Here is a 72089-nt window from a genome sequence, read left to right on the forward strand (position 1 = left end):
GTATGCCATTGAGTTGCAATTGCAATTCCTAAACTTCATCCTGAAGAATATCTCAATTAATTTCACAAACTTCAAGTTTAAGTTCCAAGTCTTTCTTCTCCCTATTCAGTCTCTTTAATTTATTTAAAATTTTTTTAGACTCTTTTAGGGCGATCAAGAATATCCTGTAATTCATTGCATCTTTCATATTCATAAGGTCTTACCTCACTAGATTCACCGCGTTCCATGAAGTAATTTTCTGTGGTTTATCATCATCTGATATGTCTTCAGATGTCTAGCAACCTGAAAATTTGTTCATATCATTTTCTAATATCGTCATGAATTAGCTATTTCATCATATTCTGATCTATTTTTATCTCTCAAACTTCCAAAGAATTTATTTTTGTGAAATTCTTTAAAGGCTTTTCTTTTGAGATCGGGGCATTCAGTTTGCACATGACCAAATTTGCCACATTCAAAATATTTTTCATCGTTCTTGTCTTGTTCATTGTACTATCTGGTTCTTTTGGACAATATTCTTCCTTTCTTGGTTTTCCTGTATCTTCTCATTTGTCCATTCATTATTTTTGAGACCATAGCGACTTTTTCTAAAGTCTCAACTTCATTGTCATTATCATCTTCAGATCCTTCAATCGAGGTTTGGAAAGCAAGTGTTCTCTTCTTTTCTTCTTATCCTCAGTTTTGTAGATGTGTTTTCTCAAAGGCAATGAGGTCTCCACGCAGTTCATCATAGTACATCTTGTCCAAGTCTTGAGATTCGAGTACAACTATTTTTGTTTACCAAACAGTAAGCAAACTTCTTAGAATTTTTCACATTTGTTCACCACTCAAGTATGGTCTACTAAACGCTTTCAGATCTCCAATGATTTTATTAAATCAGGCTAACATTTTTTCAATAGATTCACCTTCTTTAATTTGAAAAAGTTCATAGTTATGAATCAGTAGATTTATTTGAGTTTCCTTTACTTTATTTGTCCCTTCATAGGTAACTTCCAACTTATCCTACATTTTTTTGCCCGTATAACAACTTGAAATCTTCTTATATTCTTCTCCGCTTATATCGTTGTATAGAATATTCATTAACTTGGATTACTGTCATTTGCTCATCAGATGATCAGTCATCTGTGTCCACCGGATCAGTAGATGTTTGTCCATCTGGTTTCTTGCTAGACTTTACTGCTGGAAGTGGATAAATTTTTTTATTACATGTCATACTTTGACATTATAGGACTTTGCATAGATTTTCATGCGAACCTTTCAATGTGAGAAGTGTTGTCCATTGATATATGGGGGGCCTGCCTATGATGTCCCTTCTTAAAATAGTGCTCCGATAATTACTTGATTTGACATGATATTTTCTCACTAACTGTTAAGCGAAAGACTGAAAATTCGAGACATGCTCTAATACTAATTAAAATTACAAGGAGGATGAACTGTTATCTACTCTTTTCGCGACTAAGTAGTTGTCTGGTTTGCCAATATATTAATCGACTAAGACTAGATGCAAAGTAAATAATAAATATAGGATGTAAACAACGTAAAGTAAATGACATCGGATATTTTTATACTAGATCAGATTCATTGTGAATCCTAGTCCAGTCCCCTTGGGTTTCAAGAGGGTTCTCTCTTCAAGTTCCTTGAAATATTTTAGTACAAGTGAGTTGATGTTGTCAAGTATACACCAACTGCTTCCCAGAACACAAGTGACTTTCTACATTTTGATATAATGTCTTACCAGTGATTTCTCTCTCTTTGTTCTCTCCACTAATTACACAATAAATCTAGAATATACTACAATACTTGTTTGGAGTAGAACAAAAAGCTTGAAGTTGGTTTGATCAAAGTATATATCTTCTGTTGGGTCTTCGACTTTATATATATCTTGAGGGACGATTTGTTAATAGGAGCCTTGACTGGCTTGTTGTCAGTGCTTCTTCCATCGTTTTTTTAGCCGAGGGTCAATCGGAAATAATCTCTCTGCTCTTCCAGGGTAGGGGTAAGACTGCGTACATCCTACCCTGCCAAGACCCCATTTGTGAGATTACACCGAATTATTGTTGTTTTAAAGGACAAAAGTTGACATCGCGAGAGCAAAATCTCTAAATCTTAAAATATGCGATAGTAAAAGGTCTCGAAAGAATCTTTATATTAAGGTCTAATAATTTTACAATCTTACTACGAAATAATAAGTTATGAAAGAAAATTAAATAAATGCGCTTAATAAATTAACATTTGAATGATTTAGATTTAAACCAGGCGGAGCCGAAATGTCTCGGAAAATCACAAAGGAGTGAGGACTTCCAATTCCTCAAATTAGGTAGTAGTGGTAGTATTTCATTAGTAAGCATGCTTTACATGACTTTCACCTATCCACCCAATACGCACATGAATATCTCGTGCACGTTTCAAATACTTCCGTTTGAGATTTTCTTTGTTATTCTACTTTGAATATTATCTGAATTTAAATAATATATTCGTCCCTTCGGGGACATCCAATAATAAAATGACATTTTAATAATATATGTTCTATAATTAATTTGTTTTATCTATTTTAAATTTTATTCTTATTCCAAAAATGGTTAATGACGGTCTCATGCCTCGGGCTAGCGCATTTTAGGTAAAACTCCTCGCTGTAGGAATGTATTTACGTTTTAAAACACTGATAGTTTAATAACTAAAAAATTTGAAATTCTTAACATATTAAGATACGATGTAATACTAAAATATTGATCATTCAATTACCACAGAAGACAATCTCATTTTACAACTCTTTTCTTTTTTTAACATATTATCAAATTACATTGACATACAATGACATGTAACTTTCAATTATCACGGGTAATATGATAACTTGAGAAATATAATAATAATCTATAATCAATTAAATAAAATTTTCTATATTACATTTTTTGTGGTATGACCCTTTTCCGGATTCTGTCGGAACGCGACTAGGAATGTTCATAAAAAATCGAAAAATCAGCTAAATCGAAAAACGATCAAGGGTGCTCCTGCTTATCGGTTATACCCTTCGACCCCTATTTTAATTAGCAGCTAGTGAAAAGGTTTCGTTCTTCTGTTTCCTGTCAGTGGTCTAAATCAGCTGTTATAATTAAGGTTTGGAACAAATGAGTATAAGGGAACAAAGTTATGAGCCTTTAGTAATATATGAATAAGAGATATTCGAAATATAAAACCTGATGGTTCCTGTCCTGAAACGAAGGATGCGAAGAAAGTATTGTCGCTTGTCATCATGCTCAATCAGTAATAAGTTGGCTTTACCTCCGGGGATCAGTCCAGCCTTGTGAAGGGAGAGGACTCTGTGGGCCAAACCGAACAAAAAAAATCGATACTTTTTTGGTTTGGTTTGGTTTTGGTTTTGAATTTTAAAAACCGATCAAATTGGTTTGGTTTTAATTTTAATAAAAAATAACCAAAAAAATCGAATCAAACCCGCTATAAAATTATCTATATATATATATATATGTGTGTGTGTGTGTGTGTGTGTGTGTGTATGTGTACAAAGTTTCGAAAATTTTATGGTTTATGTTAATTGTGCAGTTTTAGTCTAGTTCTTTGTTGTTATAATAATCTAGTTCTTTGCCTTTAAATTCTATTGATTGGTAGTTTTCTTTTGCTAAGTACAAGAATCTATTTCATGTTTAAAATAATCTATTTTAATTTTAATTGGTCCTTAAATTATTCATTATTATTTGATCAATTATCATCAATGTATCTTGGTAAATAATAGATTTCTCAAAGAACAATTGGTTTGATAGTGTTACATTGAAAATGTAGTCACCAAAATATGTGTCTTTAGTGTATGTCTCATATTTAAAAAAACAATAAATAACTGAAAAACTCGAAAAAACTACATTAACTGAATCGATAAAAAATGATTTAATTGGTTTGATTTGGTTACGATATTTAAAAAATCAATTTACTTGGTTTGATTTCTTTTTAAGGAAAAACGGATCCAAACCGAACCATGAACACCCCTTAAATGCAGTAAAAATAGCATGGTATAGCCAGTTTTTGGACTGGTCATTCAAAAATAGCCATCGTTTACGAAATCAATGAAAAGTAGCAATTATTTTGCTGCAACAGAGACCGGTCCAGCATAATATACTGGAGTTCGGTGCACCTGTGTATGAACTCCAGCATATTATGCTGGACCAGTATACTTTGCTGACTCCAGTATAATATACTGGAGACTGGAGCACCGGTGCTTCAAACTCTAGTATATTATACTAGACAATTATACTTGCTGGAACTCCAGTATATTATGCTGGAGTTCTAGTGTACTTATGCTGGAACTCCATCATATTATGCTGGAGTTCCAGCATACTTATCCTGGAACTCTAGTATAATATGCTGGAGTTCAAGCATACTTATGCTGGAACTCCAGTATAACATACTGGCATATTTTTTGGGTTTTGAATAGTGTTTTCGCTCAGATTTATCTTTACATGAAAAGTGACTAAATTTTGATTACTTTTGAAACTGAACTATTTTTGAACGACCAGTTGTAAATCTGGCTATTTTTGAATTTCTCCCCTAAATGCAGGATACTTTGTGCACTAGAGTTTTTTTCCCGATAATCAATTAAGAGGGTGTTTGGCTAAGCTTATAAGCTGGTTAAACTGGCTTATAAGCACTTTTTGCCTTAGCTACGCGTTTAGTAAAATTAAAAGTTCTTATAAGCCAAAAATAAGCCAAAAGCCATAAGTTGGTCCCCCCAACTTATCAAATTTTAGCTTATAAGCACTTTAAGTTTGACCAAAATATTTACTATTCTATCCCTAAAATACTTCTTTTTAAAACAAAACTCTTTGTATACCCAGTTCTTTAGCTACTTATTATTAATTTCAGCACTTCTATCCAAACACGTAACTGCTTATTTTTTAAATTAGTTTCAGCACTTAAAAGTGTTTTTCAGCACCTAATGCTTATCAGCTATTCTAAATCAGCTAAGCCAAACGGGCTCTAAATCTTACTGATAACATATAAAGTTTTATACTCTATAACTTATTTTATAGTGTTGTAGTGTAGCAAGAAGCCCCAAATTCTTGATTTGGCCCGGAAAGACTGCACTGCTTTGGGCCCAGGAAGCGAAGGACTTTCCTGAGGATTCTAAGACCCGATCATTTCCATTTCCGTTCTATATATACCATGTATTTATTTTCCTCATCCTCTTGTACTAGAAAAAAGTACACTTTACTGCACTGTACTATCAAAGCTTCCTTAAAGATCGGGAAAACAATCTTTTTAGGTTCAATCTCTTAATTTAAGAGAGAAAATTCAAGAATAGGGCAAAAAAGAAATGAACAACGGCGGCCACATGCATGGAATGGCTATGGCGCCGCCGCCATCAGCCGCCATGAACAACGGCACAGGAGGAGGCATGATGATGAAGAACCATCGACATATGATGATGCACATGACATTTTTCTGGGGAAAGAATACTGAAATTCTCTTCTCAAATTGGCCTGGATATGATAATTTAGGCATGTACATTTTGGCGCTTTTCGTCGTCTTTTTCATGGCTGTTCTCGTCGAATTTCTGTCTCATAGCAATTACATTAAGGAAAATGCTGATCATGTGAGCGCGGGGTTGATTCAGACAACTTTGTATGGATTGAGAATTGGTTTGGCTTATGTTGTTATGTTGGCTGTTATGTCGTTCAATGGTGGTGTTTTCTTGGTTGCTATTTTTGGACACATGTTAGGGTTCTTGGTTTTTGGAAGTAGGGTTTTCAAGAAATCTTCTAATGAGGGGAAGACTATGGATCTTCCACCAATGAGCTGTAGTTGTTGAATTTATTTATTTTTATTAATGGATGTCCTTAGAGTTTTATCTCGTTTATTTTTGAGTATTTGAATTGGTTTTTTTTAATTTTTTTTTTTTTTTTTTTTTTTTTAACGATTAGACGATCAGGAGGTTATAGTTATTTGAAATCATTAAACAGTTTGAATTTTGTGATAAAGAAATGCTTTAGTATATGTGAAGAATATCTGGTCGCCCCTTTGATTAGAAAGTAAAATCTCTGTCAAAGACAGATCTAAAGGCTTGAACAGTTAGGAATGAAATTGCCTACGGAAAAAGTGAGCTCTTTCTTCTCACCGATGCTTTGGGTGAAACCAATTCCCAGGGTGTGACGGGTGGTGTGTACAGGCCCGGATACATATTCAGCGCGGCCTCTCTCCTTAGTGGTCTACAATCCCAAATGCCTTACTACTAGTCCCTGGTGCCTTGGAGAATCATGGCTTCTAATTGTGAAAGCAGTCACCAATATTTGCATAGGTTGTCTATATTATTATTTCTATTACTTTTTGGGATGCAACCTCTTTCGAGACCCTATGTGAATATGGAATACTTTGTGCACGAAGATGCTCTTTTCTATATGTGAAGAATATCTGGCTTAAAGCGTAAAGGCCTTGATTTTCTTATTAAAGATGAAATCAAGAAGACAACTCTTAACTAGATCCAAATGCTAAATTATATTCATTTAATTTTAATTTTGTTTTTCAAGCACTGTCGGCGCTTACAATAGTTGATATTATTAAATAACCTGAATATGAAAGGAAAGGCAATATGAATAGAGTTTTATCAAATCAGCTAAGTCCTTTGCTTTTACGTCATATATTTGGTCTTTGGGAAGCCTTTTCAATTAAAATGTGTTTTCTGAGATGAATATAAGCACCATTGTAAACAAAGTTTAATTCTCATACACTGATTTTGCAGCAAAAGAATTTATACACTATCGGTAATGTGTATACTCATATTTTTAATCCTTGTATAATTATTGGTGAATATTGATTGATAATACACCCACCTTATTCAGGGAAATGATTATAGTAGTAATTTCGTTCTTCTTTAATTTTTCGTCAATCGCTTATTGGTCACACATCAAGTGAATATTTCCCAAAAAATCACCGAAAGAAATTTTGATGGTGAATTAATAAGTTTTACAATGGCTGCCAGCCATACAAAGAAAAATTAAACCAAAAAATCAATTTCATATTCTAAGAAAACTACTTAGAAGAATATTGATTGCTCATTCATTTTCTTCTCTAATACTCTCTTTTATGTGGTCCCCCATTTTTTTTTTTCCATTTAAAACAATTGAATTCCTCAACTAATAAAAGTAGTAGGCACGAATTTTTAGTTCGGCAGCTAGCGTTCTACAATAAGTAAGATGTAGCAATTTACGTTTACGCGTAGGAAAATGATCGATGTTACGTTTACGGTTTGAGATTTTCTCTATTTGGTATCATGACAATTAAGGTTGAGAAAGTCTTCCCAATCGAATTACTTGATCTCCATATAAATAAATTAAATGACAGTTACAGGCTATAGCTAATAGTTGGTAACTTGTTTGTGCCTTTGTGGATATAATATACTGACTTTTTTGGCATTCCTTGTATAAATAGTAAAATCTCACGAATTTAAATTTTCTACATGGACGCCAAAAAGTGTCACGACCCAAAATTTATTAAAGGTTCTAATGGCATCGGACACCGCAGTCAGGCAAGCGAACGATAAATAATTACTTTGGTTCTCATTTTAGTATTTATGAAATCATAACTTCCTTAAGTCAAATAATAAATGGTGAACTTCACAGAGTAAATAATACTCCCTCCGTTTCAATTTATGTGAACCCATTTGACTGGGTACAGAGTTTAAGAAAAGAGAGAAGACTTTTGATCTTGTGGTGTAAAATGAGGCACATATATTTTGTGTGGCTATAAATCATTGTATAAAGGTAAATTGTTTCTAAATAAGGAAAGTGGTCATTCTTATTGGCACGGACTAAAAAGGAAATATGTTCACATAAATTGAAACGGAGGGGGTAGTGTTTTTAACAAATTTCAATACAGAATAAACCCATAATAATCTCAGAACTCGGTGTCACAAGTGCATAACATTTACTGAAAAGTAAAAATAACGTACAATAATTGTCCGGAATATAAATTGGACAGAAAAGAAAATACAAGTACTCTGAAGGAGACTCTCTGTCACGACCCAAACTGAAGGGCCATGACTAGCACCCGACCACACTTGCCGAGCACCAACGTACATTTCATCTAACCTTCATTATTATCTTTTAAGGCTGACGAGATCAATATAAATGGTAGACCTAGATCATGGACAACCAGCAATAAAATATGACGGCATGAACATACATAGCAGGGGATGACCAGACAATCAAGAAACTACGTATAAGGTATGAGCTACCACGCTACTATGAAAGACTATACAACAAAAACTAGCCGACAAGGCATACCAAACTATACATGAGCCGACACCTGTCTATGAGCCTCTAAAAGAACATAAGTGTTGCAACATAGCCGGAACAGGGCCCCGACATACCCATAATGTCTATAACAAAAATTGCATACCAAGACCAAGGCAAGTCCGGAGAAGGGATCTCGCCAATCACCGCTGAACTGGACAGTCTACTGTGGTGGGGGAGCTGCACCTGCCTGTCTATCAGGACCTGCAGCACGACATGCAGCGTCCACAAATAAAAGGACGTCAGTACGAATAAAGTACTGAGTATGTAAGGCAAGGAACCATAAATACGATCAGTAATGTAAGCAAGGATAGAGAATATACAACCTGTAACATCTTAGTACCTCTGAGGGCTACTTACATGAAATGCATGATACATATGTATAAATACATAAACCTTTAAAGCATTCGCCTCTGTGGGCATCATCATCATCATATCGTACCCGGCCATAATAGGCTCGGTAGAATCGTACCCGGCCACGTGGAGCTCGGTAAAACCCAACTGATCAGTGGTTGCACAATAGGTGTCGTACCCGGCCAACTATAGCGTGGCTCGGTAGAGTAAAATAGATACATATATATAATGCATGCTCGACTCATGGAATCATATTCTAAACCTTTCGGAGTGACGTAAGGTCGGTATCCTTTGTACACGTTATTAGGACTAACTCTTCACTATGAACCTTATAAGAATCAGAAAGTACCAATAACATTGATAACATAAGAATAAGAGAAGCAACATTAACATCAATCGTTCCATAAGAGGGAAAACAATGTAAGTACTGCTAGCTTCTAAGAGTAGAGTATCTTGGAAGATCGTTCATTACATTATGTACAATCGGAGTCGTGCAAAAGAAGGAAAGGGATAGCCTCACATACCTTGTATATACTTCCCCAATCTCAAGCTATGCAATTGTCAAAACTCCTTAGTCTACAATAAGAGAAACGATACTATCGTTATCATTTAAGCGTCATAACTATTATGTATCGACCACAACCTATTTTACGATGAAACGGACAACACCTCCCCTATATATATGACCTCACACCATTCAAAACAGTCACCAAACAGCCCAAACAACATCAATAATAAACATATTGAGCCTCCCAAAATAGTCCACACACAGCCTAATCACTCCATACATACGACGACCACCGTAGTCGTGTCAAACAACCTGGAAATGTTACGAATAACTATCAGCCCATAACCCTACATATATATGGTGTTTCTCCACACCCTTCCTCCTCCAAAACTCCACAAGATAGTAGTAAAATACGCAGCCCAACAACAACGCAAAACAGTCCACAAAACAATAACATTACTACCAAGCCTTTCGATATATATCTCACAAGTTCTAGCTTCAATGGCTTAGCCGCAACTTGGATAATCTTAAATACATATAGAGTAAGAGGTTCCTTACCTTTATACAGAAAGAACAACTCCAATTTGACCTTAAATTTCCATGAAATATCCCTCCAATGCTGCCACAACAACAAAAAAGCGAAACTAGCGATCAATTAGTGTTTTTCGGCACTAGAATCACTTTAGAAGGCTTGAAATCACCTAGGATTGATATTAAGAACATGAGGGAGTATTTACAGAACATAAACCCTTTAAAACAACCTCCCACACGAGCTGGAACGACACAAAAATGAGCAACAACAAGAAGAACAAGAGACTTACTAGCGCCACGGAATTCCCGACACTTGATTTGTGTTGTTTGCCCTTTTTTTGGGTCTTGAATCTTGAGAGAACCTTGAGAGGATGTTCCTAGGGTTCTAAGGTCTGAAAATAGTGAAAAGAAATGACTTAAAACGGGTTGGAGTCATCCTATATAGGTCCAAATATCTTAAACCGACTTAGTGGGCCCCATAGAGAGGTGCTTGACGCAGTCTCGCGAAAACGCAAATATCTCTCTACTCCGAGATCGTATCGATGAACGGTTTAATGCGTTGGAAACTAGACTCCTAGATCTTTAATTTGGTTGGTAGATCACCCCGTAATTCCTTGTAAATTATGAGAAAAGATTAGAAACATTTGACCCAATGTTTAAGTAAAATTATGAACCTAAGTTGCGACAACTTTTGTCGACTTTTGTTTCATAACTCGTTTGACTTCAAGACTTATGATACGGATATTATATGATTAAAATACCTTAATAAATGACCTCTTGAGTGTATTAAGCACCGCTAGATTACCTAAAAATACGAGTTACAACATCCTTGATTCGTTTAACTTCTAATACTGGTTAATCACCCTTATACACTCTTGTATCACTTAAGACCAATAGGATTGACTTCTTATCATCTAAAAGATAATTCCTTCTTGGATTTATGTTAACTAATATATGGCATGAACTAACACATGTGGATATGGGTTGTAACACCCTCCCCCCCTTAGGAACATTCGTCCTCGAATGTAAGGGTTTATGGGGAGTTTAAATCATCGTGGATTCCAATGGAAATTTCCGATCAATTTTCCCCTATAAAATGGTCACTAGCAAAACTTGCATGTAATTAAGCCCAACATATGGCTTCACAAGGCTACACAAAGCATTATGCGTATTTACATTATCTACATATCACCATTTTGTATTAAGGAGGAGTATTCTCAAATTATTGCTTACCTCATAGAGCCGTTTCACCTTCCAATGTATCCTGTCTTCCACCAGCATCCTTGTTATCTTCATTCTGGAATAAGTAAGGGTATTTAGACTTCATCTCCTCTTCTGCTTCCCATGTCATTTCTTCCATATTTTTGTTCCTCCACAATACTTTGACGGAAGCTACATCTTTTGTTCTCAGCTTGCGGACTTGCCGATCTAATATCGCCACTGGCACTTCTTCATATGATAGGTCCTCTGTAACTTGTACATCTTTGATAGGGACGACTCGAGAAGGGTCTCCAATACATTTTCTCAACATAGATACATGGAATACCGGGTGGACAAATTCCAATTCGGATGGCAATTCTAACTCATAAGCAACCTGTCCAATCCGTCGAAGAATTTTATACGGCCCGATATACCTTGGACTCAGCTTACCTTTCTTCCCAAAACGCATAATACCCTTCATTGGTGAGATCCTCAGGAAAACCCAATCACCAACCTCAAACTCTAGATCACGACGTCGGACATCAGAATAAGATTTTTGCCTGCTTTGTGCCGTCCTCAATCGCTCATGTATCACTTTCACCTTCTCAATAGCTTGGTGAATCAAATCTGGCCCATATAATTCTGTTTCACCGACTTCGAACCATCCAACTGGTGATCTACATCTCCTCCCGTATAGTGCCTCATATGGGGCCATTTTAATACTGGAATGGTAGCTATTGTTATAGGCGAATTCTATGAGTGGAAGATGATCATCCCAATTCCCCTTAAAATCTAGAACACATGCTCGTAGCATATCTTCCAGTGTCTGAATGGTACGTTCAGCCTGTCCATCAGTCTGCGGATGAAATACAGTGCTGAGATTTACCTGTGTGCCTAAACCCTTCTGGAAAGACCTCCAAAAGTTAGCCGTAAATTGAGCTCCTCGGTCTGATATAATAGATATGGGCACACCATGAAGCCTAACAATCTCCTTGATATACAACTTTGCATAATCTTCAGCCGTGTAAGTTGTCTTCACTGGCAGAAAATGGGCACATTTTGTAAGTCGATCAATTATCACCCAGATGGAGTCAAACTTATGATAAGAGCGAGGTAATCCAATAATGAAGTCCATATTAATCACCTCCCACTTCCAGGTCGGAATCTCTATATTTTGAAGCAATCCACCGGGTTTCTGATGTTCTATCTTTACTTGTTGACAATTGGGACACTGGGCTACAAATTCTGCAATAGACTTCTTCATATTATCCCACCAATATTGCTCCTTGACATCATGATACATCTTTGTCGAGCCGGGATGGATGGAATATCGGGATTGATGAATCTCATTCATAATCTTCTCTCGCAACCCTGCCACATTAGGCACACACAATCGGCTCTGGTATCTCAGTGCCCCATCTTTTCCGATCCCAAAAGCCATACTTTTACACTGTTGAATGCTTTCTCTTAATCGTACTAAGATAGGATCTTCATATTGTCGTGCTTTTACCTCTGCTACCAAAGATGATTCTGATGTATTCTGTACAGTAACACCTCCATCATCAGAGTCTAACAATCTGATTCTCATATTGGCTAGCTGATGAAGCTCTTTAATCAACCCCCATCTACCTGCCTCAATATGTACTAAGCTTCCCATTGATTTACGGCTGAGAGCGTCTGCCACAACATTGGCTTTACCGGGATGATACAATATCTCGACGTCGTAGTCTTTCAATAATTCAAGCCACCTACGCTGCCTCAAATTCAACTCTTTCTGCTTGAAGATGTATTGTAAACTCTTGTGATCTGTGTAGATGTCAACATGGACGCCGTATAAGTAGTGCCGCCATATCTTCAAAGCATATATTACTGCAGCCAATTCCAAATCATGGGTTGGATAATTCTTTTCATGCTTCTTCAATTGTCTTGATGCATAAGCAATCACATTCCCACGCTGCATCAATACGCACCCCAAACCTATACCTGAGGCATCACAATATACCACATAACCTTCTGTTCCTTCAGGAAGAGTGAGCACTGGTGCAGATGTCAATCGATTCTTCAACTCCTGAAAACTACGTTCACAAGTGTCAGACCACTGGAATTTGGTAGCTTTTTGTGTTAACTTAGTCAATGGTGATGATATAGAGGAAAATCCTTCTACAAACCGCCTATAATATCCTGCTAGCCCTAGGAAGCTGCGGACTTCTGATGGTGTTGTAGGTCTCGGCCAATTCTTTACTGCATCGATCTTCTGAGTGTCGACACTAATACCCTCATCAGATATCACATGGCCAAGGAATGCTACTGAGTTCAGCCAGAATTCACATTTGGAGAGCTTAGCATATAACTTACGATCCTGAAGCGTCTGTAATACTATCCGCAAGTGGCCCGCATGTTCCGCCTCCGAACGAGAATACACTAGAATGTCATCAATGAATACAATCACGAACACATCAAGATAGGGCCTGAATATAGTATTCATGAGATCCATAAAAGTTGTTGGGGCATTTGTTAGCCCGAACGACATCACCAAGAACTCAAAGTGCCCATATCTTGTCCGGAAGGCCGTCTTTGGAATATCCTTCTCCTTAACCCTCACCTGATGATACCCTGAACGTAAATCAATCTTGGAGAAATACTTGGCACCCTGGAGTTGGTCAAACAGGTCATCAATTCTTGGAAGTGGATACTTGTTCTTTATAGTAAACTTATTCAACTGTCGATAGTCGATACACATCCGTAACGACCCATCTTCCTTCCGCACAAATAGGACTGGTGCACCCCAAGGTGAATATTAGAGACAAACACTTACGACTCAACTCTACGCACGATCTAGATTCAGGAAGAAGGTAACAACCCTAGATGTCATGTAGCCTCCTGATTATAAATGTGGCGCGCTACACATCCATAATCAAGACTCTACTAGACACGGCTCATAGACAACCCCTAGGACAGACTTGCTCTGATACCAAGTTTGTCACGACCCAAACTGAAGGGCCATGACTAGCACCCGACCACACTTGCCGAGCACCAACGTACATTTCATCTAACCTTCATTATTATCTTTTAAGGCTGACGAGATCAATATAAATGGTAGACCTAGATCATGGACAACCAGCAATAAAATATGACGGCATGAACATACATAGCAGGGGATGACCAGACAATCAAGAAACTACGTATAAGGTATGAGCTACCACGCTACTATGAAAGACTATACAACAAAAACTAGCCGACAAGGCATACCAAACTATACATGAGCCGACACCTGTCTATGAGCCTCTAAAAGAACATAAGTGTTGCAACATAGCCGGAACAGGGCCCCGACATACCCATAATGTCTATAACAAAAATTGCATACCAAGACCAAGGCAAGTCCGGAGAAGGGATCTCGCCAATCACCGCTGAACTGGACAGTCTACTGTGGTGGGGGAGCTGCACCTGCCTGTCTATCAGGACCTGCAGCACGACATGCAGCATCCACAAATAAAAGGACGTCAGTACGAATAAAGTACTGAGTATGTAAGGCAAGGAACCATAAATACGATCAGTAATGTAAGCAAGGATAGAGAATATACAACCTGTAACATCTTAGTACCTCTGAGGGCTACTTACATGAAATGCATGATACATATGTATAAATACATAAACCTTTAAAGCATTCGCCTCTGTGGGCATCATCATCATCATATCGTACCCGGCCATAATAGGCTCGGTAGAATCGTACCCGGCCACGTGGAGCTCGGTAAAACCCAACTGATCAGTGGTTGCACAATAGGTGCCGTACCCGGCCAACTATAGCGTGGCTCGGTAGAGTAAAATAGATACATATATATAATGCATGCTCGACTCATGGAATCACATTCTAAACCTTTCGGAGTGACGTAAGGTCGGTATCCTCTGTACACGTTATTAGGACTAACTCTTCACTATGAACCTTATAAGAATCAGAAAGTACCAATAACATTGATAACATAAGAATAAGAGAAGCAACATTAACATCAATCGTTCCATAAGAGGGAAAACAATGTAAGTACTGCTAGCTTCTAAGAGTAGAGTATCTTGGAAGATCGTTCATTACATTATGTACAATCGGAGTCGTGCAAAAGAAGGAAAGGGATAGCCTCACATACCTTGTATATACTGCCCCAATCTCAAGCTATGCAATTGTCAAAACTCCTTAGTCTACAATAAGAGAAACGATACTATCGTTATCATTTAAGCGTCATAACTATTATGTATCGACCACAACCTATTTTACGATGAAACGGACAGCACCTCCCCTATATATATGACCTCACACCATTCAAAACAGTCACCAAACAGCCCAAACAACATCAATAATAAACATATTGAGCCTCCCAAAATAGTCCACACACAGCCTAATCACTCCATACATACGACGACCACCGTAGTCGTGTCAAACAACCTGGAAATGTTACGAATAACTATCAGCCCATAACCCTACATATATATGGTGTTTCTCCACACCCTTCCTCCTCCAAAACTCCACAAGATAGTAGTAAAATACGCAGCCCAACAACAACGCAAAACAGTCCACAAAACAATAACATTACTACCAAGCCTTTCGATATATATCTCACAAGTTCTAGCTTCAATGGCTTAGCCGCAACTTGGATAATCTTAAATACATATAGAGTAAGAGGTTCCTTACCTTTATACAGAAAGAACAACTCCAATTTGACCTTAAATTTCCATGAAATATCCCTCCAATGCTGCCACAACAACAAAAAAGCGAAACTAGCGATCAATTAGTGTTTTTCGGCACTAGAATCACTTTAGAAGGCTTGAAATCACCTAGGATTGATATTAAGAACATGAGGGAGTATTTACAGAATATAAACCCTTTAAAACAACCTCCCACACGAGCTGGAACGACACAAAAATGAGCAACAACAAGAAGAACAAGAGACTTACTAGCGCCACGGAATTCCCGACACTTGATTTGTGTTGTTTGCCCTTTTTGGGTCTTGAATCTTGAGAGAACCTTGAGAGGATGTTCCTAGGGTTCTAAGGTCTGAAAATAGTGAAAATAAATGACTTAAAACGGGTTGGAGTCATCCTATATAGGCCCAAATATCTTAAACCGACTTAGTGGGCCCCATAGAGAGGTGCTTGGCGCAGTCTCGCGAAAACGCGAATATCTCTCTACTCCGAGATCGTATCGATGAACGGTTTAATGCGTTGGAAACTAGACTCCTAGATATTTAATTTTGTTGGTAGATCACCCCGTAATTCCTTGTAAATTATGAGAAAAGATTAGAAACATTTGACCCAATGTTTAAGTAAAATTATGAACCTAAGTTGCGACAACTTTTGTCGACTTTTGTTTCATAACTCGTTTGACTTCAAGACTTATGATACGGATATTATATGATTAAAATACCTTAATAAATGACCTCTTGAGTGTATTAAGCACCGCTAGATTACCTGAAAATACGAGTTACAACATCCTTGATTCGTTTAACTTCTAATACTGGTTAATCACCCTTATACACTCTTGTATCACTTAAGACCAATAGGATTGACTTCTTATCATCTAAAAGATAATTCCTTCTTGGATTTATGTTAACTAATATATGGCATGAACTAACACATGTGGATATGGGTTGTAACACCCTCCCCCCCTTAGGAACATTCGTCCTCGAATGTAAGGGTTTATGGGGAGTTTAAATCATCGTGGATTCCAATGGAAATTTCCGATCAATTTTCCCCTATAAAATGGTCACTAGCAAAACTTGCAAGTAATTAATCCCAACATATGGCTTCACAAGGCTACACAAAGCATTATGCGTATTTACATTATCTACATATCACCATTTTGTATTAAGGAGGAGTATTCAATCCTTTTGATAATAAGAGATTTCCAAATTCATATTTCATCATTTATCCATTTATCTTAGACCAAGGAGGCAATATCATTATTTTTAAATTTTCAAGGCAAGAAATGCAAGCATGCGCACATCATGCTGAGGTCGTACGACCCGATCCAACAAATATTTAAACTGTGCATTGCCAGAGGATCGAATGGTGTGAACCATAGATGCATCTATTTAATCTAACGAGGCGTTCGACCCATTCCACAAAAGATAGCACATTCAAAAAGTAAATCAAGAATTCATTAAGGGGCAATTATCCAAAAAAAAAAGGCAATTTCTCTTTTAAAACTCAAGAAAATGATGTTTAGCCTTTTAGAAAATTTATTTACCAAGTTCGATATGATTTAAGCATTTTAAATTGACAACAAGGCTGCAAATATTACATGTAGAGCATTATTTTGGGTCTTAGACTACCCGGACTTGAGTATATAGTAGCTACGCAGGGACTCTCGTCACATCGTGCGTACGTAGTACCCACAAATAGGATCACATATTGATTTATTTCACTTATGGGGTAAATTCCCTCTTACAAGGTTATAAAGGAGACTTACTGATAACTAGAGATTCTAGTATATTTTATACTCTTTTTACCTTGAGTTTTGGATTAAAAATGTATACAAGTAATCCCGAAAGCTTACATGTTGTGCTTGTTTGCAGTGTTTGGTCAAAAAGTAACACGGGAGTCAAAACCAGCTCAAAAAGGAGTGAAACCTGCACAAGTGCCAAGAACAAGTCAAACCACCGCGACAACAGTAAATCCACTACGGCTGCAATGGACCCACCGTGACCGCAGAGCACTTGTTGCGGTCCGCGGTGGCAAAGATCATAGAGGAAGCTATTTTGGATGTTCAAGAAATGCGGTCCACGGTTGATTCTTCGTGGCCGCGGTAGCCTCATTGCGGCCGCATTCCATTTTTTGAGGTCCGCGGAGAAGGGATTCAAAGAATGTGAAGGTTAGGAGATTCAAGACACTGCGGTTTGTGGTCCATTTGTTGCGGTCCGCGGTGAAGCCACTGCAGCCGCAGTCCATTTTCTGCGGACCGCGGTGGCCAGATTCAGAGACTTAGACGTGAAGCCAAAAAGCCTCACCGTGGCCGCAATGCATTTTCTGCGGTCCACGGTATCTCCATCAGGGGTATTTTTGTCCAAAAAAATTGGCCTTGTATAAATACTTTTTTTTTTAGATTTTTAGGGTATCTTATCTGTAGCTGAGCACATGAACGATGTTTTTAGCTATTTTGAGCAATTGTGTAGCTAGTTTAACATTGAATCTTTGGGCTATTCTTCATCTAAATATTTAATTTCTTCCATTATTATGAATAGCTAGACCCATTAGCTAGGATTGTGGCTCAACCCTAGTGTGGGTATTTGATGGGTCTCTTGTTTTAAGGCTTAGATGTTGATGGGTGGTTGATATTTGGCCTGATTTGTGTTTTCCATGTTGAATTAGTGGTTGCAAACACTAATTTGTGCCTTTTTGACTTGGGTTCTTCTTGAGAAAGAGAGTTTGAGTCTAGAAAAATTAGGTCAACAAGTAATTGGGGTGTATTCAAGAGATTGATAGCCCCAATTAAAGGGTTAAACCTAGAGATAGTAATACCCGACTTGAGCCTATATTTCTTGCACAATTTTGATACCCAATTGTTCTTGAGAAAGTCAATTAGGGCAAAGTCACTCAAGCTACCGAGAGGTGTAGAGTGAGTAGTGCCGTGCATTGGCTATATCGCGATCCCAAACATAACAACTTTACCTTAGGCTTTAGAACCCGCCAAGTATTCACCTAGGGGAAAGTCACTTCCCTAGTGCCTCTTTAACCATTTAGAAAACCTTACAAGCATTCATACTTAGCTTAATTTTGCATATCATTAGCATAAAATTAGAAGTAACAAACAAACAAATATGACTGGAAGTGTAATCAAGAGCACTACACACTGCTATATTAGATAGAAATCCAACTCCAAACATTGTTGTAGCTCCCTGTGCATTCGATCCCGACCTTCTCGGGTAAAAGCTACTTCGACCGCTCTCGCCACTCTGTAATCGTGTAGGGTTGGACCCGATCACTTTTTGGTGCCATTACTGGGGAGCTAACGGTTTTGTCTATCTATCTAAATAGTTTTGTGCATTGTTTTTCTTTCCTTCTGTGTTACTAATTCGTGTGTGTCGCCAACTCAGGTGCAAAATGGCTGCAAACAACGCACCTCTTGGAGATCTTCCACCGGGGGAGAAGGTAGATGACAATATTGATGATGAGGTACCTATAGTGCCTTAAGCTCAAAGGAGAGGCCACCAGGCCAATGATAATGTTCCAGACCCTCCCCCGCCACCTCCAAGAGTGGTTCCTCGGGTGCTTCCAAACCAAAGATATGGTAGTGCAATTGTCTCACCCCAGATCCGGGCAGGTAATTTCCAAATTAGAAATGTGATGCTGACTTTGTTTGAGCAACCAGGGTATTTCATAGGTGCTCCCCGTCAGAATGCTTACAAACATCTTAAAGGCTTCGTGGATACTTGTTGGGGGAGCAAGCAAATAAATGTATTAGAGGATGCACTTCGGTTGAGATTATTCCCTTTTTCACTTAGAGGGAAGGCTTTGGACTGGCTTGAAAGGCTTCCTAGCCATTCCATCACTACTTAGGATGAGTTGACGGATAAATTCATTGCAAAGTTTTTCTCGGCGGGCCACATGACGACCTTGAGGGATGAAATCTTAGCTTTCAAACAGGAGCCCAATGAACCACTACATGAGATATAGGAGAGATATCAGACCATGGTAAAAGAATGTCCAAATAATGATATGATTGAGGCAATGATACAACAGATATTCTACTGGGGCATTAACACAACAAATCAGTGCATAGTGAACCAACTCGCTGGGGGCAATTTCATGAACACACCGTATGATGAGGCTAATACAATATTGGATGAGATGGATGACACGTCCTTCGCTTGGCAAAGTAGAGCCAATGTGCCGCAGGGTGACCCTACGGTCATTCACTTGCACAAAAAACTCCATGATCATGGGCAGGCAATAACAGAACTGACAACAACAATGAACCAGCTAGCAAATGTACAATTACAGCAGATTCAATCTCCACGACAAGTAAATGCTATGGAGGGTATCAACACATTAGTGAATAAAAGAAGACAAAGAGGTTAACAAAACCAAGGGAGTTCGGATCAATATGACCAAGATAGTGGTGGGTTCCAAGATGATGGGTATGATGAGCAGAATGAAGAAGTGCAATACGTGAACAACTATCAGGGACAAAAGGGCAATTCTTCTAACCAACAACAATGCAGACCCTAAGGCAATTGGGGAAATCAACAACAACAAGAGAATAGTAATTGGGGGAATAATAACTAGGGATTCTAGCTCTTTTTACACTCCTTTTTACTTGAGTTTTGATTAAAACTGTATACAAAATATTTCCAAAGGCTTACATGTTGTACTTGTTTGCAGGGTTTGATCAAAAAGGTGACAATTAGTCAAAACCAACTCAAAAGGAGTGAAAGATGCACAAGTACCAAGAACAAGTCCAAGCACAGTTGCAACAGATCCACTACGACCGCATTCCATTTAGTGCGGTCCGTGAGGAGGAGATTCAAAGAGGTGCAAATTTTGGAAACTCAAGCACTGCAGCCGCAAACCATTTTATGCGGACCGTAGTAGCCTCACTGCGGCCGCAATTGAGTTTATGCGATCTATGGAGATGAGATTCAGAGAGTTGGGAGTTTGAAGAATAGAAGCCAATGCGGTCCGCGATCCTTTTTTGCGGACTGCAGTTGAAGCCATCGCAACCGCAATGTATTTTATGCGGCCCGCAGTGGTCAGAATCAGGGAATGTTTAATCAAGCCAAAAAGCCTCATTCTGTCCACGGTGCATTTTATGCGGACCGCATTACCTCGTCAGAGGTATTTTTGTCTAGAAAATTCGGCCTAGTATAAATACTTTCTTTTCACATTTTTAGGGCATCTTTTGCAATTTGTAAGAAACAAGAGCACGTGAATGGCGTTTTATGTCCATTTTGAGTAATTTGTAGCTAGATTAACACTGAATCTTCTTTATCTTAGTTTATGATTTAATCATATGGGTTATTCTTCATCTATATCTCTGTTTTCTTCCATTAGTATGAGTATCTAGACCCATTAGCTAGGGTTGTGGCTCAACCCTAATGTGAGTATTTTATGGGTCTTTTGATTTAAGGCTTAGATATTTATGGGTAGTTGATATTTGGACTGATTTGTATTTTTCATGTTAAATTAGTGGTTGCAAACACTAATTTGTGCTTATTTAACTTGGGTTCTTCTTAAGAAAGAGAGCTTGAGTCTTGGAAAATCAGTCCAACAAGGAATTGGGGTGTAATCAAGAGATTGATAGCCCCATTTAAAGGGTTAAACCTAAATATAGTAATACCTAACTTGAGCCTATATTGTTTACACAATTGACACCCAATTGGTCTTGAGAAAGTCAATTAGGGCAAAGTCACTCAAGCTACCGAGAGGTATAGAGTGAGTAATTCCGTGCATTGGCTATATAACAATCCCCAATATAACATCTTTGCCTTAGGCTTTAGATCCCGTCAAGTATTCACCTAGGAGAAAGCCACTTCCCTAGTGCCTTTTTAACTATTTAGAAAATTTTACAAGTAATCATTCTTAGTTTAATTTAGCATACTAGTTGCATAAATATTAGAAGTAAAAACCAATTAAAAGATGATTGGAAGAGTAATTAATAGCACTACACATTTCTAGTTTTGATAGGAATCCAATTCCCACTTCTAGCTCCCTGAGGATTTGATCCCGACCATCTCGGGTAAAAGCTGCTTCAACTGCTCTCGCCACTTTGTAGTGGTGTAGGGTTGGCATCGATCACTTTTTGGCGCCGTTGTCGGGGATCGAACCCGGGTCACCCGCGTGACAGGCGGGAATACTTACTTGGGAAAGGCAATGAAAAAGAAAGAAAATCAAAAAGTCAAAAAGAATGAACAATCTAGAAAAAATGAAGGGATTCAATAAAAGTAAATGAAAGGTGTGGAAAGTTGAGAAAGGAGAAAAAGTTTTGAAATGAACAAGAAAGAGTGATAGTGTGTCTATCTAGCCCCTAAGAAAGAAGTTAATGACTCACAAAGTCAAGAGAATATATGCCAAAATAAAGCAAATGAAGTGCTTAAGGGAAGATGGAAGCTACTTAGACTAAATATTTCCTACCATAAACCAAAGGCCTTCATTATATCTCCACAAAATCCCTATATGATCTTGAGTTGAATGAAGCTTACATTAGTAGTGACTCACATAAGGGGCAATCTTATGGTACTTAGAGCTAGAGTTGTGACCTTTCTTTGAGAGAGATGAGTGTGTTTCCACTATCCTCGTTCTGAGTGTTGCAATCTAAAAGTGAGGTTTGCTTAGGGAGAATTGAGGAGGTATGAGTTTGGGTTCCACAATGGCCAAAGTAGTAGAAAGAGTTTCCTTGATGGGTTGAGTCAATTCTTGATTCTCTTGTGTCACACTAAAACCATTGTGCTTAAAAGATTGAATGTCGTTCATGATTCATTTAAAGTTGAGGGCAATTGTTAGTCCCAATTGATACTAGATGAGGTCACTTTAGGTCAGCTAAATTTTCTTGGTTTTACTCGTAAGGAGGTGGGACTTATTTTGTTTGCTTGAGGACAAGCAAAAACTTAAGTTTGGGGGAGTTGATAACTAGGGATTCTAGCTCTTTTTACACTCCTTTTTACTTGAGGTTTGATTAAAACTGTATACAAAATAGTCCCAAAGGAAAATGTTGTACTTGTTTGTAGGGTTTGGTAAAAAATGTGACAATTAGTCAAAACCAGCTCAAAAAGGAGTGAAACATGCACAAGTAACAAGAACAAGTCCAAACACAGTTGCAACAGATCCACTGCGGCCGCATTCCATTTAGTGTGGTCCGTAGTGAGGAGATTCAGAGAGGTGCATATTTTAGAAACTCAAGCACTGTGGTCGCAAACCATTTTGTGCGGACTGAAGTAGCCTCACCGCGGCCGCAATCGAGTTTATGCGGTCCGCAGAGATGAGATTCAGAGAGTTGGGAGTTTGAAGAATAGAAGCCAACGCGGTCCGTGATCCTTTTTGTGCGGACCGCAGTTGAAGTCACTGGGGCCGCAATGCATTTTATGCGGCTCGCAGTGGTTAGAATCACAGAATGTTTAATCAAGCCAAAAAGCCTCATTGCGGTCCGCGATGCATTTTATGCGGACCACAGTACCTCATCGAGGGTATTTTTGTCCAACAAATTTGGCCTAATATAAATACTTTCTTTTCACATTTTAGGGCATCTTTTGTAATCTGTAAGAGATCAGAGCACGTGAACAGCGTTTTATGGCCATTTTGAGTAATTTGTAGTTAGATTAACACTCAATCTTCTTTATCTTAGTTTGTAATTAAATCATATGGGTTATTCTTCATCTATTTCTCTGTTTTCTTTCATTATTATGAGTATTTAGACCCATTAGTGTGAGTATTTGATGGGTCTTTTGATTTAAGGCGTAGATTTTTATGGTTAGTTGAAATTTGGACTGATTTGTGTTTTCCATGTTGAATTAGTGGTTGCAAACACTAATTTGTGCCTATTTGACTTGGTTCTTCTTGAGAAAGAGAGCTTGAGTCTAGGAAAATCAGTCCAACAAGGAATTGGGGTGTAATCAAGAGATTGATAGCCCCAATTAAAGGGTTAAACCTAGAGATAGTAATACCCGACTTGAGCTTATATTGCTTGCACAATTTTGACACCCAATTGGTTTTGAGAAAGTCAATTAGGGCAACGTCACTCAAGCTACCGAGAGGTATAGAGTGAGTAATTCCGTGCTTTAGTTATATCACAATCCCCAACATAACATCTTTGTCTTGGGCTTTAGATCCTGTCAAGTATTCATCTAGGAGAAAGTCACTTCCCTAGTGCCTTTTTAACTATTTAGAAAACCTTACAAGCAATCATTCTTAGTTTAATTTAGCTTACTAGTAGCATAAATATTAGAAGTAAAAACCAACCAAAAAATGATTGGAAGAGTAATTAAGAGCACTACGTATTTCTAGTTTAGATAGGAATCTAATTCCCATTTCTAGCTCCTTGGGGATTCGATCCCGACCATCTCGGGTAAAAGTTGCTTCGCCCGCTCTCGACACTTTGTAGTGGTGTAGGGTTGGCATCGATCACTTTTTGGTGTCATTGCCGGGGAGCTAACGGTTTTGGCTATCTATCTAAATAGTTTTGTGTATTGTTCTTCTTTCTTTCTGCGTTACTAATTTGTTGTATCGCAACTTCAAGTACAAAATGGCAGCAAACAACGCACCTTTTGGAGATCTTCCCCCTGTTGACACTCAATTTTTCCCTATATATTTTCAATATGCAAATTAGCTTCACAATAGAATATATATGCATATATAAGCATATCCAAGATTATTATTTTTTCATAATTTTTAAAGGTTTAAATTGATTTATTTTCTCCCTTTTTATCCATAAAATCCCAATAATTATTTCCAAAATTATTATTTTTGATAATTTATCTATTGTTTTTTTATATTTATGCCAAAATATGATTAAAGTAAATTTTACATATTTTTATAATTTTATTTATTATTTTTAAAGCTATATTGCACATAATTGCAATATTAGCCCTTTTAAAGTTTAATTAGGTTTTATATTCATAAAATTGGGTATGGTATTTTTAAATTGTTAATTATGTGTTATAAATCCTTTTATCCCATTCAATTTAGTTTTCAGAAACTATTTACTATTTTTATAAATTAAAAAGGGGAAAACTAGCTATTTAAATAACAACCCCTTTTGTATTTCAATTCTAGCCCAAATTGGACCCCCATTCCCCCAGCCCAATTTTAATTTTAACCCGACCCTAACCCTTTTGAACCCTACCCAAACCCGGATCCCTACTTACCCCATTTAATCTAGACCGTTGATCATTCAGATCAACGACCACCGTTCACCCTTTCCTTTTTTAACCCAAACGACCACCCTAACCAAAATCATTCTCACCAACCCGCTGCCCTTGAATCCCCTTCCTCCCCAATTCTCTTTTCAACTTCACTCAAACCCTAGCCGCCGCCACCCAAATCCACCCTAATTCCCTTTAACCCCCACCCAATCCATGGACTCCTATGGCTGTTTGAGACGTGTACTTATCTCCTACGTCCCCTGGTGGCCCGCTTGTGTGATTTCATAGACAGATCTTGAAGAGATCTGGTCCAGTCCTTGTTCAACCCCTATCCATGGTCTCTTTCCGTCCATCCATGGCTATTCGAGTCAGATCCTTGACTTTCTTGGCTAGATCGGTAACTTTTCGAAGGCTTTCTCATCTTTCTGGGTTCTCCGAAACCCTAACTTTAAAGGCTTTCTGATTTTCTTTCAGATCTGTTTTAGGTCTGTGTATGTTATGAACCTCTCAAGTGCTTTCCTTAAAGGTTTCTCGATTTTTTCAAAAACGACTCTTCGTCTTCAACGATTAGGGTTTCTCAATCTCTTTTAAAAGATCTCTTCTCCGATTTTTAGTGTTGTTTTATGATTTTACTATGTTTAAACGATTTGTTCATGTTTTTCTTTTACCTAGTTCATCGTGTTAAAACCTTAGGTATTTTTGGTTTTATCCGGGATCTGAAGCTGTCTTTGTTTGTTTGTAAGTATACTTGTTTCGATTAAGTTCTTTATGTTTGGATCCTCCTCTTTGTTGACTGCTCCAGAGTTCTTACCATTTTAAACTCGACTATTGTTAAAACCCTAATTTCTTAAAAGGTTTTCCTCACTCATTACTGTGAGTTTAAAGGGTTCTTTACTTGTTTCTGACCTTCTTACCTGTTGGTTTGGTTTTTCACTCTAGTTCTATGTAACTACTTGACTTTGTTAACTACCATGCTTCGAGTAGGTTCTTTTACTACTGAGTCCTAGCCTACTCCTGCTACTACTGTATGTTTGTGTTGCTTCTTTTGTCAATATGGTTGGCCTTGCATATCTGATACTCTTGTTCATTCTTCTCTATTTATATGGCAAAGTGCAGAATCATGATTCTTTCTTGATTGATCTTGATTTTCTTAAGTTACGACTGATTGCAAAGGTTTTCTTACAAACCCCCTAATTCTACCCGTTTGTTTGAGTTGATTGATTTCTTTCCTTTATTTGATGTGATGTTGTACCCCTGCTGAATCCTTTCCCCAATTAAGTATGTTTTGTACTTAGACTCAATTATTTACTCTATACTTTTAATATCCCCTATATGGTTAGAAATCAATCTTTCTCAAATTGGTTTTCTTTCCTTAATTATTCCTATCAGTATCCATTTGAAAAGTAATTCCTTGATTAAAGGAAAGTATTTGTATTAATTGATTCTGATTGTGATTATTTCCATGTTTGTGTTAAAGCTCTACTTGTTACCTTATTTTCTACTCGTTTTCAAAACTATAAATGCCCTACCCTCTCTTCTCTAAAGACACGAACAATTTAGTTCAGAACACACACTTAAACACTCAAACTCTCTCTTCTTTCTCTGCTACTTGTGCTACTGCTGGTCTAGCCGGCTGAAAGCTAAGGTTAGGCTGTGGGATTCTACTCGCTTTACTTTTCTGCATTTTGCTTCTTTGACTGGTATGTCCTAGTTTAATTTTAAAGCTCCAACAACAACATGCTTCCTTATTTGTTTCAGCTTCTTTCAATTTTGGTTTACTTCTGTTTGTGGTTCTGTTAAGTTACATTACCAGCATGCTGTAATGTTTCTCCTTACCCTTTAGATTAATGCACTCCCCTGTGTGTATTTAAGGCATACTTTGTCAATAACTTATTGTGTACTTGCTATCTTATGAATCCCAAACCCCTATCTCGTCCATGTGTTTATGTTCTTTTGGCTGGTTTGTGATTATACCAGTATCAGCTATTATTGTGCATGTCCAAACCAGACCCCTGCTGGGGTCATGTTCTTACAGACAACTGTCTATGTTTTCCCTTCCCCTTTAGATTAATGCACCCCCCTGTGGGGCTACTGATTCTGTGTGTGATCCCACCTTAAGGGGTTTTGAGTTTTGTTTACTACTACTACTGCTTTCAATCATCTTTTACTTTCAAAAAAATGGATTTGATAGTCTAGTTTTTTACACAAACTCTTTTTCAAACTATGTCAAGCACTCTCACATATACTCTTAGAATACTAGGTTCTGCCCTTCTTGTGTGAGCCTTGCCTTGGGACCCTTGAGCTCCCTCTGAACTTTGACACATAAGAGCTGACCCTTCCACACTGCACTTACTCTTGGTTATGCAATCTGGGTGTGAGCACTGCCCGGGATCCCCTGAGGTCCTTAGGGAACTCTGACACACCCAGACATGAGAAAGGTTTTTTGGAACAATATTGGCATTAAAGTGGTTTACTACATAACTCATAGAGGAAGTCAGAATCAGGCTCCCTATGGTTGTAACTTTTTTTTTTGCATTTCTTATGTAATTCAATCATTCGATCTGTAATAATTTGTAAACAACTCTGGAGATGGATAGTGGAAATAGAAGGGGAGACTATGCATGCTCTAGCTATCAAAAGGGGTAGAAAACATGTTATTAGGTTTATATTCCTACTTGCGCAATAGAAACCATGCTTAGGACTCATTTCATGCATTAGAGATCATGTTCCCTAGGACTTACGCTTACTATTTTCAGCATGTCCATTTCACTATCATATCACTTATAAAACCCTACGTTAATTGTGTTAATAATCGGTGTTTCTGTGATTATGTTCTTACTGCTATGCACACTTAGAGATCTTGTTTTAGGCTTAAACAACACTAACAAACATATCATTTCTGCATATCCTGGAAATCATGTTTAAACGCTGCAATATTCGTGCATATAGAAATCCTTCTTAGATTCTGCATCATTCTTCATCTCTGTACATTAGATACCATATCTTTAGGATTTCATTTATATTCGCTTAAGCTCTCCTAGGCTAACTATGAATGCATAAAAGGAATAAAATAATTTTACTCAGTTTTCACAATCAACTGGCAATAATTCTATGTACTGAACACTGAGAGCATCATGTTTTAGGTAATAAAAATAATCTCCAAACTGTCTTAATGATTCGAAACAACTACTGCATTATTTTACGCCTAGGCAAGCCTTAGGTAATAACCTGAATATAACGGAAACTGCCTTTGTTTAATTATCAACTGCTACAACCAGCAGACAGACCTGATTCATACTTCTTTTCTGAGTTATATAATGAATCTGGTTCTGACTTAAACACCCTGCTTAGGATTTTTAATTCAGACCTTAACTGTGTATAAGTCTCGATGTCTATGTGCATTGTTTGCGGAGGTATAACTGAGCCTTCTATCTGCTTATATGTTTCCTCCTTAATTGCGGTCTTATATGTTTTTTATGTCGCTTTAGCATTTTTACCTTTAAACCTGAGTGTCTGCCTAGAACCTCATTCTTATAGGAATAGGAGTCCTAAAATTCCTCCGGTACTGATAGGAAGGGACAGGTAGCAGCATGCAATAAGAGTCGAGACCAATCATCGCTCTAATTACCTTCATGGGGTGGGAAAGGGTAGATATGAATATGATAACCGGTGCGCTAATACCACGTGTATCCCCTCTTCTGAGGAGTGTCATACCGGGTATTGCATTGATGTGATCCATATTACAAACAATCCTAGGACATCCCTTTTATTTTTATAAGTACGCTTAGATTATAACTCTTTCAAAATCTAGCCTTTTAATAATTGTTTCCAAACACTTTTGCAGTTAAACTTAAATCCCCTCTTATTTGAGCCTTACTTATTTATTTGCTAATTGCACAAATTTACAAAAAACTATCTGGCCGGGAACCACACTAGTTGATTCTGAGGGGTGCCTAACACCTTCCCCTTAGGATAATTTCAAGCCCTTACCCTATCTCTGGTTATCAAACATAGCTATAGTTAAACCTTATAGGTGCCCTAACGCACCTTAAAAACTGTTAGGTGGCGACTCTTCAAACACCCAATTCCTAAAAGGAAATGAGTCATCACACCCCATAAATGTCAAAACCCGGACTCCTCTCCGCAAAAGGGAAAAAAAGGGGGCCCGACACCGCCGGGGAAAGAGGTAGATGACAATATTGATGATGAGGTTCCTGTTGTACCTCAAGGACAAATAAGAGGCCGCCAGGCCAATGATAATGTTTCAGACCCTCCCCCTCCACCTCCAAGAGTGGCTCCTCGAGTGCTTCCCAACCAAGGATATGCTAGTGCAATTGTCCCACCCCGGATCCGGACAGGCAATTTTCAAATTACAAATTTAATGCTGACATTGTTGGAGCAATGAGGGTATTTCACAGGTGCTCCCCATTAGAATGCTTACAAACATTTCAAGGGTTTCGTGGATACTTGTTGGGGGAGCAAGCAAACTTATGTGTTAGAGGATGCACTTTGGTTAATATTATTCCCTTTCTCACTTAGAGGGAAGGCATTGGATTGGATTGAAAGACTTCCCAACCATTCCTCACTACTTGGGATGAGTTGGCGGATAAATGTATTGCAAAGTTTTTCTCGCCGGGGCACATGGCAGCATTGAGGGATGAGATCTTAGCTTTCAAGTAGGAGCCCACCGAACCATTACATGACATATGGGAGAGATATAGAACCATGGTAAAGGAATATCCCAACAATGATATGACTGAGGCAATGATACAACAAACATTCTACCGGGGCATTGACACAACAAACCAGTGCATAGTGAATCAACTTGTTGGGGGTAATTTCATGAAGCTGTCTTATGATGAGGCTTGTGACATTCTTGACGAGATGGCTGACACATCCTTCGCTTGGCAAAGTAGAGCCAACGTGCCACAAGGTGACCCCACGATTACTCACTTGCACAAAGAGCTACATGATCATAGGCAGGCAGTAGTGGAGCTGACAGCAACAATGAACCAGCTAGCGAAGGCACTGTTACAATAGGTTCAAAATCCTCGCCAAGTAAATGCTATGGAAGATATCAATAGGCTAGTGAACAAAAGAAGACAAAGAGGTCAACAGAACCAAGGGAGTTCAGATCAATATGACAAAGATTGTGGTGGATTCCAAGATGATGGTTATGATGGGCAGAATGAAGAAGTGCAATATGTAAACAATTATCAGGGCCAAAAGGTCAATTCTTCCAACCAATAACAATGGAGACCCCAAGGCAATTAGGGCAATCAACAACAACAAGGGAATAGTAATTGCGGGAACAATAGCCAAAATTCCAATTGGGGCAATCAAAAAAATAATCAGAACAATCAGGGTAATTGGAATGGCAACAACAACAATTGGGGTGGTAACAACAATCAGGGTGGTTAGAACAATGGCAATCAAGGAAATCGGGGGCAAGGCTTTCAAAGGCCCCCAATGTATCAACAACCGAACAATCCACCCCCATTTCCACCCTAAGGTCCTAGTTCTTCTAACAATGAAATTGGGAGAATTGAAATGATGTTTGAATAGATGATGAAAAAGTATGCGGATTCTGATGCTCAGTTGTCTTCCCACAATACTTCAATCAGAAACTTGGAGGTTCAATTAGGCCAAATCTCACAATCCTTGAATACTCGTCCTAAGGGAGCTCTACCTAGTGATACTATAGTTAACCCGAAGGGTGGGAACAATCATGTTATGGTGGTAACTGCAAGAAGTGGACAAGGCGGTGATGTGCATGCCTTCAAGCAAAAAGAAATTTTGAGTGATGAAGTTGAGTTGCAAGAGGACGAGATCCATTTGGTGGTTGAAAATATGATTGATGAGAACGTGAATGAGGAAGTGAGAATTGATATCCAAGATGCCGAGATGGAAACTCAAATGATGTGAACCCGTCTAGGGAACACGTAATAAACATACCGGAAATGGTTGTGCCTAAAGCCAAGGCTCCTTTGCCAAGGCCACCTCCACCTTATCCTCAAAGGCTCGCGAAGCAGAAAAATGAGAATCAGTTTAAGAAGTTTATTGACATGATGAAGAGCTTATCCATTAATGTGCCTTTGGTGGAGGCTCTAGAGCAAATGCCGAGTTATGCTAAATTCATGAAGGACTTGGTGACAAAGAAAATATCCATGGATTGTGAAACTATCAAGATGACCTACCAAGTTAGTGCAATAGTGCACTCAATGGCCCCGAAGCTAGAAGATCCTGATGCTTTCACCATTCCTTGTACCATTGGGAGTGCGGACTTTGCAAAAACTCTATGTGATTTGGGGGCAAGTATCAACTTGATGCCCTACTCAGTTTTCAAGACCTTGGTTATTGGACAACTGAGGCCGACTTTCATGAGATTGCAAATGGCGGATAAAACTATGAAGAGACCATTGGGTATTATTGATGATGTTCTTGTTCGGGTGGACAAATTTATCTTTCCAGATGATTTTGCAATCTTGGATTGTGTGGTAGATTATGAGGTTCCAATCATATTGGGAAGACCTTTCCTTGCTACTGGGAAGGCCTTAGTTGATATGGAAGCAAGGTAGGCCTTAGTTGATATGGAAGCAAGGTAACTCATCTTCTGGGTGGGAGATGAGAAAGTGGTCTTCGATGTGTGCAAGTCAATAACGCAACCCAACAGTTCTGAAGTGTGCTCTTTTGTGGACCTTGTCACGGTAGTGATAGTTGATGATACTAGTGCAATGATTAATGTTGAGGACCCTTTAAAGGCAGTATTGTTGAATCGTGATGTAAATGAGGATGAAGGCCGAGTGTAGTGTGTGAATGCTTTGCATGGAATGTGATCTTACTCTTATGAGCCTAGGAAACTCTCTTTGGATCTTGAGAATAGGAAGACTCCACCAACAAAACCTTCAATCGAGGAACCTCCGGTGTTGGAGTTGAAGCCGTTGCCTCCACACCTCAGGTATGAGTTCTTAGGTCCTAGTTCAACCTTTCCAGTTATTCTTTCCTCTTGTCTTACTAACATACAGGTTGATGCCACATTGGCGGTGCTCCAAAAGTGGAAGAAGACAATTGGATGGACCTTAGTTAATATTCGGGGGATAAGCCCCGCATTTTATATGCACAAAATTATTCTGGAAGATAATGCAAAGCCCTGCTTGGAACATCAAAGGAGGTTGAAAGGGGAAATGCAAGAAGTTGTGAAAAAAAAGGTGATCAAGTGGTTGGATGCCGAGGTTATGTACCCTATCTCTAATAGCTCTTAGACTTTGCTGGTGCAATATGTGCCGAAAAAGGGTGGTATGACCGTGGTCACAAATTCGCAGAATGAGTTGATTTTAACAAGGAATGTCACCGGGTGGAGGGTGTTCATGGACTAGGGCAAGATGAATAAAGTGACGCGCAAGGATCACTTTCCATTGCCTTTTCTTTATCAGATGCTAGACAGACTTGCTGGGCATGCCTTCTACTGTTTCTTGGATGGGTATTCTGGGTACAACCAAATTTTGATTGCTCTGGAAGATCAGGAGAAGGCCACCTTCACTTGTCTATATGGCACCTTTGCCTTTTCTAGGATGCCTTTTGGGTTGTGTAATGCGCTTGCTACATTTCAGCGGTGTATGATGGCTATTTTCACCGATATGGTGGAAGATATTTTGGAGGTATTCATGGGCGACTTTAGTGTTGTGGGTGACTCGTTTGATGAATGTTTGAAAAATCTTGATAGAGTGTTGGCCCGTTGTGAAGAAACCAATCTTGTTCTTAATTGGGAGAATGCCACTTCATGGTTGAGGAGGGCATAGTTCTTGGGCATAAAATTTCAAAGCATGGTATAGAGGTGGACAAAGCAAAAATTGATGTGATTTCAAGGCTCCCTCCCTCTACTTCTGTCAAGGGAGTTAGAAGTTTTCTTGGGCATGCGGGGTCTACCGGAGATTTATCAAAGACTTTTCGAAGGTAGTGAATCCCTTATGCAAGTTATTGGAAAAAGATGTCAAGTTCGTGTTCGACGAGAGATGTATGCAAGCCTTTAAACTTCTCAAGCACAAGTTGACCACCACTCCTATTATTACCGCACCAAATTGGAGCTTACTTTTTGAACTCATGTGTGACGCGAGTGATGTTGTAGTTGGGGCAGTCTTGGGTCAAAGAGTGAACAAAATATTTCATCCGGTGTACTATGCGAGCAAGACAATGAATGATGCTCAAGTGAACTACATAGTGACTGAGAAAGAGCTTTTAGCTATTGTGTTCGCAATGGAGAAATTTTGGCCGTATATCTTGGGTGCCAAGGTCATAGTTCATACCGATCATTCCACACTCCGTACTTGATGAAGAAGAAGGATTCTAAAGCTAGACTGATGCGATGAGTCTTGTTACTTCAAGAGTTTGATTTGGAGATTGTGGACCGGAAGGGTATTGAAAACCAAGTGGCGGACCACTTGTCCCGCTTGGAGGAGGAAGGGAGGCCTCGTGATGGCCTAGAGATCAATGATTCATTTCCCGATGAGCAACTTCTTTTTGTGTCGGTGAATTGTGTGCCATGGTTTGCGGATGTTGCTAATTTCTCGGTGACTGGTATAATCCTGTGTGAGATCTCTTATAACCAAAGGAAGAAGCTCAAACAGGATAGTTTGGACTTCTATTGGGATGAGCCGTACTTGTTCAAGATCTGCACGGATGGTGTGATCCGAAGGTGTGTCCCGGAGGAGGAGCAATTGAGTATCTTAGAGGCTTGTCATTTCTCTCCCTATGGTGGCTATCATGGCGGGGCGAGGACGGCTTCAAAAGTTCTTAGTTGTGGGTTTTATTGGCCAACTTTGTGCGAAGATACAAGTGAACTTGTGAAGAGGTGCAACGAATGTCAAAGAGCGAGTGGAATTTCGAAGAAAGATGAGATGCCTCTCAATACCATTCGTGAAGTTGATATTTTTTTTATGTATGGAGCATTGATTTCATGGGCCCATTTGTTAGTTCGTGTGGGAACACATTCATTCTTGTGGCGGTTGACTATGTTTTAAAGTGGGTTGAAGCTGTGGCTTTACCCAACAATGAGGCCCGGAGTGTTGTTGTGTTTCTCAAGAAAAGCATTTTTACTAGGTTTGGCACCCCTCGTGCAATCATAAGTGATGGGAGGTCTCATTTTTGTAATAAAGCTTTTGACACTTTTCTTGCAAAGTATGGTGTCAATCACAAAGTTTCTACTCCTTATCATCCTCAGGCGAGTGGCCAAGTTGAAGTCTCAAATAGGGAAGTCAAGAGTATATTGTCAAAGACGATGAATACAAATAGGACCGATTGGTCAAAGAAATTGGATGATGCTCTATAGGCTTATAGGACTGCTTACAAGACTCTGATTGGTATGTCTCTGTACCGGTTGGTGTTTGGGAAAGCTTGCCATCTACCGGTTGAGTTAGAGCACAAGGCCATATGGGCTTTGAGGAAGCTAAATCTTGAATGGGATGTGGAAGCAAATCTTCATGTGGAGCAGCTTAATGAACTTGATGAATTCCGATTCCATGCATACTCTAGTTCGTCCTTGTACAAGGACAAGATGAAGTACCTTCATGATAAATATGTTCATGGCAAGGAGTTCAAAGTGGGTGATTTGGGTCTCTTGTTCACTTCTTTGTTACATTTGTTTCTTGGAAACCTTAAGTCGAAATGGAGTGGACCTTTTGAAGTGGTGTTTGTGACTCCGTTTGGTGCACTTGACTTGAAGAACAAAAATGGGGAGGTTTTCAGAGTTAATGGGCACAGGGTCAAGCACTACCTGGGCATAATTGATGACAGCCACGTGGTGGCACTGCTCCATCTAAAGTGATTTGATAGTAACCTGCATCGTGCCGCAACGTTAAATCAGACACTTCTTGGAAGGCAACCCATGTGTCTTTCTTTTTGTTTTTCTTTGATTTTCTTTGTAGTATAGGATTTGCATTTGGACTAACTGGTTGTGAGATATGTGTAGGATTATTTTGATGCAGTGCAGGACCAAGTTGGGAAATATGTGCACTCTCTGAAGTTTGCACTATGGCCGCAAAGGCCTTAGTGCAGGGGAAACATTTCAATGTGGTCCACAGAATTGATTGGTCAAAAATGGGGTTCTCTGAAGTTTGCCACTGCGGCCGCAATGCAATTTGTGCGGTCCGCAGTGGACCACTGCAGCCACAGAGCATTTCTTGTGGTCCGCAGTGGACGTCTCCCCAGTGTTTCAGACTTGTGAGTACCGCGGACCGCGGTGCCATTTTGTGCTGTCCGCAGTGGGTAGATTAAGTGGGCCCTAGGTCCATTTTCTATAAATAGGACCTGAGGTCTTGATTTAAAACTTTTCGCTCTTCTACACACTAAATAGAAAAAAATACTGTTCATCCACACCCTAACTGCACAAATGCAATCACTCACTCTCATTCATCTGTGTACATCCCGTTACTGGTACTGTTAATCTTCCCTTAGTCTTTAATTGTGTTTATTTTCTTTTAATTGATTAGTTATACGTCTTCTTTTTCCCTTTCTCTTTAAATGTTTAGCTTCGAGTTACATAATGTGCTTAGGCTAGGATTAATTAGTTAAATACAATAATTAACTACCTAGTAGGTTCATAATATGTGCATTTAGGCTTAAAATTAGCAAAATCTAAAACCCTAGGTTGGTTACTGCTTGTGGCTGACCGCGGTCTGCAGTGGATTTATTGGGGTCCGAGGTGCTTCTCCGTGGTCTGCAATGCCATTTTATACGGACCGCGATGGTGAAACTTCAGAAAGTCAAAAATTGAGGACCGTGGCCGCAATGGATTTTGTGCGGTCCGCGGTGCCTTAATGCAGACCACGGTACCATTTTGTGCGGTCCGTGGTGGCCTTTATTAGAGAGTGGGTAGTCTGACCCCCACCTCAATACAGACCGCAGTGCTATTTTGTGCGGTCTGCGATTGTCCTTTTGCGACCGTACTGCATTTTATGCGGTCCGCAGTCTGCTATTTAAAAATATTTTGTTTTGTTTCCTGCAATTATGTCAATCACTGATTCTTCTGATACTAACAAGCTTCAACTGAATTCCACTTGCAGAAAATGGTTAAACTACGAGGCAGTGGTGGAAAACAAAGTGGAAAAGAAGAGTCCTCCCGGGGTAGGGGACAAGGCATGATCAGATTGGCCCCACAAGTCCGGCAGGCAATCAAAGATACCAGAAAGCCAGTAAGGGCTCAGATAGAGCTGCTTCCCATTCGAGAAGTGAGTATGTGCCCTCACGGTAAGCATCCGACTCCGAGTCAGTGCCGGAGTATGTTCCTGCTAGCTGAAAAGGCGAAGATTGAGAGATACACCTCCGGGCACTCCTACTGCTCAAACTTCAGTGGCAATTTCTTTTGAGTCGTCTGAGGGCTCAATTGAGAGTGGTGATGATGTTTCTTCTACCTCACCTACAGCTTAAACACCCAGTGAGGATCCCATAGAAGAAGAAGAAAAAGGGGGTGAGCTCCAAGTAGGAGGGGTGGCTAGAACCAGAAAACCGGAAGCTTGGCAAGATAAATTTGCCAGTAAAGTGGTATACCATAACTTCAGAGAATGGTGGCCCAAGAGGAAGTTAAAACCTGAACGGAGATTCATTGATAAGGACTTTCTGCCTCACAACCCAAATGTCCAGAGGTAATTCAGAGAGAGGCCGGGATGGGACTATTTCACAGGCAATGTTGAGGATGCAAATGAGCACTTGGTGAAGGAGTTTTACACTAATGTTGCCCGCATCAAAAAGGGCTATACAGTGACCAAGGTGCGAAATTTGAAAGTAAAGTTTGATGGAAAAACAATCAATGACTACCTGGGTTTCCCGGAGGAGGATAAGACTTTATACTTAGAAAAGGTAGCATTAGGGGAGGATTCCCGTCCATGGTTAGAAAAGTACTTGGCAATCCCAAGTACCACCCCAACATGGTTGACAGCGGGGGTCAAAATTTTGAGGAGAACCCTGAACTTCGAGGTGAAAAGGTGGGAGACATTTTTGTGCAGCAGGCTAGAACTCACCACTCATGAGAACTCTCTTCCTATCTCCCGGGATATATTGGTGGCATCTATCATGGCGGGGTACCCGATAAACATCGGGAATATGATGTCCAGGGTGATTACACGGGTGGTGAATGAAGGTGATAGATCATACCCCTTCCCAAATTTCCTGACTATGTACTTTGAGGATCAGGATGTAGAAAAAAAAGAGATTCGATGTGAAGGTGAAATCGAAGGCACCCTTTTCCTGGTATAGCCTACAAGTTGATGACAACCCCAAAGGCAAAGATCCTAAAAGCAAATCTACTGCTTTTACTGGCTAGTTTGAAGAGCCAGTAGTAGTAGTAGCTCCTACTCAGCCTCCTTCAGCTACCCCAAATATGGCCCCAAGTCCCTCTACTGCCACTGCCCCAAATATCCCCTCCTCTTCAGCCTACCCATTGACTGCCCACCGCCTAAATCATACCCTTGCTAGTATCAACAACTGGATGCAGGCTGCCACTTCTAAGTTGTCTGTGCTTTCTACCTCAGTGGCAGCCCAGTCGGTACCCCCTCAGCCACAGGTCTCATAGTCAGTGGAGGACACTTTCAATGAGCTTCTAGACAACCAGAAGAAGCTCCTAGAGAACCAGTAGTTGATATTGGATGCCGTTGGTACACATTGAAAAGCATTAAAGGAGCTCACCAAAGAAACAAAGAAGTTGAGAAAGACTCGAGCTTCCAAGGAGTCGGTGAAAGAGTTGAGGGTGGAGGTAGAGAAATTGAAGGCTGATCACTTGCCTTTGGACCTTTTATTGCATGACCCGGCTCTAGCAGCCCAGTCTGAGCCGGAGTAGGAGATAGAGAGGCCAACAAAGAGGAAGAGGGTGATCCCCCGAGTTGATGATGCAGTGATAGAGCTGGAAGACCCGCAGGGAGGTTCCTCTAGCCAGCCTCAGGACCCAGTACAGGCCCAGGTCCCAGTGGAGACACATGTTATAGGGATCCAGTCACAGGTCCCCGAGCAGTCCGAGGACCCAAGGACCCAGACTCATGATCATATGCAAACGGAGGGCCAATATGGAGTTTCTCTTTACTCTCTATCTTTTATTGATCTTATTTTGGTTAGTTAGCATTGAGGACAATGCTAGCTCTCATTTGAGGGGGTAGCCCTATTTGGATGATTTGGGTTGTATATATGACACTACTTTTTTTAGTATTGTTATGCTTTTTTTTTTACTTTTGGTATGTACATAATTTTACTATTTTAGTTCACTTTTCATACTTTGCAACTTTGGTCTGTATATAAAGTTACTTTCTGATGTATATATTCATTCCCCCTTATGTATATTCATCTAAATCCCCTCTTGTACATATTTATTCTACTTTCCGCATTTCTTATTTCATAGCTTCTTATTTCATTTTGATAGATTCTTATTTTGAGTTTTTGCGTTCAATGAGCCTTTGGTTTTCTTAATGCCGCAGTTCTTTTCAAAGGTGGAGTTTGTGTGAACTGGGTGGCTCTTCTCGATGATGGATGTCATGACAACCTTCTTAAGGGTTTGAGTCTGTTTTCTTTTGCTTTTTTGTAAATAGTAGCTAGTGAGTAAAGGTGCCTCAAGCAAAGCTTCACTTGGGACTAACACATTTGCCTTTGATCCTATGGTCAAAAACAAATTATTGTGTATAGGATGGTGAAAGTTGTGACGTTGAGACTCTTGTGTTGGCCAATAATCATCAAGTGGTTTTTTGGGACCATTGTGTTGCTCAAATATTAGCCAAGGTTGTTGTGGGCCCCCGACTCTCTTTAGCAATCCTATAGCTTGTGTGGTGAGAATTTGAATTGCAAGTCCAAGTCCCGAGCCATTAGTCTAGAACTTGCCCTGAATGTTTGTGTAGGTGAAATTCTAAGTGCAGTTTGACTTGAGATATGATTATAGGCTCTCCTTGATCTGAATGATATCTTGAAAACTTCCATAGCCTACCAATGATAATATCCCTAGTCAATCCTTTTGAGCCATAGCCCTTTATCTTTCAAAAAAAAACCATGATACAAGCCTTTACCTGTTCTAAAAAGACCCTCTCTTGGCATCCTATCTTTCCTTAGTACAAGGCAAAAGCATAAGTTTGGGGGGAGAGACGAGGAATACAACAAAGTGGTAAAAGGTACAAAAAAAGAGAAAGGCAATGAAAAAGAAAGAAAATCAAAAAGTCAAAAAGAATGAACAATCTAGAAGAAATGAGGGGATTCAACAAAAGTAAAGAGATGAAAAGTGTGGAAAGTTGAGAAAGGAGAAAATGTTTGAAATGAACAAGAAAGAGTGACAGTGTATCTCTCTAGCCCCTAAGAAAGAAGCTAATGACTCAAAAAGTCAAGAGAATTTGTGCCAAAATAAAGCAAATGAAGTGCTTAAGGCGAGATGGAACCTACTTAGACAAAATATTTCCTACCCTGAACCAAAAGCCTTCATTATATCTCCACAAAAGCCCTATATGATCTTGAGTTGAATGAAGCTTACATTAGTGGTGACTCACATAAGGGGCAAGCTTATGGTACTTAGAGCTAGAGTTGTGACCTTTCTTTGAGAGAGATGAGTGTGTTTCCACTATCCTCGTTCTGAGTGTTACAATCTAAAAGTGAGGTTTGATTAGGGAGAATTGATGAGGTATGAGTTTGGGTTCCACAATGGCCAAAGTAGTAGAAAGAGTTTCCTTGATGGGTTGAGTCAATTCTTGATGCTCTTGTGTCGCACTAAAACCATTGTGCTTAAAAGATTGAATGTCGTTCATGATTCATTTGAAGTTAAGGGCAATTGTTAGTCCCAATTGATACTAGATGAGGTCACTTTAGGTCAGCTGAATTTTCTTGGTTTTACTCGTAAGGAGGTGGGACTTATTTTGTTTGCTTGAGGACAAGCAAAAGCTTAAGTTTGGGGGAGTTGATAACTAGGGATTCTAGCTCTTTTTACACTCCTTTTTACTTGAGGTTGATTAAAACTGTATACAAAATAGTCCCAAAAGCAAATGTTGTACTTGTTTGTAGGGTTTGGTAAAAGATGTGACAATTAGTCAAAACCAGCTCAAAAAGGAGTGAAACATGCACAAGTAACAAGAACAAGTCCAAGCACAGTTGCAACAGATCCACTGCGGCCGCATTCCATTTAGTGTGGTTCGTAGTGAGGAGATTCAGAGAGGTGCATATTTTAGAAACTCAAGCACTGTGGTCGCAAACCATTTTGTGCGGACTGAAGTAGCCTCACCGCGGTCGCAATCGAGTTTATGCAGCCCGCGAAGATGAGATTCAGAGAGTTGGCAGTTTGAAGAATAGAAGCCAATGTGGTTCGCTATCCTTTTTTGTGTGGACCGCAGTTGAAGCTACCATGGCCGCAATGCATTTTATGCGGTCCGTGGTGGTCAGAATCAGAGAATTTTTAATCAAGCCAAAAAGCCTCATTGCGGTCCGCGGTGCATTTTATGTGGACCGCAGTACCTCGTCAGGGGTATTTTTGTCCAGAAAATTTGGCCTAGTATAAATACTTTCTTTTCACATTTTAGGGCATATTTTGTAATATGTAAGAGACCAGAGCACGTGAACAGCATTTTATGTCCATTTTGAGTCATGTGTAGCTAGATTAACACTGAATCTTCTTTATCTTAGTTTGTAATTAAATTATGGACTATTCTTCATCTATTTCTCTATTTTCTTCCATTATTATGAGTAGCTTGACCCATTATCTAGCGTTGTGGCTCAACCCTATTATGGGTATTTGATGGGTCTTTTGATTTAAGGCTTAGATGTTTATGGGTAGTTGATATTTGGACTGATTTGTATTTTCCATGTTGAATTAGTGGTTGCAAACACTAATTTGTACATATTTGACTTGGATTCTTCTTGAGAAAGAGAGCTTGAGTCTAGGAAAATAAGTCCAACAAGCCATTGGGGTGTAATCAAGAGATTGATAGCCCCAATTAAAGGGTTAAACCTAGAGATAATAATACCCGACTTGAGCTTATATTGCTTGCACAATTTTGACACCCAATTGGTCTTGAGAAAGTCAATTAGGGCAAAGTTACTCAAGCTACCGAGAGGTATAGAGTAAGTAATTCTGTGCATTGGCTATATCACAATCCCCAACATAACATCTTTGCCTTAGGCTTTAGATCCCGTCAAGTATTCACCTAGGAGAAAGTCACCTCCCTAGTGCCTTTTTAACTATTTAGAAAATCTTACAAGCAACCATTCTTAGTTTAATTTAGCATACTAGTAGCATAAATATTAGAAGTAAAAACCAACCAAAAGATGATTGGAAGAGCAATTAAGAGCACTACGCATTTCTAGTTTAGATAAGAATCCAATTCCCACTTCTAGCTCCTTCAGGATTCGATCCCGGCCATCTCGGGTAAAAGTTTCTTCGACCACTCTCGCCACTTTGTAGTGGTGTAGGGTTGGCATCGATCAGGGAACAACAACCAAAATTCAAATTGGGGCAACCAGAACAATTAAGGTAATTGGAGTGGCAACAACAACAACTGGGGTGGCAACAACAATCAGGAGGTTGGAACAATAGCAATCAGGAAGCGAGGATTGATATCCAAGATACCGAGGTGGAAACTCAGAAAGAAGTGAACCCGTCTAGGGAACACGTAATATACATGCCAGAAACGGTTGTGCCTAAAGCCAAGGCTCCTTTGCCAAGGCCACCTCTACCTTATCCTCAAAGGCTTGCGAAGCAAAAAAATGAGAACCAATTTAAGAAGTTTATTGACCTGATGAAGAGCTTATCAATTAATGTGCCTTTGGTGGAGGCTCTAGAACAAATGTCGGGGTACGCCAAGTTCATGAAATACTTGGTGACAAAGAAAAGATCCATGGATTGTGAGACCATAAAGTTGACCCACCAAGTTAGTGCAATAGTGCACTCGATGGCTCCGAAGCTAGAAGATCCCGGTGCTTTCACCATTCCTTGCACCATTGGGATTGGAAATTTTGCAAAAGATCTATGTGATTTGGGGGCAAAATCAACTTGATGCCTTACTCCATTTTCAATACTTTGGGTATTGGGCAACCGAGGGCTACTTCAATGAGGTTTCAAATGGCAAATAGAACTATAAAGAGGTCGATTGGTATTGTAGATGATGTTCTTGTTCGGGTTGACAAGTTCATTTTGCCTGCTGATTTCGTGATCTTGGATTGTGAGGTAGATTATGAGGTTCCGATCATATTGGGAAGACCTTTCCTTGCAACTGGGAAGGCCTTAGTTGATGTGGAAGCAGGGGAACTCACCTTCCGGGTGGGTGTTGAAAAAGTGGTCTTTCATGTGTGCAAGTCAATGAAACAGCCCAACAACTCTGAAGTCTGCTCTTTCGTAGATCTTGTCACGGCAGTGATAGTTGATGATACTAGTGCAATGATCAATGTGAAGGACCCTCTAGAGGCAGTATTATTGAATCTTGATGTAAATGAGGATGAAGGCCGAGTGGAATGTATCAATGCTTTACATGGAATGAGCTCTTACTCTTATGAGCCTCGGGAGCTCTTTTTGGATATTGATAATAGGAAAACTCCACCAACAAAGTCCTCAATAGAGGAACCTCCCGTGTTGGAGTTGAAGTCGTTGCCTCCACACATCAAGTATGAATTCTTAGGCCCTAATTCAACTTTGCCAGTTATTTTTTCCTCTTGTCTTACTAACATGCAGGTAGATGCCACTTTGGCGGTGCTCCAAAAATGGAAGAAGGCAATTGGATGGACTTTAGCTAATATCCGGGGAATAAGCCCCGCCTTTTGTATGCACAAGATTATTCTTGAATATGATGCAAAGCCCTCCGTGGAACATCAAGGAGGTTGAACGAGGAAATGTAAGAAGTTGTGAAAAAGGAGGTGATCAAGTGGTTGGATACCGAAGTTGTGTACCCCATCTTCGCCGATGTAATGTGTGCCAAAGAAGGGTGGTATGACCGTGGTTACCAATGCGCAAAATGAGTTGATTCCTACTAGAACTGTTACCAGATGGAGGGAGTGCATGGACTACCACAAGTTGAATAAAGTGACCCGCAAGGATCACTTTCCATTGCCTTTTCTTGACTAGATGTTAGACAGACTTGCTCGGCGTGCCTTTTACTATTTCCTGGATGGGTATTCTGGGTGCAACCAAATTTTGATTACTCCGGAAGATCAGGGGAAAACCACCTTCACTTGTCTGTATAGTACCTTTGCCTTTTCTAGAATGCCATTTGGATTGTGTAATGCACCGACTACATTCCAGCGGTGTATGATGGCCATATTTACCGACATGGGGGAGGACATTTTGGAGGTGTTCATGGATGACTTCAGTGTTGTGGGTGATTCGTTTGATAAATATTTGAAAAATCTTCATAGGGTGTTGGCCCGTTATGAAATGCCACTTTATGGTCGAGGAGGGCATTGTCCTCGGCCATAAGATATCAAAGCATGGCATAGAGGTGGACAAAGTCAAAATTGAAGTGATCTCAAAGCTTCCTCCTCCTACCTCAGTCAAGGGGGTTAGAAGTATTTTTGAGCAGGAGGGGTTCTACCGAAGATTCATCAAAGACTTTTCTAAGGTAGTGAATCCCTTGTGCCAGTTATTAGAAAAGGATGCCAAGTTCGTGTTCAATGATGGATGTATGCAAGCTTTTGAACTTCTCAAGCACAAGTTGACAACCACTCCTATTATTACCGCACCCAATTGGAGCTTACCTTTTGAGCTCATGTGTGACGAGAGTGATGTTGTGGTTGGGGCGGTTTTGGGTCAAAGAGTGAATAAATGTTTTATCTGGTGTATTATGCGAGCAAGACAATGAATGATGCTCAAGTTAATTACACGGTGACTAAAAAAGAGTTGTTGGCTATTGTGTTCGCAATGGAGAAATTTAGGCCATATCTCATGGGCACCAAGGTCATAGTTCATACCGATCATGCCGCACTCCGATACTTGATGACGAAGAAGGATTCCAAAGCTAGGCTGATGCGATGGGTCTTGTTCCTTCAAGAGTTTGATTTGGAAATTGTGGACCGGAAAGGGTGTGAAAACTAAGTAGCAGACCACTTGTCCCGCTTGAAGAAGGAGGGGAGGCCTCGTGATGGCCTAGAGATCAATGATTCATTTCCCGATGAGCAACTCCTTTTTCTGTCGGTGAATAGCATGCCATGGTTTACGGACATTGCTAATTTCCTTGTGACCGGTATTGTCCCGTGTGAGCTCTCTTCTAACCAAAGGAAGAAGCTTAAACGGGATACTTTGGACCACTATTGGGATGAGCCATACATGTTCAAGATCTGCACAGACGGTGTGATCCGAAAATGTGTCTCGGAGGAGGAGCAATTGAGTATCTTAGAGGCTTGTCATTCCTCCTCCTACGGTGGTCATCATGGTGGGGCGAGGACAACTTCAAAGGTTTTTATTTATGGTTTTTACTGGCCAACTTTGTACAAGGATTCAAGTAAACTTGTGAAGAGATGTAGCGAATGTCAAAAAGCGGGTGGAATTTGGAAGAAGGATGAGATGCCTCTCAACACTATTCTCGAAGTTGATATTTTTGATGTATGGGGCATTGATTTTGTGGGCACGTTTGTTAGTTCATGTGGCAACACATATATTCTACTGGCAGTTGACTATGTTTCAAAGTGGGTTGAAGCCGTGGCTTTACCCAATAATGAGGCCCGGAGTGTTGTGGCGTTTCTCAAGAAGAGTATTTTTATTAGGTTTGGCACTCCTCGAGCAATCATAAGTGATGGGTGTCTCATTTTTGCAATAGAGCTTTTGATAATTTGCTTGCAACATATGGTGTCAATCACAAAGTTTCTAACCCTAATCATCCTCAGGCAAGTGTCCAAGTTGAAGTCTCAAACAGGGAAATCAAGAGTATATTGTCAAAGACGGTCAATGTAAATAGGACCGATTGGTCAAAAAAATTAGATGATGCTTTATGGGCTTATAGGACTGCTTACAAGGCTCTGATTGGTATGTCTCTGTATCGGTTGGTGTTTGAGAAAGCTTGCCATCTACTGGTTGATTTAGAGCACATGGCCATGTAGGCTTTGAGGAAGCTAAATCTTGAATGAGATGTGACAGCAAATCTTCGTGTGGAGCAGCTTAATGAACTTGATGAATTCTGATTCCATGCCTACTCGAGTTCGTCCTTGTACAAAGACAAGATAAAGTACCTTCATGACAAGTATGCTCATGGCAAGGAGTTCAAAGTGGGTGATTTGGTTCTCTTATTCAATTCTCGATTACGTCTGTTTCCGGAAAAGCATAAGTCAAAATGGAGTAGACACTTGTGACTCCGTTTGGTGCACTTGACTTAAAAAACAAAAATGGAGAGATCTTTAGAGTTAATGGGCACAGAGTCAAACACTACCTTCGCAAGATTGATGACAGCCACATGGTGGCACTGATCCATCTAAAGTGATTTGATGGTAACCTACGTCGTACCGCGACGTTAATGCCGTGCTCCCTTTTTCTCGCAAAATTGGGTTTATGACATTTGGTTGGGACAACTCTCTCCTTTTGGAAAAGGGGTTTGAATTTTTGAAGAGTCGCCACCTAACGATTTAAGGTATATTAGGGCACCTATAGGGTTTATTTATAACTACGTTTGGTAACCAGAGATAGGGTAAGGGCTGGAAATTATCCTAAGGGGAAGGTGTTAGGCACCCCTCAGGATCCACTAATGTGGTTCCCGGCTAAACAGTTTTTGTGAATTTGTACAATTAGCAAATAAACAAGTATGGCTCAAATAGTAGGGGATTTAAGTTTAAATACACAAGTATAAAAAAAACAACTAATGAAGCGCAAGATTTTGAAAAGAATTACAATCTAAGCATATTTGTGAATGTAAAGGGGTACCCTAGATTTATTTATAATATGGATCACATCAATGCAATACCCGGTATGACACTCCTCAAAGAGGGGCTACACGTGGTATTAACGCACTAGTCATCATATCTATATATACCATTTCCCACCCCGTGAAGGTAATTAAAGCGAGGGTTGGTCTCGACCCCTATTGTATGATATTACCCATCCATTCATATCATTCTCGGAGGAATTTAGGACTCTTATCCTATAAAAAGGGTGTTCTAAAAAGACCCTCAAGTTTAAAGGTAAAATACTAAGGCGACATAAAATAAACAAGTAGGACTTCAATTAAGGGGAGCATGGAATACAAATGAGAGGCTCAGATATACCTCCACACACAATACACATAAACAGCATGACTCATACACAATTAAGGTCTAAATTCAGATCCTAAGCATGGTATCTAAGTAATAACTACATAGTCAGATTTATTACATAACTCAGAGAGGAAGTCCTAATCAGACTTGCCTACTGATTTAAACATGCTGATAGTTAAACATTAATCACAAAGACGGTTCTGGTTTTATTTTAAAGCTTATTACCTAAGGCTTGCCTAGGCGTAAAGTAATATACATCAGTTTAGAAGTTACTTTGCCTAAAACATGTTGTTTAAATGTTACAAAGACATGTATGGATTGTGACCAGTTTAACTTAAATAAGATAATCAAACATGAGACTGTTTCATGTCCTTTTCATGCATCACTAGTTTAGCCAAGTGTGATTGAGCGAGTGTGAACGAGATTCTAAAACAGCGTATCTAACATGCACATATGAACAAGTAATTAGGCTAGGTTTAGAAAATCTAATTAAAAAAAGTACTTAAGAACCAATTGACAGCATAGTCGACCAAAAATAAGGCAAGAAAATATTTTAGAGGTTGAAAAATCAGTAAGGAAATCATCATAGGAGATTAGTGAAGAGCATCAATTACAGAAAATTAGAGATTCAAATAGGAGTAGTAATGATTAAGGGGAATTAACACAAATTGCAGTAAATAAATGAAATATTCACAGTATAGGCAAGAAGGAACAAAATCATAAACCCTAATAAGCATAGTCGAGTAAAAATCACATAAAGTCAGGAATTCAGCTAGAAAAATAGTAATGACTGGAGGAATTAGCACAAATCTCTTTTAATAAATAGAATAAACATAGTATAGGCGGAAGAAGCAAAATCAGAAACCCTAGTGAGCATAATAGGGTAAAAATCATAGAAACATAGAACATATTCATGAATAACGGACATGCGAGCAAATTAAATGAACAAATAAGCAAGGACAGTTCTCAGAACCCAAGATTAAGACCAAAATAGTTAGGTTTTCAACATGATAAATCAGATAAAAGGGAAAAACTTAAAGAACCATTTAAACATAGTAAGAATCATAGAATAATACCAAAAAAACCCAGAGGGAAAGTCATTTTGAAAAGGGGTTAAGAAACCCTAGTTTGAAGATGAAAAGACGTTTTTTGAAAAAAAACGGAGAGATTTTTAAGAAAACAATAAAGATAACTCAGAACACTCTTAGATCTGTTACAGATCTAAGAAGTCAAGAGATAAAATTAGGGTTTGAGAGATAGATAACCTAGATATGGAGAGATTCTGGCTTAGAAGCCATGGATCTAGCTGGAAAAAGGAAGATCTTACTCGGACAGCCATGGACGGCCTGAGAATGGCGTAGAAACCATGGGAGGTGAGTGAACCGTCTTCTGGTTCCCTTGAGGGCCTCAAGGTAGCAGGGATCCGTCATGTCAGGGGCCATGGAGGCTAGGGGTTGTGGTGGAACCACCATTGATATCGACGAGCCAACGGCCGGCGAATAGTAGTCATGGTTATGTAGAGAGCTTGAGAGAGTGTAACGGAAGAGTGAACAGAGGTAATGAGAGGATGGGAATGAGGGTTTGGGGGGTAGTCTTTAGGTTAATTATGGTATGGGGGATCCGGAACGTTGATTAGAATTGATCAACGGTCCAGATTGGACCAGGGATTGGGTCAGGTAGGATTTAGGTTTGGGCCTGGGGTATTGGGCCGTTTTAATTAGGTTTGGGGCTGGTTTGATTTAGGCTAGAATTGAAATGCAATAGGCTATTAGTTAAATAACCAATTAAATTAAATAAAACAATTTATAAAAATAGTTGATAATCGTAGCAAATGAATTTCATGCATAGAAATAGTTAAAAAATAATTAGTTAGTATTTAAAAATACAAATGCTTAATTTCTGGTCAAAAAATAGTATAAAATCATATGATTGGCCTATAATTGCAAAATTATTGCAATTATAGCCAAAAGATGTCAATTTGGCTAATTATAAAATAATTTGGTTTAAATAGGATCATAAATAATAAATTAAATCAAGAGATGCTTTTGAAATCATTTGTAATGCCATTTTGTAATTATTTATTGGGAATAAAATGTTAGTTAAATTAATAAAAATATAGGAAAATTATAGAAAAATACCAATTCCCATTAATGCATGAGTTTGCAGGTATATATGCAATTTTAAAATATTTTGGGGAAAAATTGGGTTCAACAGTTGCCCCTCTTTACCCGGGAAGGATGAAAGAGTTTTCGGGTAAAGAAATGATGGTCAATTTTGACCGAACAAAATAGTTCGAGAGATTAGGCCGAACCCTGGCTTCTGAGCTGCCTACATATCCCTAGTTTCACAGGAATCAGGTCATATGTAGTTTCGGATACATCGGCCGAGTATACCGATAAAGCCATTTCAAGAACGGACACAACATCTAGGGCTGGGTGAGTGAACAGTCTACGGGAATGGTTAGGTTTGATATGGCTGAGGGAACTGGCGCGGGATCACTTCTGTTGGGATAGTCGTTGCTCGCCGGCTTACCTGCAAATAGAAGCAATACAAGTGTATACTGTGCATAAATCTAAACTTGATGCAAATTCCCGTCGGACCATGAATGTAGTCTTTGGACGGTTAGGAATGGCGTCCTCAGACCATGATGTCCTGGGCCATAGGTTGTTTGATGCAGGATTCGCAGGCCATGAAATGATGTTCTCGGGCTATGAGGATAGTGCCTCCGAACCATGACGCCTTTGAATAATGATATGCAAAATATTGAAAGAGATCCTCCGGCCATGACATGGTGTTCTTGGGCTATAAATATGGTGCCTCCGAACGATGACGCCTTTGGATGAGTTAGCGATATTTCAGCCCATGAAGGATGCAGTAGTATGATGCGGACAAGACAGACCTCAGTCTTGCGAATTGAAGGGCAGAGCTTAGCCCGTAAGAGAAGCGAGATAAATAGTGCTTGGGATAGCGCTTAGTTTCGAAGAAAATTACAGGGAGAGCTTAGCCTCGAAAGGCAGCAGAATAGCCTTATGCAAAGATGCGAATGCAGGTGGAGGTAGAGCTTAACCTTGGAAGGCAGAACGGTAGCCTTATGCAGATTGGAAGGAAGAATAGTAGCCTTATGCAATGCAGATGCAGATGGAGGTAGAGCTTAACCTCGGAAGGTAGAATGGTAGCCTTTTGCAAATTGGAAGGCAGAATAGTAGCCTTATACAATGCAAATGCATATGGAGGTAGAGCTTAACCTCAGAAGGCAGAATGGTAGCCTTATGCAAACTGGAAGGCAGAATAGTAGCCTTATGCAATGTAGATACAGATGAAGGCAATGTTTAGTCTCAGAAGGCAGAATGGTATCCTTATGCAAATTGGAAGGCAGAATAGTAGCCTTATGCAATGTAAATGCAAATGGAGGTAGAGCTTAACCTTGGAAGGCAGAATGGTAGCCTTATGAAAATTGGAAGGCAGAATAGTAGCCTTATGAAAATTGGAAGGCAGAATAGTAGCTTATGCAATACAAATTCAGATGGAGACAACATTTAGTCTCGGAAGGCAGAATAGTAGCCTTATGCAATGCAAATGCATATGGAGGTAGAGCTTAACCTCGGAAGGCAGAATGGTAGCCTTATGCAAATTGGAAGGCAGAATAGTAGCCTTATGCAATGCAAATGTAGATGGAGACAGCGTTTAGTCTCGGAAGGCAGAATGGTAGCCTTATGCAAATTGGAAGGTAGAATAGTAGCCTTATGCAATGCAGGTGAAGATGGAGACAACGTTTAGTCTCGGAAGTCAGAATGGTAGCCTTATGCAAGAAATAAGATAACAAATGACAGTAGAGTTTTCTTAGCTGATAGCAGATTGCGGCGTTGTGATTACTGGGAGCATTGTGACATACGGAACATCACTGGAGTGTGCTGATAGCAAATGTTGGCAAGTGCAACGGTTCTGAGAATCGTATTCTTGAACAATATTTGTCCCATGGGCGTACAATATGTTTAATGATTTCGCAATCCTAGTGCCTGCATTCAAAGAAAAATCATGAGTTATGTAAAGGGGAGGTTAGCTCGTATCCTCGTTGGCTTTGCTTGACTCGTTCGACTTTGATCTGGTGATACCGTCTATATCATTGGGGTAGCATTGATAAACAAAACAGTCTCAATAAACATGCGTGATTTTATAAAAGTATGACATGAATGTATAACTAAAGATAGCTTTTAGATGAACCGATGACTGTGACGTAGTTCAAGACATTGCAACCTCTCCTGCTACGGAATTTTGAGGGTCCTCCCCAAAATTCTGCCCCAGTTTGATGGGTTGACGTTTTGACTGTTTCTTGTGCGGCAATCGGCTGAAATTACTTCGGATCTTTGAGGGTCCTCCTCAAAATTCTGCCTTAGTTTCCAATTACGGGGGTAAATGAAATTTTTATTGAATTGTGATCGAACCCATATGGCTGCCTACGTATCCTCTTTTAAACGAGAATCAGGTCAGGCGTAGTTAAATTTACATCATATAAGAAAAGCATAAAGATTACACATAGTAACGCTTGACTGCATCTGAATTGATCGGCTTTGGCCAGACTTCTCCGTCCATTTCTACAAGTATGAGGGCTCCTCCTATCAAAACCTGGTGAACCATGTATGGACCCTAGCAGTTGGGAGAGAACTTCCCTTTGGCTTCATCTTGATACGGAAAAATTTTCTTTAACACCAGTTGCCCCGGTGTGAACTGTCTTGGCTTGACTCTTTTGTTGAAGGCTATGGACATTCTGTTCTGGTAGAGTTGACCATGGCAGACTGCATTCATTCTCTTTCTGTCTATAAGGGCTAGTTGCTCATAACAACCTTTTACCCACTCTGTGTCGTCGAACTTAGCTTCTTGTATGATCTTTAGGGAAGGAATTTCTACCTCAGCGGGAAGGACAACCTATGTACCGTAAACCAGCATATAGGGGGTTGTCCCGGTTGATGTGCGGACTATGGTGTGATACCCCAGTAGAGCAAATGATAATTTCGCATGCCATTGTCTGTGATTATTTATCATTTTTCTAATATCTTCTTGATATTCTTGTTGGTGGCTTCTACTGCTCCATTCATTTGAGGTTTGTAGGCTGTGGAATTCTTGTGCTTGACCTTGAAAGTTTTGCACATAGCTTTCATCAAGTCACTGTTAAGGTTGGAGCCATTATTAGTAATGATTGACTTTGGAATTCCGAATCGACAAGCAATGCGGTCGCGGACAAAGTCTACCACGACTTTCTTAGTCACTGATTTGTAAGATGTTGCTTCGACCCATTTGGTGAAATAGTCGATGGCTACTAGGATAAACAAGTGTATGTTGGAAGCAGCATGCTCGATTGGTCGAACAACATCTATTCCTCAGGCGGCGAACGACCACAGTGAGCTTGTTGCGTTAAGCTCGCTTGGAGGTACCTTTATCATGTCTGCATGTATCTGATAGTGGTGGAATTTTCGGACATACTGGATGCAGTCCGTTTCCATAGTCATCCAAAAGTAACCAGCCCAGAGTATCTTCTTTGCTAAGACAAAATCGTTCATATGTGGACCGCAGGTCCAGACATGAATTTCCTCTAGTAGCCTGGATGCTTCCTTTGCGTCGACACATCTTAATCCTAAATCGGGATTCCTCCTATACAGGATCCCTCCTCTGTGAAAGAAGTTGTTGGACAATCTCCGAAGTGTGCATTTATGAGTAGGATTTGCAAGCTCCGGGTACTCTCCGTTTGCCAAATATTCCTTGATATCATGAAACCAAGGCTTTCTGTCTGCTTCTTCTTCAACATGGGCACAATAAGCTGGCTGATTATGGATTTTCACCGGAATAGGATCAATGAAATTCTTGCCGGGATGGTGTATCATAGATGATAGGGTAGCTAATGCATCGGCGAACTCATTCTGGATTTTGGGAACATGCTGGAATTCTGTCTTTGTGAACCTATTTCTCAATTCCTATACTTGATGTAGATATGGGAGTATCTTGGAGTTCTTGGTTGCCCATTCTCCCCGTACCTGATGTATAAGTAAGTCTGAATCTCCAATCACTAGCAATTCTTGAACGTTCATGTCAATGGACATTTTGAGTCCTAAGATGCATGTTTCATACTCAGCCATATTGTTAGTGTAGGGGAACCTGAGTTTGGCAGACACCGGATAATGCTGACTGGTTTATGATATTAGGACTGCTCCTACACCAACTCCTTTGAAGTTTGCTGCTCCATCGTAGAACATTCTCCAACCGCTATAGTATTTCGCAATGTCTTCTCCTATGAATGATACCTCTTCATCAAGAAAATACGTTTTTAGGGGTTTGTATCCTTCATTCACGGGGTTTTCAGCAAGGTGGTCTGCCAGTGCATGTCCCTTAACCACTTTCTGAGTTACGTAAACAATGTCGAACTCACTCAACAAGATTTGCCACTTGGCTTGCTTACCGGTGGGCATGTGCTTCTGAAAGATGTACTTCAAGGGATCCATTCTCGATATGAGATATGTAGTATAGGTATAGAAGTAATGTCTCAGCTTCTGAGCTACCCAAGTCAAATCACAACAGGTGCGTTCCAATAGAGAATATCGGGCCTCGTACGGGGTGAACTTCTTACTAAGATAATAAGTGCTTGCTCCTTCCTCCCAGTTTCATCGTGCTGCCCCAGAATGTAGCCGAAAGCTCCATCTAACACTGCAAGGTAGAGTAATAAGGGTCTACCTGGCTCGGGCGGGACTAAGACTAGTGGTGTTGACATGTACTCCTTGATTTTGTCGAAGGCCTTTTGGTAGTTATCGATCCATTTGAAGGCAGTGTCCTTCTTTAACATCTTAAAGATTGGCTCACAGATAACTGTAGACTGTGCTATGAATCGGCTGATGTAGTTAAGCTTTCCCAAGAAATTCATCACATCCTTCTTGTTCCTTGGCGGTGGTAGTTATTGAATGGATTTGACTTTTGATGGGTCCAGTTTTATTCCTCGGTGGCTCACAATAAACCCAAGCAATTTCCCAGTAGGAACCCCAAATGCGCACTTTGTGGGGTTTAGTTTCAGGTTGTATCTCTGCAGTCTATTGAAGAACTTACTCAGATCTTCTATGTGGTCAGTGGCCTTCTTGGATTTGATAATAACATCATCCACATATACCTCTATCTCCTTGTGTATCATATCATGGAAGATGGTAGTCATGGCTCTCATGTAGGTGGCCCCTGCATTCTTTAGGCCGAATGGCATCATCTTATAATAGTACACTCCCCATGGCATAATGAAAGTCATTTTCTCAGCATTTTCTTCATCCATCCAGATCTGATGATAACCAGCGAAGTAATCTATGAATGGTTGTAGCTCATGCTTGGCGCAATTGTCAATCAGGATATGTATATTTGGCAAAGGGAAGTCGTCTTTCGGACTGGACCGGTTGAGATCCCGGTAGTCGACACAGACTCTGACTTTCCCATCCTTCTTTGGCACTGACACAATGTTGGCTAACCATGTTGGGTATTCTACTACCCTAAGAACCTTAGCGTTAATCTGCTTGGTGACTTCTTCCTTGATTTTCAAACTCATATTAGGCTTGAACTTTCTTAGCTTTTGCTTTATCGGTGGACACATTGGATTGGTTGGCAGTTTGTGAGCCACAATAGACGTACTCAGACCAGTCATGTCATCATACGACCAGGCAAATATGTCCTCATACTTCTTTAGAAATTCTGTGTATTCTTTCTTCTTCGATGGCGATAGGTGAATGCTGATTCGCATTTCCTTGACATTTTGTGCATCTCCTAGGTTGACAATTTCGGTATCGTCCAGGTTAGACTTAGGTTTGTTCTCAAAGTTCTCAATTTCTTTGACAATCTCGTTAGGTATGTCATATTCCTCTAAATCCATGTTTGTTTCTTCCGTTGTCTTATTGCATGTCACAGTCATTGGTTCATCAAGACAAGTAATAGTAATGTTGTATTGGTAAAGCAAGGAGAGAAAACGATAGCAATAAATCTTAATTCATAAAAAAAAATCAAAAATGCTTTTGATAAATTTAATAACTGTTTTGAACATCGAAGATCTTATTGTGGGAATTGAAAAATGCGAAAAGAAAATCATTTAGTAAATAAAACAGTGAATAATGCTTGTTTTAGCCTTGCTACCCCGAGGCTTGTCGGGCTTTGGTTGTCTTGATGGTCCAATTCTTGAGATGTTCCCCTCTGCTTACAGCATGTATAGAAGTGCCTTCCTCCCCCCCCTCCTCGAGAATAACACAATATTCCATATCACTGTCCTCTAGAAACAAGTGCTTCTTCTTCATCTGACTCATAAATAATGTCGGCATGTTGGAAGGTCAGCTCCAGATGCGGTATTGGCTGCTCTAGTGGGTAGTAAGGACCGCTCCATGGTGGCGACCAGCTATTGAATTCTTCCCAGGTGTATTCATATCCCAAACCAAAGGTATTGCCATGTTTCTTGAGTTTTATGGGTTTAGAGTTCCTTGGATGTTCTTGCCGGGTTCGTACCCACTCCAACTCAGTATACTCTCGATTTTGCTATCCCACCATTTGTCTTTGTCGATAGCATTGACTTGCTCAATGTGGTGGTAAGTTTCTCCACCCAACTTCCTTCTTCCCTCGATCGCAGGAATAGTCTGGCGACTGTATATAGTGTTGCTACCGTCGCCGTGAATGATCACTTCCTGGTGATTCCATTCGAACTTTACTGCCTGATACAGCATTGAAGCTACGGCCCCAGCATCATGAATCCATGGCCATCTAGCAGCAAGTTGTAAGACGCTGGTACATCTATTACCTGGAAATCGACCTCGAACCAGGTTGGTCCTATCTGCAGGCATAGACTAATCTCACCAATGGTGGACCTCTAAGAACCATCGAAGGCTTTCACATTTATTTGCTCCATCCTTTATCTCATGCAGCCCTTTACCCAACTTCTTGAGTGTTACCAGCGGACAAATGTTAAGATTGAAACCTCCATCGATCAGGATTTTGGAGATGAAATAATCTTCGCATTGCACGGTGATGTGCAGTGCTTTGTTGTGCCCCAGCCCTTCAGGTGGCAGCTCGTCCTCATAAAAGGTGATCTTATGGCTTTCCAGCACTTGTCCTACCATATTAGCCACTTCCCCGCTGGTGATGTTACTTGGTACGTACGCTTTATTTAGCACCTTTAACAAAGCATTCTTGTGCGTCTCAAAATTTTGCAGCAAAGAGAGAATGGACATTTGTGCTGGCGTCTTATTTAACTGGTCGATGATGGAATATTCCTTGGCTTGTATTTTTCTCCAAAGGTCGTACGGACCTGTCTCAATGAGGGCGGCTGATTGGAGGCCTGCTTGCTTGATTCATCCAGATGTTCAAGGGTATAGACTATACCAGTTCTTGTCATACCCGGTGCTGCGACAATTTCTTCACTCCTGACCTTGCCCTTCCTTCTCGCCTCGGCTGTATAGTCCCAGGGTACAACATTTGTATAGAATGGTGGCATGGTTGACATCGCCACTGGTATCAGCACGGTTATCCTCACTTTGAATGAAACTTGTGCCTTGGGTGGCAAGACTGCAACCTCAAATGGTGCGGGTGCATCCGCCGGAGATACGAATTCAACCTCAATTGGTAACGGTGTCTTTGAGGATGGTGTTGCTTCAAACTCAAGAGGTATAGACATATTCATCTTAGTGTCCTTAGACGGTTGGACCTGGACTATGATTGGATTGAGAGTAATTGTCAATTTCTTTGGGTCATCACCTTCTACGATCAACCCGATTGATCCCTCGGGATCCCAGTCATTTTATACTTCAATCATGTGGATACCTCCACCTTTATGGTCTGGAAGAGGGTTGTTGTGGACGTTTGGAGCAGGTTCCTTTGCCATAATGATCTTGTTATCACTCAAAGACTGTATCTTGTCTTTCAAGGAGCGGCATTCATCGATGGTGTGCCCTTTCATGCCGAAATAGTATGCACATGACTTGTTTGGGTTAACCCACTGAGAAGGATTCTCAGGGGTTGCAGCAGGGATGGGGGTGACATATCCAGCAGCTTTGAGCCTCTCATACAGCTAGTCGATGGGTTCAGCGATGGTTGTATATTGCTTTGGAGGTCTGCGATCAAAGTTAGGTCGGGGTCTAGGGAAATTTTGGCGTGCAGGGGGTGATTGATAATGGGATGGTTGAGCATTATAAATTTGGTAGACATGGAGCGGGTTGGGAGTATCTGGGTGAAGTAGGTTGATATGTAGGAGGTGGAGATGACTGATAAGTTGGTGACGGATCTTGGTATGAGGGTGCTTGGTAATGTGGGGTTGGCTGGTATGTGAGTGGAGGTGTTGGGTAAGCTTGGTATTTAAGGGGAGACTTGGTCCTTTGTGTAACCATTACGGCCCCTACGTCCCTTTTCTTGGACACACCACCGGACTGTAAAGCCTTATTCGTATCTTGCAAGGCTTCGAAATTTGTAATCATACCACTTTTAATACATTATTCAATTCTTTCACCTAATTTGATAATGTCAGAGAACTTGTAGTTCTCAATCATCATCGGTCGTTCATAGTACTGTGGGTCCTAAGCCTGGACAAAGAACTTATTCATTTTCTTCTCTTCTAAGGCAGCTTCGAACCTCTAGCGAGTAGCATACTCGCAAAACGTCTTCGTGGGCTTCTTCTTCAAATTTTGGATATAGAACATGTCTGGTGCGTTCTTTGTATTAAACCTGAATCTGTCTATAAAGTCAAATGTCATGCCCACCCAGCTTGACCACTTCATGGGATCTTGGCTGATGTACCAACATAATGCATCACCCTTCAAACTCCTCATGAACAGCTTCATGCGGATCCTTTCATCCTTCCCTACTCCAACCAGCTTGTCGCAATATGTCCTCAGATGGACCCTTGGATCACCCGTACCATCAAACATTTTGAACTTAGGAGGTTTGTACCCCTCAGGCAGCTCGACATCAGGCCATATGCAAAGGTCCTCATAGTTCAGCCCCTCGATTCCTTTGCTTCCCTCAACGCCCTGAATCCGTCTAGTCAGTTTCTTAAGTTCCTCGACCAAGTTCCTGATAAACAAATCCTTTTCATCAGACTCAGGTATGCATGAAATATGTTGGGTGGAGTGTGGCTTGGTCTCCATGTAGATAAGATTGTTATGGTGGCCTGGTGTATGGGTGTGGAAATGGTCATTTGTGGAGTTCTGAGGTTCTAGGATGAGCAGCGAAGTGTTATTTGGGGTATGGCAGGTGTTACATTGGTCCTTTGGTAGAGCAGCGTGATGGTGAGGCGCGGGATGATTCTGTTGTTTTGGGATATTTTGAGGAGGTGTAGGGTTTTGAGCGTTGGGGAAGTTGATATCTGGGGTGTTGAGGGACAATGACAGGTTTTCCAGATTCCGAACCTGATCGAGCTCTTCCTAGAATTTCAATAGTTTTTGTTCAAGTTGTGATACATTCTCGTTAGGAACCCGAATACCGTAGCCATCAGTGGCCTCTACCCGCTCAGCTGTGTTCTCCTTCCTGATGTTGTTTAAATCTTGCATTTTATTCTTTTTTTTTATTTTTGCCTTTAGAGGGACTAAGAGGAGGAGTGGGTGGAGGGCCACTGGATCTTGTGAAATAAAATGATGATGCCAGAGTGCACGAACTAACCTTTGGGGAGGGGAATAATAAAAAAAAATAAAACAAAAGGTAATCAAGTCAGTGAGGATTATAAAAAGTATTGCAATATTTAAACACATAGTGCGGGAATGTAAAGCGTGTCCTAATGTGGGAACCTCTTTGTTCCCGAGGTAGGCCTAGCGACAAATAGACTTGGAGAACATTTAATGCTAAATGCCTCATTTTATTGATAAAGATAGGAGAATCCCAAAATGACACTAAATAAGCAAGAAATAAAAGTCACTAATGGCCACTGGCCTTATTACATTCATAAAGCAAAAAAGTAAATTCCTATCTATTTGGTCCCAGAAGGACCTTCCCCAGATTCGACATCCTTGGCTCCGTCGAATAGCTTCCCCAAATCGCGAAGTCCCAGCAACAGGTATGCTCTGGCTAGATGTCCACCTTTGGTCCCTTCAGCCTTTTGACGGTCTTTAACCCTTTTGAGAAATTTTCTCTCTAGTTCTACTATGCCTCGCTCCAAGTATCCTAACCTTTTGTTGGCACTGATATCCATGTTTTTCCATTCCTCAATCAGCTTCTTGTTGGACTCTTGTATCTCACGGTGTTCGCTTTCACATTTACAGATCCTTTTTCGTAGCTGGTTGTACTTGACTTGCGCCTTGGCCTTTTCATCGATAATTCGGTGACCTTGAACGAACCCTGGCTGGCCCAGACCATCCCAATTATTTTCCAACCAACCAGAATAGAAAGGGGTACAAGCGGCATGATATTCGTCTGGCTCGATGGTATCTTTCCCCATTACGATCTTGCAGTGCCACATGTGTTGTGCTTGGCACTTGTGGGGACTATCATTATTTTGGAAGTCAGCTCGAAGATGGCTCATCTTGTCGACCCCGGATATAACTTGCTTCCTACCTTCTTGCCTCATAACTTGAAGAGGGAAGTAAGGGTATGTTCCTCTTAGACCAATTAGTATTAGGAAAGGTGCATCTCTGGATCGGGCGATGAACTCCTCTGTCGAAAACCACTCGAACATCCGTTGAACCTGCTCTTCAGTCAGATTATCAAAGAGCTCAACCCATCCTTTGGCATTCTCAGGCTGCGCAAACATGTCGGCGATGTAATTCATTAGCTTTGGGTGGTGGAAAGCGATGTGGTCATCCCAGGCCCTTCACTGAATTTCTTGTCGGTATTTGTCCTTTTGGAGATGTTCCATGAGCCAAAGATGAAGTAATAGATTGTAGCTTTTGAAGTGTCTCGCTCCTCGTTGACACTTCTCTAAGGCTCGGTATATGTCTGCAATGATCATAGGTACAATGTTGAATGTCTGCCTACCAATCCCCTCCATTAGGGTCTTGGTTACCATAGCCAGCCTAGTATAAATTCTCCCTTTCTTTATTGGAAACACGATCAGACCCAGGAAGCAAAACATGAAGACGAATACCTTACGATGGATATGTCCCAAGGACGTGATGGCAAACTCGTCATGGTAGGTATGGTATGGTTTGTTGTGACCATACCTTTCATACATGTAGTCAAAAGGGATGTACGATTCCTTTAGGCATACCAATTCTGCATTCTTCTTCAAACCCATCATTTTTAGGAAACCCTTGCCTGTGCAGTTCTCAGGCATTAGCAAACCCGGGGTTTCCCATACTAGACCGGACAGTCCTCCTATCTCCTCTAGCAAAGGTGTCATTTCGATATCCCCAAAGCAGAACACGGCCCTTTCACAATCCCAAAATAAGGTAGCAGCTTCTATTATCATGTTGTTAGGCTGAATCTCCAAGAGGGATGGTAGATTACCCAGATATTTTCTGACGACGGTTTTTTCACTAGAATGTAAATCTTCCCACCAACTTAGCAATCTTGGGTGGATATTGGTGACCATGCCGAATCTAGGGACTTCGTGCCTTATATTTCTGCAAGGCAAACAAGGTTAGGCCCTTACCCCCACTAGACTCGACTATTTAACATCAACAATTAGCATGAAGCATTTAGTTCTCCAAATAAATGCACAGAACATGATGATGTCTATTTGGGTTTAGGGAAAGCCTGTAGACTTTTGGACAAGGCTACCTTAAAGGATCATTACGTGGACAACATAACTGACCTGACTAGGTTTGACCATGATGCATACGCAATTTAAATAGAGTAAGGTTTCTATGGAGTTTTACACTGGTACCCTTAAGCAGACAACTCAATGGGGAAGGCACGGAACTTTTGACTGCACCGCTGATCGACTAGTTTTACCGCAAATAAGTCTTTCCGAATTTAGGGGTAATGATATAGGAAGGGCGCAACCATTCATTAAGAGTTGCTATAGTATTTGTTTGGCACAAGTGGAGTATGATGTTGAGCATGATTATGCAATAATAAAAACCATGTTGACATGTATTTGCATGTTAAGAAAGTGATAAATACAGCAGTTATAAAGGAAGGAAACAAGAAAGATATGTCAGTTTCGCTTTTGAAGAAAAAATTAAATGCTTAAAGGAATTAAAACAATAATTGCACATAGGGGGGTACAAATTCACAAAATGGTATGAAATGTAAAAACCCGAATATCCCCAGCAGAGTCGCCATGTTGTAGCGCCCCCTTTTTCTCGCGAAATCAGGTTTATGACATTTTGGTTGGGACAACTCTCTCCTTCTGGAAAGGGGGTTTGCATTTTTGAAGAGTCGCCACCTAACTATTTAAGGTGCGTTAGGGCACCTATAGGGTTCATTTATAACTACATTTGGTAACCAGAGACAAGGTAAGGGCTTGAAATTATCCTAAGGCGAAGGTGTTAGGCACCCCTCAGGATCCACTAATGTGGTTCCCGGCCAAACAGTTTTTGTGAATTTGTACAATTAGCAAATAAATAAGTATGGCTCAAAAAGTAGGGGATTTAAGTTTAAATACACAGGTGTAAAAAAAAACTAATGAAGCGCAAGATTTTGAAAAGAATTACAATCTAAGCATATTTGTGAATGTAAAGGGGTATCCTAGGTTTGTTTATAATATGGATCACATCAATGCAATACCCGGTATGACACTCCTCAAAGAGGGGCTACATGTGGTATTAACACACCGGTCATCATATCCATATCTACCCTTTCCCGCCCCGTGAAGGTAATTAAAGTGAGGGTTGATCTCGACCGTTATTGCATGTTGTTACCCGTCCATTCCTATCTGTCCCGGAGGAATTTAGGACTCATATCCTATAAAAAGGGGGTTCTAGGCAGACCCTCAAGTTTAAAGGTAAAATACTAAAGCGACATATAATAAACAAGTAGGACTTCAATTAAGGGGAGCATGGAAGACAAATGAGAGGCTCAGATATACCTCCACACATAAACAGCATGACTCATACATAATTAAGGTCTAAATTCAAATCCTAAGCATGGTATCTAAGTGATAACATCAGAGTCAAATTTATTACATAACTCAGAGAGGAAGTCCAATCAGACTTGCCTACTAATTTAAACATGCTGACAGTTAAACATTAATCACAAAGACGGTTCTGGTTTTATTTTAAAGTTTATTACCTAAGGCTTGCCTAGGTGTAAAATAATATGCAGCAGTTACAAGAATTATTAAAACAGTTTAGAAGTTACTTTGCCTAAAGCATGTTGTTTGAAATGTTGCAAAGACATGCAGGGATTGTGACCAGTTTCACTTAAACAGGATAATCAAACACGAGACTGTTTTATGTCATTTTCATGCATCAGTAGTTTAGCTAGGTGTGACTGAGTGAGTGTGAACGAGATCCTAAAACAGCATATCTAACATGCACATATGAAAATGCAGAATGATTTCAGGATATGCAGAATTCCTAAAGCATGACTACTAAATATGCAAAGAGTTACAACATGATTTCAAGATGTGCAGGAGCAACAATTTTATGTTGATGCTGTTATTTAGCCTAAAGCGAGATTTCTAAGTGGTAAAATGATGTTAAATAAGATGTTGAAACAGTAAACCTAAGAACATAGTATCTAATGCATGACATGCTTTGGATGTGTTGGTCTTACATATAGATTCTAATGCGTATATAGGAAATGTAGACCTAAGGAATGGTTTCTACCCATTGATGTTGATAACATATATAACTACCCTCCCCCTTTTCACTAGCCAACCCCAGTATTCATTTACAATAGATTATTACAGACCAACATTGAAATGAATTACATAAGAAAAGAAAATAAGAAGTTACAATATAGAGAGCCTGAAAATAGGCCCAGATTTCCAGAACCTCAAATGCCAAGATTGTTTCATAGCTTTTCTCATATTCGGGTGTGTCAGAGTTCCCTAAGGACCTTAAGGGATATCGGGCAGTGCTCACACCTAGATTTCATAGCCAAGACAGAGTAAGTGCAGTGTAGAGAGGCCAGCTTTCATGTGTCCAAGTTCAAAGGGAGCTCAAGGGTCCCATGGCAAGGCTCACACAAAAGAGGCAGAACTTAGTGGTCTAAGAGTAGAGTGAGAGTGCTTGACATAGTTTTGAAAAGATTTAAGCAGGACAACAGTTTGAAAAAGAGACTTGTTTGAGATAGTTTTGTAAAACAACATGGGGAGTTGTTCAATATGATAGTATTGAAAATAGAGTAGAGTAACAAATAACAGTCCAAACACAACACCCAAAACAGGTTTACACATAACCAAGGAACATAGGACCAAGGCAGGTTCAGCAACCACAAGCAGGGGTAGTGGGATTTGGGGACACATAAGTAAACACACAGTTGCATGAGCACTTAAGTATAGAAGTAGCAATATGCTAAGGGGTTGGAGAACTTCAGATTTAACACAGAATCATGTAACTTAAGGATAGCCAACTATTTTGTACAAAAAGATTCATGCCAGAAATTAGAGAAACATAAGTAAGGAAAGGCTACATTGGGGTATATTAGGAGGGGGGATAACATTTTATAAACATGATGAGTCTAAGGTAGGGGAGACATTCAAAAGCATGCTGATGAAGTGATGAAGCAAACATATTAACTGCAAGTTGAATAACAGAACCAAGCATGCTAGAACAAGATGAAAACAAACATGTTGTTTTGAAACTTGAACTGAAATCAGAACATACCAGTAAAGAAGATAGTAAACACAAAGTAAGGGGCAAGATAGTAGAGTAATCAGCCTTGGCTTGCAGCCAGCTGACTTAGAACAATAGCAAGTAACCAGAGAAAAGAGAGCAGAAGAATGTTTTTCTTTTGTGTGAGAGAGAGTTTTTGAACTTAATGTGTTCGTGTGTGTAATAAAAAGAGAAGATGGAATATATAATAGTTTGAAAGTCAGGTCAATAAGGCAAGAATCAATTGTCCAGCAATTATAGAACTACAGAATCAATTAAGAATCAAAAATCAGCCAAGTCTCCTTTAATTAAGGGAGTATTTACCAACGGTAAAGACAAATAAGGAAGAGATCACATAAGACTTGAACATAGCACATAAGGAAATATTTTGAGGCATAGTAAGTATAGAACAAGTAATTAGGCTAGGTTCAGAAAATCTAATTAAGGAAAGTACTTATAAACCAATTGTCAGCATAGTCGACCTAAAATAAGGCAAGAAAATATCTTAGAGGTTGAAAAATCAGTAAGGAAATCATCACAGGAGATTAGTGAAGAGCATCAATTACAAAAAATTAGGGATTCAAATAGGAGTAGTAATGATTAAGGGGTATTAACACAAATTGCTGTAAATAAACGAAATATTCATAGTATAGGCAAGAAGGAACAAAATCATAAACCCTAATAAGCATAGTCGAGTAAAAATCACATAAAGTGAGGAATTCAGCTAGAAAAAATATTACTAACTGGAGGAATTAGCACAAATCTCTTTTAATAAACAAAATATACATTGTATAAGCGGAAGAAGCAAAATCAGAAACCCTAGTGAGCATAATAGGGTAAAAATCATAGAAACATAGAACATATTCATGAATAACGGACATGCGAGCAAATTAAACGAACAAATAAGCAAGGATAGTTCTCAGAACCCAGGATTAAGACCAAAATAGTTAGGATTTCAACATGATAAATCAGATAAAATGGAAAAACTTAAAGAACCGTTTAAACATAGTAAGAATCACAGAATAATACCAAAAAAAACAGAGGGAAAGTTGTTTTGAAACGGGGTTAAGAAACCCTAGTTTGAAGATGAAAAGACATTTTTTGAAAAAACCGGACAGATTCTTAAGAAAACAGTAAAGATAACTCAGAACACCCTTAGAAGCCATGGATCTAGCCGGAAAAAGAAAGATCTTACTCGGACAGCCATGGACGGCCTGAGAATGGCGTAGAAATTATGGTAGGTGAGTGAACTGTCTTCTGGTTCCCTTGAGGGCCTCAAGGTAGCAAGGATCCATCATGTGAGGGTCCATGGAGGCTAGGGGTGGTGGTGGAACCACCATTGATACCAGCGAGCCAACGGCCGGTGAATAGGAGTCATGGTTGTGCAGAGAGCTTAAGAGAGAATGAAAGAATGTAACGGCGAAGTGAAGAGAGGAAATGAGAGGATGGGAATGAGGGTTTGGGGGGGTATTCTTTAGGTTAATTATGGTATGGGGGATCCGGACTGTTGATTAGAATTGATCAACGGTCCAGATTGGACCAGGATTGGGTCGGGTAGGATTTAGGTTTGGGCCTGGGGTATTAGGCTGTTTTAATTGGGTTTAGGGCTAGTTTGATTTAGGCTAGAATTGAAATGCAATAGGCTATTAGTTAAATAACCAATTAAATTAAATATAACAATTTATCAAAAAATAGTTGATAATCATACCAGAAGAATTTCATGCATAGAAAATAGTTAAAAATGATTACTTAGTATTTAAAAATATAAATGCTTAATTTCCGATCAAAAATAGTATAAAATCATATGATTGGGCTATAATTGCAAAGTTATTGCAATTATAGCCAAAAGATGCCAATTTGGCTAATTATGAAATAATTTGGTTTAAATAGGACCATAAATAATAAAGTAAATCAAGAGATGTTTTTGAAATCATTTGTAATTCCATTCTGTAATCATTTATTGGGAATAAAATGTTAGATAAATTAAAAAAAATAGGAAAATTATAGAAAAATACCAATTCCTATTAATGCATGATTTTGCAGGTATATATGCAATTTTAAAATATTTTGGGGAAAAATTGGATATCAACAGCTAAATCAGGCGCTTCTTGGGAGGTAACCCATGTGTTTTTCTTTTTATTTTTCTTTGATTTTCTTCTTAGTGTAGGATTTGCTTTTGGACTAACTGGTTGTGAGATATGTGTAGGGCTGTTTTGATGCAGTGCAGGACCAAATTGGAAAAATTTTGCACTCTCTGAAGTTTGGACCGCTGTCACATTGAATTTTTTGCAGCCGCAATGCATTTTATGCGATCCACGGTGCATAAAATGGAGGTTCTCTGAAGTTTTCACTATGGCCGCAAGTGCTAAATAGTCAAAAGTGGAGGTTCTCTCAAGTTTTCATTGTTGCCGCAATGCATTTTATGCGATCCGCGGTGCTTTACCGCGATCGCGGTGCGTTTTCTGTGGTCCGCGGTGAAGTCCTTATCAGTGCCTTCTATGTTTAATTATCGCGGTCTGCGGTGGATTTTTCGCGGTCAGCGGTGGGTAAGTAGTGTGGGTCCCAGGCCTTTTTCTATAAATAAGACCTCAGACCCCCTTTTACACTTTTCGCTCATTTGCTCTCTAAAAAGGATAAAGCACTGTTCATCACAACCCTAAGTTGCACAAATTCAAACAGTGATTCTCAATCATTTGTATTGCATCTCATCTCAGGTACTTCAAATCTATCCCTAGTCTTTAATTTATTTTTTATTCTCTTTTAATTTGTTAGTTCGTACTTCTTCTTCTCCCTTTTTCTTTCAATTTTTAACTTAGGGTTATATAATGTTGTTTAGATTAGATTTAATTAGTCAAACATGGTAATTAACTACTTAGTGGGTTGATAATGTGTTGTTTAACGTTAAAATGCACAAAAATTTGAAACCCTAGGTCTGTGTTGCTTCATATTGCTTACCGCGAACGTAGTTGATTTTTCGCAGTCCGTGATGACCTTATTCAGAGAGTGGGCAGTCTGAGTCCCACCCCACTGCGGTCCGCGATGCTATTTTATGCGGTCTGCGGTATTTCCTTTGCGGCCGCAATGCTTTTTATGCGGTCCGTGGCCAACTGTTTCCATTCATATTCTTCATTGTTTCTTCTAGTACTGTGACACTAACAACATTAACTGAATTCTCCTTGCAGACAATGGTTAAATCACGAGGCGGTGGTGAAAAATAGAAAGGAAAAGGAGAGTCATCCCGGGGTAGGGGATGAGGAATGATAAGATTGACCCCACAGGTTCGGAAAGCAATTGGGGAAACAAGAAAACAAATCAAGGCTGCATATAGAGCTGCTTCCCATTCAGAGGGAAGTGAGTATTTGCCCTCCCGGGAGGCATCTGAGTCTGATTCAGTGCCGGAGTATGTACCTAATTTCCCGAGAAGGTTTAGGTTGAGAGATGTGCCTACACTTCCGGCCTCTCCTACTGCTCAAGCTTCAGTTCAAGTTTCTTCTGAGTCGTCTGAGGGCTCAGCAGAGAGCAGTGATAGTGCATCATCTACTTCACCCATAGCTTCAACACCCGGGGGGATCCCATTGATGAAGAAAAAGAAGAAGGAGAACCCCAAACAGGGGGGTGGAAAGAACTAGAAACCCGGAGGCGTGGCAAAGGAGATTTGTTAGTGAGATTGCATACCACAAGTTCCGAGAGTGGTGGCCCCATAGGAAATTGATTCTTGAGTGAAAGTTCATTGAGAGGGACCTTCTACATCACAACCCTAATGTGAAGAGGCAATTCAGAGAGAGACGGGGCTGGGAATATTTTATAAGCAAAGTCTGGGATGCAAACGAGCACTTAGTCAAGGAGTTCTATGCTAATGCTGCCCACATAAAAAAGGGCACTAAAGTGACTAAGGTGCGGAATTTGACAGTGAAGTTCGATGGGAAGACAATTAATGACTACCTGGGCTTTCTGGAGGAAGATGAATCATTATACTTAGAAAAGGTAGCATTGGATGAGGCAGCCCGTCCATGGTTAGCAGAATACCTGGCACTCCCGGGCACCCCCCCAGCTTGGTTGACATCAGGGGTTCAAATTCTGAGGAAAACTTTAAACTTCGAGGCAAAGGGGTGGGAGACTTTTGTATGCAGCAGGCTGGACCCCACTACCCATGAAAACTCTCTGCCTGTCTCCCGGGCGATATTGATGGCTTCTATTATGGCGGGGTACCCGATCAACATCGGGAGTGTTATGTCTAGGGTGATCACAAGGGTGGTCAATGATGGTGAAAGTTCATACACCTTCCCAAATTTCCTGATAATGTACTTCGAGGACCAGGATGTGGAGAAAAGGAAGTTTGATGTGAAGGTGAAACCAAAGATGCCTGTTTCATGGTACAGCCTCAAGGCTGAGGATAACCCTAAAGCCAAAGATCCTAAAGGTAAAGCCACTACTTCTACTGACCAGTCTGAAGAGCCAGTAGTAGTAGTAGTAGTCACTTCATCTCAGCCACACCAAATATTGCCCCAGACCATCTACTTCCACTGCTCTAGTTATCCCCTCATCTTCATCCTACCCATTGACTGCCCACCATTTGAGGCAAACACTTCCCAATATCAACAACTGGATGCAGACAACTACTTCTAAGCTATCTATACTTTCTAGCTCATTGGCAGCCAAGTCCGTACCCCCACAGCCACAGGTTCCAGCTTCAGTGGAGGAGACTTTCAAGGAGCTTGTGGATAACCCGAAGAAGCTCCTAGAGAACCAGCAGTTGATTCTGGATGCTATTGGTGCTCATGGAAAGTCACTCAAGGAGCTGACCAAGGAGACAAAGAAGTTGAGAAAGACTCGAGCCTCAAAGGAGTCTGTGAAGGAGTTGAGGGTAGAAGTGGAGAAGATTAAGGTTGTTGATCATCTACCATTAGACCTATTGTTGCATGAGCAGCCTCCAGCAGCTCAGACTGAGCAGGAGCAGGAGATGGAGATGGCACCAAAGAGGAGGAGACTGATCCAATAGACGGATGATGCAGTGATTGAGTTGGAGGACCCGCAGGGAGGTTCCTCTAGCCAGCTTCAGGTCTTAGAGCAGCCTCAGGTCCTAGAACAGGTTACAGCGATCTAGTCACAGGTTCCCAAGCAGTCACAAGACTCAAAGACCCAAGCTCATGACCCTATGCAGACGGAGGACCAATAGGGAGTTTTCTTTACTCTCTATATTATTCTTGAGCTATTTTTGGCTAGTTAGCATTGAGGACAATGCTAGCTTTCATTTGAGGGGGTAGCCCTATTTTGATGATATTGGACTGTAATTATTATGATACTATTTTCTTTTTTGTTATGCTTTTTCACTTTTGGTATGTACATAATTTTAACAGTTTATTTCACTTTTCGTATTTTTCAACCTTGGTTTGTATATAAAGTTACTTTCTGATGTATATATTTATTCTCTCTTATGTATATTCGTTTAAACCCCCTATTGTACATATTTAGTTTACCTTCCGCATTTTCCTTCATATATTCTTACTTCATTTAAGTAGCTTCTTTTTTCAGTTTGTAGCTTCTTATTTTGGGTTTTGCATTTAATAAGCCTTTGGTTTTCTTAATGTCACGGTTCTTTTCAAAGGTGGAATTTGTGTGAACCGGGTGGCTCTTCCCGATGATAATAGGCATGACAACCTTCTTAAGGGTTTGAGTCTATTTATTTTCGTTTTTGTGTAAATAGTAGCTAGTGAGTAATGGTGCCTCAAGCAAAGCTTCACTTGGGCCTAACATATTTGCCTTTGATCTTATGGTCAAAAACAAATTGGTGTGTATAGGATGGTGAAAATTGTGACCTTGAGGCTCTTGTGTTGGATAATAATCATCAAGTGGTGTTTCGGGACCATTTGCGTTGCTCAAATCTTAGCTAAAATTGTTGTGGGCCCTCGACTCTGTCTCTTTAGCAATCCTATAGCTTGTGTGGTGAGAATTTGAATTGCAAGTCCAAGTCCCGTGCCATTGAGTCTAGAACTTGCCCTGAATGTTTGTCTAGGCAAAATCCTAAGTGTAGTTTGACTTGAAAAGTGATTATAGGCTCTTCTTGATCCGAATGGTATCTTGAAAATATCCATAGCCTACCAATGATAATATCCCTAGTCAACCTCTTTGAGTCATAGCCCTTTTTCTTTCAAAGACCATGATACAAGCCTTTACCCGTTCTAAAAAGACCCTCACTTGGCACTCGATCTTTCCTTAGCACAAGGCAAAAGCATAATTTTGGGGGAGAGATGAGGAATGTAAAAAGTGGTAAAAGGTACAAAATAAAGAAAAGTAAAGGCAAAAAGAAAGAGAAAGAAAATCAAAAAGTCAAAAAGAATGAACAATGTAGAAGAAATGAAGGGAGTCAATAAAAGTAAAAAGATTAAAGGCGTGGAAAGATTAGAAAGGAGAAAAAGATTTGAAATGAACAAGAAAGAGAGACGTGTGTCTCTCTAACCTCTAAGAAAGAAGTAAATGACTCAAAGAGTCAAGAGAATGTGCGCCAAAATGAAGCAAATGAAGTGCCTAGGGGAAGTGAAACCTACTTAGACCAAATATTTCCTATCCTAAACCAAAAGCCTTCATCGTATCCCCAAAAAAGCCCTATATGATCTTGAGTTGAGTGAAGCTTACATTAGTGGTGACTCACATAAGGGGCAAGCTTATGGTACTTAGAGCCGGACTTGTGACCTTTCTTTGAGAGAGATGAGTGTGTTTTCCACAATCCTCATTCTGAGTGCTACAATCTAAAAGTGAGGTTTTGCTTAAGGAAGAGTGAGGAGTATGAGTTTGGGTTCCACAATGACAAAAGTAGTAGAAATAGTTTCCTTGATGAGTTGAGTCAACTCTTGATGCTTTTGTGTCGCACTAAAACCATGGTGCTTAAAAGGTTGAATGTTGTTAATGATTCATTTGAATTGAGGGTAATTGTTAGTCCCAATTGATGCTAGATGAGGTCACTTTAGGTCAGCTGAATTTTCTTGGTCTTATTCTTAAGGAGGTGGGCCTTACTTTGTTTGCTTGAGGACAAGCAAAAGCTTAAGTTTGAGGGAGTTGATAACAAGGGATTCTAGTATATTTTATACTCCTTTTTGCATGAGTTTTGGATTAAAAATGTATACAAGTAATTACAAAAGCTTACATGTTGTGCTTGTTTGCAGTGTTTGGTCAAAAAGTGACAAGGAAGTCAAAATCAGCTAAAAAGGGAGTTAAACCTACACAGTGCCAAGAACAAGTCAAAGCATCGCAACATCAGTAAATCCACTGCGGCTTCAATGGACCCACCGTGACCGTAGAGCATTTGTTGCGGTCCGCGGTGGCAAAGATCAGAGAGGATGCTATTTTGGAAGTTCAAGCAATGCGGTCTGCGGTTGATTCTTCACGACCGCAGTAGCCTTATCACAGCCGCATTCCATTTGTTGTGGTCTGCGGAGAAGGAATTCAGAGAATGTGAAGTTTGGGAGATTCAAGAAACTGCGGTCTATAGTCCATTTGTTGCGGTCCGCGGTGAAGCCACCGCGGCCGCGGTCCATTTTCTGTGGACCGTGGTGGCCAGATTCAGAGACTTAGACGTGAAGCCAAAAAGCCTCACAGCGGCGATGATGCATTTTCTGCGGTCCGCGGTATCTTCGTCAGGGGTATTTTTGTCTAGAAAAATTGGCCTTATATAAATACTTCTTTTTCAGATTTTTAGGGTATCTTATCTGTAGCTGAGCACGTGAAAGGTGTTTTTAGCTATTTTGAGCAATTGTGTAGCTAGTTTAACATTGAATCTTAGATTGTAATTATATTTTATGGGTTATTCTTCATCTAAATATCTGATTTCTTCCATTATTATGAGTAGCTAGACCCATTAGCTAGGGTTGTGGCTCAACCCTATTATGGGTATTTGATGAGTCTCTTGTTTTAAAGCTTAGATGTTTATGGGTGGTTGATATTTGGCATGAATTGTGTTTTTCATGTTGAATTAGTAGTGCCTTTTTGACTTGGGCTCTTCTTGAGAAAGAGAGTTTGAGTCTAGGAAAATCAGGTCAACAAGGAATTGGGGCGTATTCAAGAGATTGATAGCCCCAATTAAAGGGTTAAACCTAGAGATAGTAATACCCGACTTGAGCCTATATTGCTTGCACAATTTTGACACCCAATTGGTCATGAGAAAGTTAATTAGGGAAAAGTCACTCAAGCTACCGAGAGGTATAGAGTGACTAGTGTCGTGCGTTGGCTATATCGCGATCCCAAACATAACAACTTTGCCTTAGGCTTTAGAACCCGTCAAGTATTCACCTAGGGGAAAGTCACTTCCATAGGGACTCTTTAACCATTTAGAAAACCTTACAAGCATTCATACTTAGCTTAATTTCGCATATCATTAGCATAAAATTAGAAGTAGCAAACAAACAAATATGATTGAAAGTGTAATCAAGAACACTACACACTACTAGATTAGATAGAAATCCAACTCCAAATATTGTTGTAGCTCCCTGTGGATTCGATCCCAACCTTCTCGGGTAAAAGCTTCTTCGACTACTCTTGCCACTCTATAGTGGTGAAGGGTTGGACCCGCTCACTTACCTTGCTCCGAAGTTCCATAACCGACTTTTGAGCCCTTCAAATAACTCGAATCGATGCTCAACGCTCCAAAACTAGCCAATAATTATGCAAACTCATTAATATATACTTAAATACTCACTATAATCCAATTTATAACAATTTCTAACCCCGTTCGAAAAGTCAATAAAAATTACCCTCGGGCCCACGTGCCTGAATTTCGAAATTGTTTGAAGATAAACTTTACTCATAACACCACGAACTCAAATATATAACTTATTCCAAGTTCCATGTCCAAAATTGTGGTCAAATCCAAAAATACAAATTCTAGGCTTTTTCACCAAAACCCCAAATTCCCACTAATTCCCCATGATTTCTATGTTAAAGTCTAGATATAATCCAAGTATTTAACTTACAATAGGTGGTATTAACTTACCTCCAAGTTTCTAGGTGGAAACTCCTCTCAAGAAGCTCCAAACAATCGCCCAAGAATGGAGAAAATGAGCAAAAATGGCCAAACCATGCTATTTTATGCATTCTGCCCAGCGACCTCCGCACCTGCGATCTCCTTGCCCGCTTCCGCGCATACGCTTTTGCGGAACCTCCTTTGCACCTGTGCCCATTTCTGCTTCTGCGGCCTCCACCTTCGCACCCACAGGTGCGCCCAAACATCCGCTCCCGTGACTCCCCTAGCTCCAGTCCAATTTCGCTTCTGCGAGCCATACGCCGCACCCCCGAATCTCGCACCTGTGGCCAAAGTCACGCAGGTGCGATTACACCAGAAGCATTAAGCTTCAGAAATTTTTAAGTCCAACAATCGATCCGTTAACCTTCTGGAATCAACCCGAGGCCCTCGGGACCTTAACCAATTACACCAACATGTCCTAAAACATGATACAAACATGCTCGAGGCCTCAAATCACATCAAACAACATCAAAATCATGAATCACACCCCAAATCAAGCTT

The 72089-nt window shown here is 40.0% G+C and overlaps 1 protein-coding gene across 1 annotated transcript; it reads left to right on the forward strand.

Annotated features, from left to right (window-relative positions):
- Window positions 1-5184: 5184 nt before the first annotated feature.
- Window positions 5185-5863, forward strand: LOC104244096 (copper transporter 1-like). Its single transcript, XM_009799403.2, has one exon. It carries the CDS (start codon window positions 5321-5323, stop codon window positions 5813-5815), a length of 495 nt encoding a protein of 164 aa, XP_009797705.1. The 5' UTR covers window positions 5185-5320; the 3' UTR covers window positions 5816-5863.
- Window positions 5864-72089: the final 66226 nt, after the last annotated feature.

The sequence above is a fragment of the Nicotiana sylvestris genome, chromosome 2 (genome assembly GCF_000393655.2).
Source record: "Nicotiana sylvestris chromosome 2, ASM39365v2, whole genome shotgun sequence".
NCBI lineage: Eukaryota > Viridiplantae > Streptophyta > Magnoliopsida > Solanales > Solanaceae > Nicotiana > Nicotiana sylvestris.

Excerpts from the sequence above, each read along its gene's own strand:
- LOC104244096 (XM_009799403.2), top strand. The coding sequence starts at position 5,321 with ATGAACAACGGCGGCCACATGCATGGAATGGCTATGGCGCCGCCGCCA.